We start from the raw sequence: 71,300 nt of genomic DNA on the forward strand, positions 1-71,300 counted from the left end.
GTAGCGAAAGTTTAGCCGTTCGAAACGGTGTTGACGTATATAATTTATCTAGTTGCTTTGTGGTGTATCGTGAAGCTTAAGTTTCGACAAAGGTTAGGGAGCGTTCATAACTGATGTCAACCACTTTTTGGCCATTTCTCTTGGGAAGTCTTCATTTGTCTCTTTTCTGAGTAGTTTCTCTTGTCAGTCGCTATACCGATGCTGATGGTGCATTCTGTTGGAACATTTTTTCGATATAAGCGTCAGGCAGCAGAATCATCCGGCAACCAATGCAAAGTTCTGATTCTGTGTGACTTCAAGTCTTAAAACGTAATGACTGTAAGTCACAATGTGTTCTGTAAACTGCTGATACGCCTATGCAGCATCTAGAGCATTCCGATTAAAAAATATCAGTTAATGTTCAGTAGCAGAGAACGCAGCTTGTACTAACCACACGCAAATCAGTACGGTAGCTATTACCGCAGTTTACAAATGATTTTATTTTAAGTTAAGTTGAGTTTACTTAACTCAACTTAACGCATTGTTTTGTTATCAGATGCATGAGAATCGACATCTGATCATTTACACATGGAAATTAGCACTTGGCCTTTCTGTATTTAATGGTCTTGGTCGTATTTGATATTGCCTGCATATATGACGACGTCTCTTACAGATTATCACCTAGCCAACCTGATATTATTGTTTTATGCAGTCGCTAAGGTTTGACATCGACTTCAACGATCATGGAATGTTGCATAATAAGAACGATTATATGCTACACGCAAAAATATAAAAAATTATTGCTTAAACAGCTCTTTTTGTTGTTTTTGTCTCATGAGCTTTGCATATTGCTCAACAAGTGTATAAAGTTCAGAATTGACAAGAAATCATTCAATTTGAAAATTATGTTTGTATCACTGCAAATAAACGTATTCAAAACTTTTACTTTGGCCGACGCCATTTCACAATTTGTAATCTATGTCGGCAATAATTTTTCCGCAGCAAAAATGGGTTAATTACTTAATTTTGAAGGCTGTCGAGCTGGAGGCAACAGCTTGTCCTGTGTATAAGTCGAACCTGTCTTTTTGAGGTGAATATCACTTGCGAAAATCTCGACCTATACTCGAGTATATACAGTACATCATTTGTATGTAATACCATTTTGTCTCACCAGGTGAATATTATTATATGCAGTACATACAGTTTTAATAGTTAATTGGAATACATATGATGAGTGATATAAAATCACATGACAATACAGTGCCTGAGGGTCCTGCTCCTGCTTATTATCCTGATGCAGAGACGACCAATGTAGAAAGTGGTCCACCACCTCCTTCTTACACTCAAAGCCAAAATGAGGCTCCCCCACCAACATATGAATCTATCTATGGTGAACTTAGAGCTGCTCAAAGAGAAGCTGCTGGAAATAGGGGAACATTCTTGAAAAGAGTCTGCCAAATTTTAGTGAATACAAGTATGTATCTTGTATGTTCATGGTGTGATTTATATAATACTTTATCTGCTTGTAAAAGTTTGTCCGGTTTGTTTGATAATGCCATTATTTTGGTATGAGCTACTGTAGCTCAATTTGTGTCTATATATTTGCAGCTTTACGGGATGCAGCTGCAAATTAATATTCTCTAAATACTTTATGAATAATCTAGTATAACCACAGTACAGTAGACTAGTCAGTAACATTAGAATTACAATGTCTTATTACCACTTGAAAGGCCTCAAAAATTCATTGTGTGATTAACTAAGATTTTCTAGTTTCTAATGTTTCTGTTGTCTTTTATTTGTGATTTCTTTTTTATTCAATTGCCCTTGTAATAAGTAGTAAAGAACAACACTTCATTAATGGAAATTTCTGGTGGTTCATACTTCACCAGTCAATAAATTGTATCATATAATATTTTTACAAATATTAAATAAATGTACTGCAATTTAAAACGTTTTCAGTCTGTATTCTCCAAAAGTTGTTAGATTTTTTATTCTTTGCAGTTGGGTTCACTGTTATCATTGGAGTTTTGCTGGCTATACCAATTTTGATGATTGTAGTTGGTGAGTGACAGCATTCTTTTTCTTGATTGTTGTCATAAAAACTTTGCAGTAAATTTGTATTTGTTAATTTACTGTGGTACTTTGCATTCTTCTTACTACTAAAGACATTTTCAACTTCAAATGGTCTTTACTTTAAATCTTGTATATTATCTATACAATGTTGTGTATTACAGGAGCACTTAATTTGAATAATTGCCCAGTTGAACACTTCATTCCCATTTGGCTTGTTGTTGGTGGATCATCCGGTGCACTCTTGCAATGTATTTCAATATTTCAACGTATTCTAAAGAAATGTAAGAAAGAAGATGAAGAAGATAATGACAACGATAAGGGAAAAGCCTGCAGCTCACTCAGTAGCCTAGTGGGATGTTTCAATATTGCTTGGTTTTTTGCAGGTAACATGGCCCATGCTTATTTTTTTTTATACAATTCGAAACACATATTGAAACGATAATATTCACAAATAGCTTAAGAAAGATTTGTCTTAATCGATGTGGTCTTTAATGAATTAACTGCTGTGCTTGCAAATGTGGCCACCATTCCTGCTGTCGCACAATGTCCCAAAGTATTAAAATGAGGATATGCCAAATGAAAATTAATTTCACCGTAAGTATTTCTGATCAATACTTGTCAATACTATATTGTGCCATCAAAAACATGCCGAATTGAGCCGGTGAAAATGCAGAACCGTCAAATAATTTTCTTATTTCTTTTCAGGAAACGTATGGGTTTATAAAGTTAACACTCCAAATACCGAATCCTTCGGCCCAGATTATTGCGATCACACTACTTACTATCTTGCATTTTGGATCATCACTTCAATTTACATATGTGCTTTCTTATTGTGTTGCTGCACATGCTGCATTGCCGTCGGAGCCACCGCCACCGGGTCCGATCGCAATAATTCATAATGACGTACTACATATGTATGAATACCGCTGATGTACATACTATGCCCCGACCTAAATAGTTTGAGTCAAGATACTCTTTGTTTCAATTCGTTTGAAGTGTAACATAGCCTACTCGATATTTTTTGACATGCTGTAGGAGTGTAGGTATTTGAAAGTGAGTGCGCGTTTGCATTGCCTTGGTTACCTTTATCAAGCCAAAATTCAAGCCGAACTTTCGTTGATGTGCAGTCATTGTGAAATGTTTTTGATACTTCGAAATAGCGGAATGGCCCGTTTCGGTGAGTCCGTTCCCTTAACGGGGGATTTTTTCAATTTTTTTTTTAAATTATTGGGTACCGTAGCCTAATTATCATTGCCGTTTTAGGGTTAGTGGTTAGAGGTTAGGAACTCACCGAATCGGACTCACCGAATAGTAGCAGACCCTCGAACTAGAGTAGCTTGTTTTCACCGCGATGACATGCGAATTACTTTTTAATTACCTGTATTACATTTTTGTAATTTTTCTGTATCTATTTTCTTCAACACACTATGTGATCAATATTATCAGTAATTCATAATTTTGATATTTCCCATCGACTCCATCATGTTTTTTGTATTTAACTTCTCAGCTCTTTTGTTTGATCGCCATGCCAGGGATGTAGCTACGAGGGTTGGAGGGGCCAACCGCCCCCAAAAAATATTTTTAATACTATAACAACATTTCAATGACATTGTATTACATATTGAATGACGTTTCATAAATGTTTGGCTGCATTCAGTACCTATATTTTCAACAAACTCTTTGTTTGAAACACTAAAGTATATGCCACTGTCACTGCGCTTTGTTTGTAGCACATAAAGTGAGGTGAAAATTTGCACAAGAGATTGGAAAAGCTTCCACTCAACCTCTCACTACTGTCGCACACACAGCCTGTGTCAATGTCAGAGATTACGTCTTTTATGGGTTTGTTAAATTTAGTTTCTCAAATAAATACATAAATTTAAAAATTGTAGCTTGAAAGGTTTTTCAAAACTTTAAGAATGTAATAAAATGGTGAGGCAACGAAGTCGTTCTCTATGCTTTAACTTGATCTATAGTAAGAGCTTTGGTAGAAATTTGACTTTGCTGCAATGCAAACATATGAAAAAAAAAAGACACAAAGAAATGTCTCACATGTTTTCTCTGGCACTGGCGTGATGAAACTTAATTTAAATCGTTTGTGGCACCTGATTGGCTGCCCACTTATCGTTGTCTAATATCGATATGCAAAACTCTCGTACCGTTTGATATTACGCATATCACGCACAGTTTTTCCCAGGCAAGGTTTTCTAGCAAGTTGGCTCCTGGGTTGCCAACGCTGAACGTTATAACGAGCATTGTCTTGCTTTCAAACACTAATCACCTGTATTAACATGTTGTAAGTATTACGTACTGCGTTGTCATATCCGTGGCTCGAAATTGACAAGCATTGTGACTATTGCACATTTTTAAGGCAATTTCTAAGTAAAGTACTGTTTTACTTAACCTTGTACATTCCGGAATAAATTAGTTCAGGAATGATTGCTTGTAGGTTGAAATTAACACTAAGACTTCTAAATGAAACGCGTTATGTTGCAGCCATTACATATCAGTAGTTTACTTTGCTCAAAAAATGATAATGCACTGTAATCACAGTCGCTTTTTATTATTCAGTAGTCTTTTTGTAAAGACAAGTTTGCTTAATTGATAATTATGTTTAAAATTGAATTTGATCCTACCTGTCTTCGTTTTGCTGTGTTCTTTGTAAATCTCGTTTTTGTTACTCATGTCATTATTCTAGTTAATTCATTGTATTTTTCTTTGTATTTCTAAATCATTGCTTATAAAAGTCTTGATAACCATATCATGACGTTCTCTTCACTGCGGTGCAAATGATATTCTTTTCCTTTGATGTGACGTGCAGCCTCAACAGCGGCAATCTTTACCCCTTATGTTGAAGGCCAGTTTTTTCCACTGTTTTTAATATTGTAACTGTGCGCGATTCAGTGTTGTTAACTTGCCACATGCATCGCTCTTTCATCATCAGGTCATATATGATTAATGGTTTTGCATGTGCAGTTTTGGAAAATGGTAAGATAATACGCCTAACACTTGGTTTACAACAGCAAAACCGAAAACAATGCTAAAATGAAACGTTTTTGCGATTGCCCAATTTCAGTATGGACTAAATACAAACACCTGAGACCGCACACTGGAATGTTTTGCATGTTAACGCATTAAATCAAACATTATTATCTGAAAGAACATGCAATCTTTTTTGATTTGCTGGTCAGCAGAAACCACCTTTCAGTGCCTTCCTTCGTTTTGAAGTTGACAATTTCCTTAATCGTAATCTGTTTAAATTTTTCATTATTTTTAGTACCGGTAGTTTTTTTCCGGTGTGACTGTCCAGGAGTGACCGCAGTTCAAGAGTTACTAGGGTTGCCAAATATAATTTTTTTTTTATGAAAATAATTGAAATTCTTACTGCTCAAAAAGTGACATTGACAATTTTAAGCATTGATTAATCTTAAACGAAAAGGTACGCATTAGCTTGAGAGCAACTACTAAATTAAACTTAGTTGTAAAATTTTTGTGTTTATATCGCTTTCGGAAGCGCCGCCACGCTGCAGCAGCACGGTAACTTCGCAGTAACTCCTGGACCGTTACACGTGTATGCTTTGCTTGATTTCTACGACAAACCTTGTGGTAATTTATTATCAGGTTTGCTTTGTTTTCTGCTTATGGTAGATTTTCTTTCATATTCAATTATACAGACCGAACTATTTTTATGCCATGTTCTTAAACATAGCGTTTAATCAGTGTGAATAAAGTAATTTCGAGCACGGTGTGTGTTTTCGCTTAACGATTTTAGTCAAAGAAATTGCTTTATTGATCATCAAGAACGGCAAGGTTCGTTTCGTCATGTAATTAAGCTCTGTGGTGATGGTACAAACTCCGTCCTTTTATATTTTCGTCTAGATTTTGACCCCGAAGCCAAAGACAACGTACCTTAATACCGTACTCTCAAAATCACGCCAACTTGATTTTATAGCTACGAGCAATTGAATGGTATTTTCTCAAGTTAAGGAAATAATTTTGACCGGTCACTGCCATTATGGCTCGGTGGCTTAGTGGTTAGTGCGCCCGCCTCTGAATCGGTAGGCATGGGTTCGATACCTTGTCGGGTCATACCAAAGACTTTTTAAAAATGGTACTGAATCTAATTCCTGCTTGGCACTGAGCAATGGAGTGGATTCGGGTAATAATGTACTCAGTTGCGCCTCTATACGGCTGCATTGACACTGTCTGCTTTGTAAAGCGCTGAGGAGCAATGCATTCTGCGTTGGATACAGCGCTATATAAAAACTAACATTATTATTATTATCTGTGACCTACTCCTAGGGGAGCGTTCAAATATTATGTAACGCTGTTTTTCCGAATTCTTGACCCCCCCTCCCCCATGTGACGCCAACGTAACGTTTTTGTCAACCCCCCTCCCCCACGTGACGCTTTTCCATTACAAAGTCCGTTTTGCCAGTTTATATCAAAATTATGACGTGGAAACACGTGCTGATAAAATATCTTGGTTTGTATGCACCTAAAGCTTACGTTTGAGACATGACATTTTAGCTATATTCTTTTTTTGGAATTAAAACGTTATGTAGCCTACCTACTGAAAACCTTTAGTAGCCCACCCGGCTCAACTCAGTAGAACCACCCTGTCCACAGCTAACACATTCTCTACTCTCTCTACTTAGTAATTAAAACGGGTATACGTAGTTCAGGCTTTAAGTCAGTGGTTTTCAACCAGGATTCCGCGGAACCGTAAGGTTCCACCAGTAAGTCAACTAGGGGTTTCGCAAGTTTACATTCAAATCCGAGAGTCTATTCTATTATTACATGCATATTGTTTAAATATAATCAAATATTGATTAGGTTTGCCACTATTAATAAATTTTCTACACTTTAACACGTTCGCTGCGATCTCGAATTTTTGTTGTTTTCGTGTGGTGCGATAACCTTTAACTTTCCCGCCAAATTTTGTCGACATGTTTTCTTCGCTTCAAGGAGTTCTTTCAGACAGTTCGTTTGTACACCGGTGGGTCAAATTGCCGTGAACGTGTTAGAGATCATTTTGTTTTGCCAGTAGGCTATTAGGTTTTTTACAGTTTGTATTTTTATTGTACATAAATAAATCTGAACATGAGTATTTTAATTTAATTACTCAAATGATGTTTTTTGCATAAGGTAATTAAATTATTGAACAGGGGTTCCTCGAGCTTTTGGAATGTTTCATTGGGTTCCGTTCCACAAAAAGGTTGAAAACCACTGCTTTAAGTAATGATAAGTGATACTTTTATTTGCAATTTGCTTAAAATAATACTTTCTAAACCAGTCAAAATTTGCAGCCAATAAAAGCGCCAAATAAGGCCAGACTTTCTGGCCTTATTTGCATCAATTTTTTTTAAGCAAAAAAGGCCAGATTTTTGGAATTTGGCCTAAAAAAAGGCCATCTGGCAAACCTAATGTTTTTCACTCACACGTCAAAGCAAGCTTTGTGATGTAAGAATGCTGCCTTGCAATGCGAGGTTTTGAGCACTTAGAACCCGTATGGAATTACAGTACCGTAGTTGATACTTGATAGAGATTTTGTTGGTGCTGTTGGATATGATTTCAGCTTAATTTAGTATCCAAACGACGATACCAGCCAGCACAAATAAACTACCGTACTCGTAAGCGTTACGTAACGTTTTGCTTGAGCTCCTCCCCCCCAATGTGACGCTAACGTAACGCTTTTCATAACCCCCCTTCCCCTCGACAGCGTTACGTAATATTTGAACGGTCCCTAGAACCCAACTCTTGATGCGCAGAGTCATTGTATAACTGAACGGATAGCTCTGTTGGAAAAGCACTTGGCTTTTAATGAAAAGAAATTTCCTGAGCAAGCGGCGCTGGTTCGACTTTCGGTGTGTGCGCTTGAGCAACGCATTTCAAGGACAGCTCTTCAGTTGCGGAGTGGCTGAAATAACTTATTTACAAACGGAAAAAGACCTCTTCGAAGATTGCACATTTTGCACAATGCAAACAAATACCCTCGTAAGAAACTAATGTAAGAGCTTTTCAAATAAAGACGCACCTTAGTGATGACTGATGACAAAACTTGTGCATTGTGCAGCCTATGTTTATAGGTCGATACAAACTGTCCCACAGCCACAGGGGAAATAGACCTACCGCATTATCATTTCAAGATACTTTTTTGTTTAGAAACACTTTTGCAAATGCAATTTTATTAACAAAATTCTTAGTTCAATATCATGCTTGCAATGAACCAATCAAAACAACACAATGACATCGCTGTATTAATATGACCGGAAGAATCTCTAATAACAAGTATAGGTGTGACAAATTAGAAGTAGTAAAAATTGCTCTATTTAGCCAAGCTGAATCGGTCGTTTCAAGCCGACCACTATCGACGCAGTTGGGGGCAGTGATGCAATATAAAAGGGAACTGACGTCATATACTGTAAATCGGTACCTAAATCGTTGTTTTTAAAAAAATTGTTTCCGACATAAAAAAATCGTTTGAAAACACGTTGCTGCAACAAAAATGAACAGTAACCTAGCTAGCAAAAGTTGTCATATTTCCACGTCGATAGAGGTGGAAATGAAGTGAAAGCGGTAACTTTTGCCGGCTGGCAATGGTTAAAAATCTCTGTAGCCAACAGGGTATAACTGCGATGCTTGCCTTTTATGTTGCTGTCATAGCATACTAAGCTCAGCATCGTAAAGTTAACTTCATTATAATTTGAATTATCCTGACTATTCTAGTTTGAGACTGCAAACTGATAACGAGTATTTAATGTGCAGTTGTCAAACTGTAGCATGTTAATAAAAATACACTATGTAATGTATAAACGTTTTTGGACTTTATTCAACCCTACTTTTACTATCACACGTCTTGTGCAACATGAATGCTATGTACAAAAGTCAACGTCAACACATAAACATAACTAAAACTTGCGTTCGTCAGCAGTCTACAAAACCTTTCGAGGCCAGCAACTGATGGCATGCCATGCTTCAAAATTATGCTGGGGTCATACCGATGCAATAAAACAAAATTTCCACTGTTATTCAGATACTTTTGGCAAATATGACTTGCTTGGCAAAAATAAACCAGTATAGAAACTGGATGTGAGAATTAATAGCATCAGCCTATTGTGCATATATGCCATTAAATGTATAAACAAGACCAAAAAGAACTGAAATTAGCTGGTTGAACTGCATTACATCTTGATTCAGTCACTCTCACTTTCAGTTTCACTCTCACTTGAGTCAGATGAAGAGACAGCAACTCTCTTGGCGGGTTTTTTACTGCTTGAACTTTTTCCCGAGTTTCGTGCTAATTCCTGCAGTAGTAGCAAAAAATTGAAAATATTAGTGAGATCATTTGAACACCAATTCTAATTTGTATTATAATTTTGTAATAAAACAGTTTACAATTTTACACCTGCTGTTTTAGAGTAATGCATATTTTTGGAATTAATCTCACTCTGAGGCCGAAACAAAATACATGCCTTTTCATATTTTTCTTTTGCTTTATTATATTTTTCCTTTTCCACTTCACCCTGAGCAGCATATTTACTCTTGATGTCCGAGGATGCCTCACCCCATTTCTTGCCAAGAGCTTTTGCAATTTCACCAACACTCCAGCCAGGGTGTTCTCCTTTAATTTTACTTCTTCGATCAGCACAAAATAGGAAGAATGCTGACCTACACAATATGTTAATCAATTGAAATCTTTACGTATAATCCTAGTGAAAGCTTATATTAAATAGTACATGAATACATTATTATTTATTTGCGTCAGACAAACCTGTCTATATCCAAAATAAAACAACAAAATAATACACAAAGGTCACTGAATAACTAACAATTGAAACTGAACTAAATCTGATATTACGGTATCTAAAATTACAACATTGCAAAGAAGTGTGAGTAGAAATGTACATACTGAGGACGTTTTGGTGCATTGGGATCCTTCTTTCTCTTTTTTCCCTTTCCTTCTCCGGCTATTGGAATATAATGTTTCATTTCACGTTCGTATCGAATTCTGTCCTTGTCAGCCATATCATTAAAGATCTTCTTTTCCTCATCATTCATTGGCTGTTAATAAAAAACAAAACTGGCTAATGGCTAACGCATATGAAATCAGCAAAGAAAATTAAAACAACACCACATGCACAAGGCCATACCTGGTAAAACCTCCACCAATTTTAATAATGATGTTGCAAGCACGTTATTGCGTATCTTACAAAATCTATTGCAATTTCAATAACAGAATGTGGGAAAAACTAGAATGCTAACCTACCTAAGGTATATCATAAAATCAGAGTCATAAGCTTCCATTAAATCACATGGTTTCAGCACATGATATGAATTATATGTATCATGATACAAGCTTATTATGTATGGTATCGTACTATTATAGGATCTGATTATCAAATAAAGTTATTTCTTTCTTTCTCTACACATATTGAAAATGGAACAAGCTAATTTAAAAAAAAGCAATAGAAGATCACACTGTGAATTCCATAATACGATAACTTATTACTCACAGTTTATAGGTATTGTAAGACAAAACAACAAAATTTGGTTTAAAACATTTTAAATACAAACCTTCCACCTTTTGGCACATTTTTTAGAAAACTCAGCAAAGACTACTTGCTCATTGGGATGTTTACGTTTGTGCTCTTCTCGACATGTTTGCACAAAATATGCATAGCCTGTCATACGTCCACGGGGTTTATTGGGGTCTTTTTTTCCAGGCATTTCAGTTTATCAAAAGTAATATTACTAAAATGTTTTTGGAATCTGTAATCATACATAGCAAATTATGTTTACAGTTTCACATAACTAAAACATGATATTATAAATCTGGTGGAAAACAAAGGGTGCAACCTAGTTCGTACCTTGAACCATTCGTAAAGTCAGTTCGTACCCTGAAAAGATCGAGAGAAAAATTTAAAAAAAGCCGAAGTTGCTGATCGCAGTTTAATAGCACAAAACTGAAGTCGCTGATCGGAGTTTTCCCAAACAATTTGAAACAAACTCGAGGGTTAGCAGAAACTGCGGAAAAATGTTTGCGGAAACTGCGATCAGCGAGGGTTAGAGCATAGATTACTCTATGGTTAGAGTTAGGGTAAGCGGAAACTGTGAAAAAATGTTTGCGGAAACTGCGATCAGCGAGGGTTAGAGCATAGATTACTCTAAGGTTAGCGGAAACTGCGTAAAAATGTTTGCGAAAACTGCGATCAGCAAGGGTTAGGGTTAAAACATAGATTACTATGGTTAGAATTAGAGTAAGGGTTAACAGAAACTGCGGAAAAAATTTTGCGGAAACTGCAATCCGCGAGGGTTAGAGCATAGATTACTCTATGGTTAGAGTTAGCGGAAACTACGGAAAAATGATTGCGGAAACTGCAATCAGCGACTTCGGCTTTTTTTAATTTTTTTTTTTGATCTTTTTAAGGTACGAATTGACGGTCCGAGCTGTTCATGGTACGAACTAGGTTGCATCCGAAAACAAACAAACTAAAAAACATTAATAAACAAGCATTGAAATAAGGATTCTAAACAGATGCATTCCGGTATTATTCTTAGAAATGGGTATCTTTACCCATTTGTTGCCATGGTTACAATCAGGTGTTGCCAGAGTTAGGATTAAAGTTAGGAAGGGTGAAGGTAAGGGCTAGAGTTAGGAATAAGGTTAGGGTTTTGATCTTTACCCAGAACGAAAATTTTTTTTAAAAATACAAGTTTTAGTTTTTAATGGGTGCAACCTAATTCATACCCTCACTTCGTACCCTGAAAAGATCGAGAGAAAAAATAGTGGAAAAAACAGTGGCCGAGTGGTTAGCGCGTTGGGCTCGCAGTCGAGAGCCTGCATGTTCGACTTCAGCCACCCGCACTTGCTGTTGTTTCTCTGGGCAAGAAACTTTACGATAATTGTCTCTACCCAGTGATCGATTTCGAGTGATGGGTAGTACCAAATTTAAGTCATAAGTAGAGTAGACAACAGGAAGCAGACATTGCCGTCGGCTGCAGCGTGGGTCAGGTGTACGTCGGAAGGCGTACACCGATGCATAGCACTCAAGTCCGCTTTCCCGCAATGCAGGATAAAGATAATAAAACAAAACAAAATAAAACAAAAACAAACAAAATACAACAAAGTCGAAGGCGCTAATCAAAGTTTCCACAAAAATTTTAAAGTTAGGGTTAAGCGGAAACTTCGATCCGTGTGCTATTTTAGCTTTTTTAATTTTATTCTCGATTCTTTCAGGGTTCAAAATGAGGGTACAAATGAGGTTGCATTCGTTTTTAACAGCTTTAAACTTTTCTCAATTTGGGCAGAATTCCTTACCTGGCAACGCTATTGAGGCTATGTTGTGTAAATATAGCCACAGCCATTATTCTTACTTAAAAACTGACCATTTTGATTTAACAGCTAGACCACTGTCCACTTCATAGCATTTGGCAAGAGCTTGATCGATCACCTCACATTCTTAAACAACCCACACAGAAAGAAACTGGCTATTGAGATAATGATACTATTTACATTTATTTGCTGAAATTAATCCAATAAAATAACGCGAGATTTATGCTTAGCACGCACGAACTTAACATCTGTCATTTTCGGCATAGATTTGGTACGGTAGCAAACGCAGTTAGGGAAGAAGAAAACAATTATCTGCTGTTGCAACACCATAATATCAATTGTCTGTCGCAAAATCGCTTTTCTAAATGTCTAACGCATCGCCTTCCTCGAACTACTTTTGCCATGAATCAACAATGGCGAAGCTCCAAAGCGCAAGATTGCTGAACAAATGACCATTCTCAATGTACTATGAATAGCGCCTGCACGCCACAGTCAAGTCATATCGGCTTCGTGTGAAAAAGACATTCAGATTTAACGTCATGCATCCAACAACATCGAAGCAAAAGTTGTAAAGTTAATTTCAAGTAGTCACTGCTTCTTCTAGAAACCTGAAAACTATCTTCAAATTTGTAACGCAAAGGAAGAAACGTAACAAAGGAGCAATACTTGACACGCTAAGTGTGTTTGAGAATATCGCATTTTGATTCGCCAATCTAAACACGTGATCCAACGAGCGGGAAACGTTCAAACTGTAATCAACACTCAACAACCAGAGTTACCAGATCGGCCGCTTTTCCGAAGAATTTGGGCTAGCTTTGTTTCCAGGTTGCAGAAATAGTAGTTAGGGGTTAGGATCTGATTGTTCCATTGGTTTCTTTTCAAACTTTTATTTTCTCTAATGGAATATATATCATTTCTGTTTCATAATTTTGGATTTTAATGACTTCAATTTACATGAATTGGGTGACTTTTGGACTTTTTTATCATTTGTTTGTTTGTTTGTTTATCTTTATCCTGCATTGCGGGAAAGCGGACTTGAGCGCTACGCATCGGTGTACGCCTTCCGACGTACACCTGACCCACGCTGCAGCCGACGGCAATGTCTGTTTCCGGTTGTCTACTCTACTTATGACTTAAATTTGGTACTACCCATTACTCGAAAATCGATCACTGGGTAGAGGCAATTATCATAAAGTTTCTTGCCCAGAGAAACAACAGCAAGTACGGGTGGCTGGAGTCGAACGTGCAGGCTCTCGACTGCGAGCCCAACGCTCTAACCACTTGGCCACTGCCGCCGAATATAGGGCTACCATCAGAGGTGGGCAGTAACTAGTTACAAAAGTAACTAGTTACTGTAACTAGTTACTTTTTGAGTAACTGTAACGGTAACTTCGTTACTATTTTCCAAAAGTAACGAAACGCGGTAACTAGTTCCTATTTTAGCACTTTTTCAACAGTTACAGTTACAAGTTACTTTTGTATTGAAATTTCTGTTTCTAATCGCCGTCCATTTCTCTGCACATGTTTGTGTCATGCTTTATGCGTGTTTGCTGCGCGTTGCGCAATAATGCATTCTTCTCGCAGCTGTATCGGAGCAGCACTCAGTGTTGCCAGATTTAAAAAAAAAAAAGAGCCCAAAAATGCGCCAAAGCAACTTAAAAGTAGCCCAATTTGCCGTCGCGACGTCGACGGTTGAGCAACGAAGGCGCAGGCTTTCTAGGGGGGTTTTTGGACATGCCCCCAAGAGTCATGGACAAAGCAACATCTTTGTCCATCATGCTGATTGTGTAGATACAAAATACATACATTATATACAACATACAATAAGTACAATGTTCAATATTGAATCAAGCTTTGTTCAATAGAAAAAAACTTAGACGAGCCAATGCTATACAGACTTCATACAAATTCCTATTTTCAAATTCAAGATACAAATGGTTCCATAGTAGATGCTAATGCATAGCATAAGCCCGTCAACTCAGATGAACTAGGGTTACTAGGCTACTAAGAACCAACACCCAACAAAATTCTATCATCAACTGCTGAAGCTTCATTTTCATATATAGAGCTGTCATGCTTCCGCATTGATGACCGGGGATCAAACAGCATTTTTCCAATTGTTGCAGCAAAGTTCTGATCCTCACAATCGCTGACAAAAGTTGAAGACCGATACGATTTCGCAGTTTGGTTTTGATTGCAGAAACTCTCGAAAAGGCTCGCTCAACTACCGTAATGCATTGCTGATTGGTATAGGCTACATTGTTAGTGCCAATTGAGCAACTTCTCTAAATTTATACTCCCCTGCAGCATTTCTAAACTCGTACACCTTGGTACAAAAAATACAAGAATCTATCATTGTTTTTTAATCATATAAGGAAGACCAGTTTACATTCAGTAAGTTTTTCCACTGACATTCAATTTTTCCCACTTTAATTTATAGCTTAGACACCAATAAAAACTTCAAAAATTATGGTACGGTACTAAACCAAGATCATAACTACCCTATAATTTCCGATCTTCGATACAAGTGCAATTTCGCTTTCGCCACTTGCCAGTCAGTCCTTCCATTCTCCCGGATGAAAATGAATACAGCATTGCTGTAACAACAGTCAATGCTGCTAATGGTCAGCAGTAAAATCAATCCTCAATTCCTCATGCCGAATCAAAAAAATAACGTCATTTTTTCCGTAATAAACCGAAACTTTACCAACATTTTCAAAGGCTGTTCGGATTCTACCAATTATTCAGTTCTGCCAACTCAAAATTCACTGTCAAACAACTTAAAATTCTGCCAAATTTAGGCGCCGTCTCGCGCCAAATCAGAGACTGAAAGTAGCCCAAAAAAGCGCAAGTCGCAAACCAACATTTTTTGGCGCCAAGCCCAACTAAAAGTAGCCCAATTGCAGATAAATCGCCCAATCTGACAACACTGGCAGCACTGCCCATGGGCTGCGCTCTTGTTTTGTGATCTTATGGAGCAGGATTGCCATATTGGCGGATTCATCGCCAAAATCCAGCAATCTGGCGATTTTTTAAGACGTTTTACTTCATATTTATGGTTTGGCGATTTGGCTCTTTTTTAGCGCTTTTTGAGAACTGATTTGGCTAAATTAATTGCTTTTGGTGATTGATCAATATGTGACTTTCTATGCAATGTTTAGCAAAAGTGTTTGGCAACACTTGATAGTCGTATAGCTGCCAGAGGTGTACAGGAGCCGTAGTTTTGGAGTATAGGAACCGGAGTCCCGGTGTTACGTTCACTGTTCGCAAACTTATTACATCATTGTTTTTTCGATTCAAAATCGGAAGTCGATGTCTAAGTAACTTCGAGTTATAGCAGGGAAAACAAATTATTTCCTTTGTTTCGAGCATTTAAAGAGAATATAGTTTCGGGAGAGAGTTTGCTTTTTTGTACCAAAGACAGGCAAAGCACAACAATATCACAGAGTTGAGCATTACAACAATATATTTTACATATTTACAAGTAGTTTAACAGTCAAACGTTTCCGGTTTAACTTAAGCCCTCATCAGGAATCTGAAAATATGTATAAATTGCAATAAATTTAAACTTTTTGAAAGTAACTATAACTAACTGACTATAAGCATCAAGAAACACGCAACGATTATTGTAAGCAATAGTGTGGAAAACAGACAGACGGAAAACAAATTACATTAGGAAAAGGCAACTGCGTAACTAGAAAAGAATTTGCACCACAGGGTGCGTGATACATCTAATAAATGTTGAGGAGAATGGATGCGCCTCCCGCAAATAATTGTTTGTCTAAATTTGGATTACAGCGTTTACGTTGAGATTTATGAGTACCGGTAACTGAAAGTAACTAGTAACTGTAACTGTAACTAGTTACATTTTTGAAATCGGTAACTGTAACGGTAACTCAGTTACTATTTTGGCCAAGTAACTGTAACTGTAACTCAGTTACTTTTGAAAGTAACTTTTCCCACCTCTGGCTACCATAGGCCTATGTCCTCTTTTAGGAGGATTTGTCCTCTTTTTTCATAAAAAGTGAATTGTCCTCCGAGGACACTTGTAAATGCTCAAATGTCCTCTTTTTTGCATTGCTATTATTTTCAACAGGGTTTTATTTTTATGTGATGTTTGATGAAAACTAAATAACTCAGTGGTTACTCGCTCGGCTCAAGATCACAACAAGCGCTGGTTCGACTCTCGGGGTGTGCGCTTGAGCAACGCATTTCAGGACTGCTCGCCATTCAGCGGCGCCTAATGAATGGAATAATTCCCCAGCAACAAGACTTCAACAATTGGAAACTTCATTCTGCCAATCTCGGTAACCGGCCCTGCGTCAAAAGCCTCTACATTCTACAAGTAGCCTATGCGAAACTACCAGGAATAACCAATCAAAGGCTTTGTCAGTCCGAGGATAAAGATTCAAAATCAACCAAACCAACCAACCAAGGCTAAGCAACGATACCAAAAAGGTCAATAGGCTACAAACGAATTTATTTTCACACGAGTCAGTTCAATCATAACAGCTAAAAATCGATTTCGATCAGCTATAGTAGCTAGAAAAAAATCACATTTTTTCCACGTAGGGGGCTCTTCAAAAGTCGGGGGGCCAGGGGCATCTGCATCCTTTGCCCCTCCTAAATCCGGGCCTGTCTTCCTGGCGTCAGCACTATACCTGATTCTACTCAATAGGCTATGGAACTGCAAGCATTGTGTTTCGCTGACCATACCGGTTGTCAAAAGCAGAGGTCGAGAAGTATGTGGCAAGAATTAGTGGTGCGATACTGATGAGCCCAGCCTCATGGGCGAAACAAATGTCTATCGCTGTCAATTCTTGCTACACCAGTCACTAGACTGCCGAGAAACGAACTGTTTTATTTTGATCAAAAGCGCACGAGTACAAAATAATTGACACAGCGAGAAAACACAATAAACATAGCCAGGTCAGAGACTTTAAAGAACCGGCCTGAGCGAAAAAAAGTGTGTGGTTTGCAAAAACGAGAGAAGAAAAAGACTATCACTAATAAATGTTGGTCTCTTTTTTTGTACTTTCGTTTTCATAAACCACACGCTTTTCTCCTTTTAGCTCAGAGATGTACAGATAGCCTCCTGGAGTCGTGTTTATAGCTTCTACCTTTTTCTAGACTATTGTTATGTTTGAATTGTTATGTTTAAGTGTAAATTATATTTGGAAACCCTGCGTGTGCAAGGAAATATTTTGCGCAAGTTTACAATAAAAGAAACACTCAATTGTGACGTCTAAAAGCCGCAAGTTTTCTTAAATTGCCAATACAAACGAATAGCAAAACTTTGTGCTGTGTTCACTGTTCAGAGAACACAATTGAACAGGATGCTATCCCAAGTGGAACGCAAGTGTTACGTTGTGAAATTTAAATGTTACGAAATAAACCAGGGATGTCCATTGTCCAACTTGCGGCCCGCCTGAGATTTTTGTGCGGCTCGCTAATCATTTTCACGTCAAGTAGTAATTTTGAACTTTGAATCTTAGCCTAATTAAAATGTACCAGTCAGTTTTTAGGGGCGTAGTTATAGTATGGTATGGGAGCAACAAGAATATAAGTCCGATTACATCTAAAGTCCAATGGCTCAGCAGAGCAGCCACCTTAAAAAGATTTCAATTATTGTTACCCGAAATAAAACAGTTCATGGAGAAAAAGTAACAAAATGTGAACTTGATAGAAAATGAAGAATGGTTAAATGATTTGTCTTTCTTAGTTGACATCACAGAAATGCTAGCTGAGCTCAATTTGCATTTACAAGGGAAAGGTCAGTTGTGTAGTTCAATGTTCGAACGAATAAGTAGCTTTACGAGGAAATTAAAACTTTTCATAGCACAACTGAAAGCTGGCGCAATTGTATATTTTTGGAGCCTATCTGAAAGAGCTCCAGGCTGTTCTGTAAATTATGAAAAGTATGCTAAGTTATGAGAATTACTGGTTTTCTTGAAGAATTTACAGTCAGATTTTCTGACTTCAAAAAGATTGAAATAGAATCAGTGACCCAGTTTCATTTCAGTGTGATAAAGCGCCACCCCAATTCCAATTTGAACTGATTGAACTGCAAAGTCGAGAAAGTTTGAAAATTTTCCACAGAAAACACACTCTTCCTTTATTTTATAAAGAATTACATTCATGAAATGAATTTAATAAATTAGTTAGTTTGTCTAGAAAATTATTGTGCATGTGGGGCAGCACATATTGTTGCGACAGTTATTTTCATCCAATCCAATTTAGTGGCGTAGCCAGAAAAAAAATTTGGGGAGGGCCAAATATTTGATGAATTGAAGAGAACGACAAAGTGTTTGATTTAAGCCATCGCCACCTGATGTGCAGTGGCGTATCCTGGTGGGTTGAGCAAGGGAAGCAATAAAACTGGTGGGGTGTTAGAGCGTGCCGAAGGCACGCGTATTCTAGGGGAGTCCGGGGGCATGCTCCCCCGGAAAATTTTTGCAAAATTACACTCAAATAATGGATTATAGCGCTTTCTGGAAACACTTTTAGGGTAATATTTGTATGAAATTTATTAGCAGATAAACAGCTATTAACTTATTAAAGGTAGCTCTTACACACGAGCGGGCAAAACCTGCGGCTAAATTAGAGAACACCAAAATTCAGCTACAATAACTACACAAAAACATAACAGAGTAGGCTAAGCCATTCTGAAATTGCTTCCACAAATTAGTTAAAAGAAACGTAAATCGCGTAAATTTTGCCCGATTTACGATTTGCAAAATTTATTGGTGTCTTTCTGTGTGTCTAAAACAAGTCCTTGGGGGTGTTAATAGCCAGATGACTTGGAAAACGTTATAAGCTTCTACAAATTTTATTATATTTTCAACAAAGGGCTCAACTTCGGAATCCAAACTTTGAAAATTTGGGGGGGGGGCATGGCCCCTTTCGCCCCCCCCTGGCTACGCCTATGATCCAATTCATCCAAAACAATGTCAAACATATTGTAGAAATAAATTTATGTTTCTTTCTATGTGTGTGTTATTTGTTCCTATTTTCAAAGATGAAATTAATGCTTTTTAATTGTTACTTTGTGTACACATTTTTCTTGAAATTTAGTAAGTTCTGCGGCCCATTGAATTATTTCAAGTGACAATGCAGCCACTATAATAAAAGGTTGGACATCCCCGAAATAAACTAATTAGTAGTTCACATTTTCGTTGATTTGTATTATGGTAGTTTAGTAACAAAAGAACGCAAATAGGGAGGCACAAGAAAAACTGATACTTTTTAGGATAAGTCTGCTTCCAATCCTTGGGGAAAACTGCTTGAATTTAGTAGGCCTACAGTGTTTCCCAACCCGAGGCCGCGGAAGGCTCTGGGTGAGTCCACAAGAAGACCTAGCCTAGAAGAAGACCAAGATTCAAGAAGACCTAGCTATAGTCTTCAAAGAGGTTGTATCTGTGGTTAAGTATATCAAATCCCGCCCTTTATGTACTCGTATATTCCAAGCGTTGTGTGACGAGAGGGTTCGGAGCACACTGGGCTTTTATTTCATTCGAACATCCGTTGGCTGTCACGAGGAAAAGTGTTAGAGAGAGTGGCTAGCCTACGCAATGAAATCGGTGCTTTTTTAAAAGAGCAGAATCATAAACTTGCCAAGCGATTCAGCGACAAATAGTGGATTGCCAAATTGCTTTTCTTATCTGATTTTTTTCAACCATTTAAACCAGCTGCACACTACTATGCAGGGAAGAAATAAAATCTTTTTGAATGTATCGGAAGACATTGTCGCATTTAAAGGTAAAATGAAACTGTGGATGCATCGAATGGAAAGTGGGAAGATAGCTGCTTTTCCTGGTTTAAACGCATTTTTGAAAGAATTTAATTTGAAGAGCATCGGTGGAATCTTTCTTGAGCACCTTACTTCATTTAGGCTATGTTCGAGCTGGACAGATATATTACTTCCCACAATTTCAACAAAGAGTTTAAGAGGGTGCGAAATCCCTTCGAGGTTTCAGCACTACTGGTTCATCCGAAAATAGATTGCATTGGTGAAGAACTGGTTGTGCTGCAAAGTCGACAGCTGTGGAAAGAAAAATACAAAAATGTTTCTCTGACTCAATTTTGTGCCAACGTCCAAGTAATGGAACCCAATCTATCTGAACTCTGTTTGCAGGCTACAAGAGCTCTTTTGCCCTTTCCGACAACAAATCTTTATGAAGTTGGTTTTTCAGCACTAGCTATGATTAAAACCAAGTACCGCAACCAACTACAACCAGAAGACGACATCAGATGTGCCTTAACGACCATCAACCCCAATTTCCATGAACTGGTGAAGCAAGTTCAGGGACAAGGTTTCCATTGAAATTTGAGAATGTGAGCAATAAACAAATTGCGCTAAAACAAGTTCTTTTGTGATTGCCGTAACATGAGTCCGCAAAAGTTTGGGCTATTGCAAAAATAGTCCGTGAATTGAAAAGGTTGGGAAACACTGATTTAGTATGTCATGCAATAAGTAACGTATCTACATCCAAAATGTAAAGTGACATAGGCCATTATGAAAGAATTTTTTATCGAGCACATGTGGGTAATGAAGAAAAACAAGCGTTTTCTCTTTCACCATTTAGAACGTGTTATTGACATCTGTTTGTACCAGTTGCCCCAAAGACAAAGTCTGCATCGAGGTTCGTAAATATTTCCACCACGCTAAGACAGGCTAGTCTGAGAGGAAATATGTTGCTACTAACGAATCAATGCGAACTACAGTAGTTTGTAAAGAAAGCAATACAATTTTGCGTCGAAAACAAATGGAGGTAGGTTACGGTGAATGGTTGGTTGTTGGTACAGACAGTTGCAAGTAGGATAAGTTGCGCATGTTTTCAATCTAAATAGTTTTGCAGAACTATGTTGCAATTCGTAAATAATTGTCGAGATGGCTCGGGAAAGTGTGGAAACAATGTCATTTTAATGAGTTAAATGGAAAATCTTTCAGATTTTAAATTTCAGAAAACACCAATCGATGTTTGACCTACCAGCTACCTTCTACAAAAAAGATTCGAATAAGGTTAATCAAATGAATTTATCATTGAATTTTTCTGAAAAATTGCAAAATCACAAATTCTTTAAACACATGAAAAAAATATGACGCTACAAAAATGAGAAGACAATTGCTAATTAGATCATACCATGGCCACCTAAAGATACGGCCTGATTTGTCACATTTTGCAGAAATTTCCAGGTTTTTCTAGCTTTGGGCGAACGTTTAAATAAATTTTTCTAAAAATTAGATTTTTACGCTTTCTTTATTCAAAAATTAGATTCTTACGCTTTCTATATTCTTTTCCCCAGATGACACAATAGGTTTTAACATCCTCACATGTTCAAAAACAAAGAAAATTTGATTTCGAAGATTTTAGTCAGACTGTTAATTATCAATAACAGTCTGATTTTGCGTTTTTCAACTTACTTTTTCTCATTTGCTACTGCTTCCCCAAGGCAACAAAAAAGTTTTATGTCATTAGGAAACCGCAAAAAGTAAAAACATCTCAAAAAATGTCAGTCAAGCACTAGCAGTTGCTGTAATCAAAATCTGCAAAATGTGACAAATCAGGCCGCATCTTCAGGGGGTCTGCTACTATTCGGTGAGTCCGATTCGGTTAGTCCGATTCGGCGAGTTCCTAACCTCTAACCCCTAATCCCTAACACCCTAAAACGGCAATGATAATTAGGCTACGGTACCCGATAATTTAAAAGCAAATATTGAAAAAATCACCGAATAGGGATCGGACTCACCGAATCAGACTCACCGAATCGGACTCACCGAAACGGGCCATTCCGATCTCCAGGTGGCCATGATCATACCTATCTACTATCTACTGACAGTAGACTTGTACAAAATGTAAGCTGCATTATGATAAATACCAACCACCATAACACTTAGGCAAATGATTATCGGTAATATTAGAAACACAGTCGGATTCAGATTGAATATAGAACATGAGTATAAACGCCGAACTCTATGAATGTTGATACTGACAAAATATTAACAAGAATGTCACGACTGCATTGTTCATCCCGATGATAACAAAAGTTAATGTTCAATCGAAGCAAGGCAGTGCACAAAGTTTCCAATAGGGGACACAGAAAAACATAGGAAAAGAATCAGGCGATGCAGATCGATCACCCTCAATGGTGAAAAAGGCGGGCATTGCTATGAATCAATGTGACATCATGGTCGTCACAAGCTTGTCGCACAACGTCGTCTTGAGTTGACCCAGCTGGGCTGATAACATATCTGACTCCACTCTGCAACAACGCGTTTGTGTCAGACGACATGGTTTAAATTTTACAACAAAACTAGCGACGCTGTTTGACAGCTACACATCCAAGTTACCTGAACAGCACGATCTATGTTGTCACGGAAAGGAAAAAATGCATCAGAACTAAGAGAAACGCCATCTAGTTTAGACATCCAATCCTCTCTTTGCTCCTGAAAAGGAAAAGTTTGTGCGAAACTGAAATACAATATTCTTTTAAGTGCAGATGATTATTTTGATTGCATTTATATTTAATGTAATACCTACCTTAGAAAAAGTTGGTGAATTTTCAAGCGTTTCCTCCCATTCCTTGAAGCTGATATCCTAAAAATTAACAGATGAGAGACCTTTTTGTGCAAAATTTTATATGCAAAACAAATCCAGTACGTGACTTACACAGACTGGTACCAACCGACATCTTTACACAGTTTAATATTTTAAGAATAATATTAAAAAATACAAACAATATTGCAAGCTGTAATCGGATAGCAATAGCACTACTTGCACTAGAAAAGTCACCTGGCTCGGTTGCCAAGTTATTTAAAGATGATTGTTTGAAACAAAGCACTCAAAACCACACGTATGGCAAGTAGTCAGTTGTAGAATGTTTTCAAAACAAATGTTCTGTAGACATATGGTACAATCTACATAGCAAATCAGCCTTTTTTTATATTGATTTACCGCTTGCAGGCGATATTGAGTCAATGTAAAAAGGACTGGTTGGTTGTGAAACTAAGAAAAACATGGATGGTTGCAAGAATCGTGAAGATCACGTGGGCTATCTCGAGAGACGCAACCTACTTTTGAACCTGATGCTAGTTAAGTAACATCCTGACGACGAATATCTGGCAGGAGATAGTTGCTTTTATCTTTTGCAACCAAAAAATGATACCTAAAACCTCAAGGCAAAGGAACAGTGTCGAAAAATGTTCACTTACTTGTCCAACTTTGTCGTTGACAAACGCATCGATGATGTTGGACTTTTCTGCACGTTTCACGCCCTTTTTAAATTTCATATTGAGTACAACGGGGTGTTGACGAAGCCACCTGAATTAGCAATTAAAATTAGCACAGTCTGCACTTTATGTTGATTTCCAATTACAGTATATATCTAAGTTCGCCAAAGCAACTAGGGTACATATTTTGGTAAAGCACTAAAGTTACGAAAATGCTCGAAGGTGGCGTAAAGGTTTTATTAGTAGGCCTTCAAAATTCCACGTTTTTACATAGAAAGTGTGACCAAAATAAACAATTAGTTTACCAGTTGTCAGCTTTATCTCCCGCTATTCGAGTGCAGTGGATGCGTGATTGTTGTCCCGCACCCATTCCTATCACCTGAAACAAAACAATTGACATTGGACATTACAACGTGTATTGGTTAAATGATCAATTACGATTTAAAAAAAAAGGAAACATTCTAATTGGTTTGTCTTTCTGAAATATTTTGCAGTTTAGTTTTTATAACTTGACTCAAAATAACTTAAGAACTCTTCACAAAACTTAAAAATATATTATTTAGAGTTGAACTGAGTGATTAGATTGCGACATTGAAAGTCAACTTTTCTACTGCACAAACAACCAAAAGATCTTCAGCTTTATCACATCAGTGGCGTATCCTGGTTGATTTTTGTAGGCATGCAATGGAGGGAGGGTAATAGCCAGTCTAGGGGGGTTTGGGGTCATGCTCCCCCAGAAAATTTTTGCAAATTTGCCTTAGGTTTTCTAGCTTTTCTTGCAATCTGAGCCTTACTTGTCTGATAATTGTTTGAGCTGTTTTGCAAAAAAATGATATTTGGAACGCACCATGAATCCAATGTCTTAATTTTATAGCCTATCTCTATCCTGCATTGCAGGAAAGCGGACTTGAAGCGTTATGCAGCAGTGTATGGCCTTCAGCATACACCCGACCCGTTTTCTTGATGATATTTTAAACTACTGTGCTTAGGATTCAAAGTGCAATGGTACAACTTGCAGTAGGCTTCATCAAGTCCAGTAGGTGCTTTTTTCAACCATGGAAACTGTTTTTCCCACTCACTACTCAGTATTATATTTTCGCTGACTGTCGTAAGCTGGCTTCCACTTCTTTGAAGATGCCACGTTAAACATTCAAAACCAGTTAGGCTAGGCCAAACAAATGCCAATCAGTAAACTAAAAAAGACCAAGCGGCCAAACAAAAATTGTCTGGCCAAACACTTTTTAAATAGGCCAAATTTCTGAAATTTGGCCGTGAAAAGTCTAATCTGGCAACCCTGTCCTCAGATAGTGATTTTTGCTTTGCATGCAATTTCAAATCTGCATGCCTTGGTCGCGTTTGCGCCACAGTGTTGGTAAAAGAGTGGCGAATAGGAAAATTGTATTGTCAACGCATGCTGAGCTCTCTTTAGCATGGAGGGTTGCCAGGGTCAGCAAAGTTGCAAAATTTTGAAAAAGAACAGTTGTTTCAAATATAGAAATTAAGAGAGCGAGGAGGTTCTGCTAATAACATTTTCAATTTCTACGCCTAAATTTGTTGTTCCTGAAAGATTTCTGATTTCATCAGAATTGTAAGGCATGCGGTGCATGCCTTGCATGCATGGAGAATACGCCACTGTATCACATGCTTAGAAAAGAAGCATTTCACATTTACCCACCATGTTGATAACAAGTGCTCGACACCGCTGTAATAAACACAACACAAGTCAAATACTCACCTGTCCATTCAGTGCGTAGCAGACAGAGTTGGACTGGGTGTACTTCAGAGCGATGCTCGCGACTATCAAATCACGCATTGCGGATTCCGGCAACTGAAGAGACAAACGTAGTTATGCAGAAGTGGCAATAAGCACACTTTTCTTAGTCGAGGAAAAAAGTCGGGGTGGAGAAACCAATTGCTGATTATGCGATCCTTGAGTGGTTTGTTTGAAAGGCGCCAAACGGATGAATCATGCGTAGTACAGCATGAGCGGACAAACCTACTCTGACTTGGCTTTCCACCACCTGTTTTGAAGTTTAAATAAGAGCGGAAAGGTGTCATAGAAGAAAAGAACACAGTATTGCGCATAAATCAAACTATTTTATCGTTGTGTTTTTCTTATGGCGTTTTGTCGAAACATTTCTTATGCTTTCAACACATGATGCAATAATATTAGACTTACATCTTTTCTTTCTGAGACGATGTCATTCAAAGTTGTCTTATCTATTGTAGCATCGTTCCGTTTCTGTTGGAGCCGAATCCCAAAGAGTGTCCGTTCCTCCATTGTCTCCGGCTGGTAGGCTGCATCCATCTGTAAGGAAACAAATCGTTTAGAAACATTTTTTTCAAATAGTTACCAATGCAAAGCTTCAAATCAGCAGTGTCACAAATTTTGCGTATTTTCAGCTATTTTTTGATGAATTGAAGATTCGTTAGTATTTTTCGGGGAATTAGCAAAGATACATTCTCACCGTTTGGTTTCACTCATACTAACAGTTCTCGTTTACAATTCAACAAAGTCTAGCTCGGGTAAAGCATTACCAAACGATTACGAAACCAACCTGCAGCACACAATACTTTCCGCTCTTCTTTCGTGAAAGAATTTCGAGCGCTTTCTCGTCATAGCCAGGAGCAATAATCCCGTCTGACACCTCGTGAGACAAAAACATTGCAACTTTTTAATGAAAGTTTGAAATCTGTTAAATTTCTGTTCAGGAGTGAACTGTATGCTTAACCATCAGGGACGATCATAGGAAAACAAACCATACAATAGTGCGGAATGGCCCGTTTCGGTGAGTTCCCTATTCGGTGAGAGCCTTTTTCGGTGATTTTTTTTTAATTATTGGGTACCGTAGCCTAATTATCATTGCCGTTATAGGGTTAGGGGTTAAGGGTAGGGGTTACGGTCTTATTTCAACGTTTAGCGACGTTAAAACGATGTAAAAGCGGCAATGATAATTAGGCTACGGTACCCAATAATTTTCAAAAAAATCACCGAATAGGGCTCTCACCGAAAAAGGCTCTCACCGAAAAGGCTCTCACCCAATCGGACTCACCGAATAGTAGCAGACCCACAATAGTGACCCAGACAGCAAAATCGGTCACTTTTACATTGGTTCAACGTTTGCAGACGCAGACTGTTGTGTCTACACTTTATAGTTAGTCAATAGTTAAATCAATAAAAAAATGACGGATTTTGCTGTCTGGGGAGTACATAGACGACGTAAATATATGTTTGAAACAAATTTTGTGACCGATTTCCCCTTTTGGCTTCTTCAAATATCGACAGATTCTTTGAAACTAACTAAGATACCTAAAAATATAACAATTACAAGCATAAGGGAGATCCCGCATTTCTTCAATAAATGTTAAATTATGAATACCTCTCGTGCGATAATCTTTGCGGTTATCACGTCACATCTATCAGAGAGAGCAATAAAATCCCCAAATGACGACATTCTGTCTGCACCTAAACGAATATATTAAACAGTTTAAACAATTATAAAATCCGGTACATGACATCTGGGCGAGCCCAACTGGGCGAGACTATCTGGGCGACGGCCAAAGTGGGCGATGGTAGCGAAAGTTTAGCCGTTCGGAACGGTGGTGACCTATTTACCTAAAATCCTTCAACAAAAAGTCTTGTCACCATTGAAACTGGTTTATGTTGCAATAAAATCTTTATTTTCTAAACTCCTTTTGCTTTGATAACTTTTGATTAAAAACTCACCTCTCGCTCTAGCGTAAGCAATAGCTAATGGAGAGAGTTGGGTATAATAGTCATGAACCATGCAGCTTTTCGCATCATCTTCAGATAAACTGAATCCCACAGCAGCACCTACACGTGAAAAATAAGATCAAGACCAGAGTTGAATCAATTACAAAGCTTTCATTTAAATGCATAATCAATTATTTTCATCTACAGTTGTAATTGATCAAACTCTTATCTAGACACAAAGTTGTTCATAAGGCCAATATTGCAATCGTTGCGAGATCAACTAGAACACAACTCACCAGCAGGACTAACATGTTTGAAAGACGCCGCAGCTGGCAGGTTGAGTGATGCTCTCAGCTCTGACACAAGCTGCCACGCGTTCAATGCGTCACAAAGGTTTATGAAACCAGGCGATCCATTCAAAACTGAAAAACGATACAGCAAGTTTATTAGAGAGGCATTAATGGTATTTATTTAAAGTATGGTATCTAAAAGTTAATATGTTCCAACTGGATAAAAATGTTTAAAACAGTACTCCAACACATCATTGGCTGTCCCCACTTTTTTTTTTTACCTTATGAACATTATATTTTAACTTTACAGTACTACTCTTATCAATTGGAAACTTATTCCGTTTTTATGCTTGAAACCTTGCACAAGCGGTTAATCATAAGTACTATAAAAAAGTTGCTTTTTATAATGGCTCAATGAAATGCACGAGTACCTTGGAATGGCAAATTGCCATTGCTAACATATGCCTGTGCCGGTTTTTGATGAGGGTTCATTCCATACCGCAAAGGAAGACTACAGGCACTTGAACCATACTGTTCACGCATGTACCCAGATATCGCATCATCATACGCAGCGGTATGGTTGAAAGCCTAATATAAAACAAACACCGATTACAGTGTGAAAATTTATGAACATGATAGACTGAGACTTCAATCAACAAAACTATAGCAACAATTTCTAAATGGGGGTAAACCTACTCCGGTATAAAAACTCGAGCTAATCAGTAAAAGTTTTCGTACTAAACTTTATTTTAAATGGAAGTTATTGAAAGTTAATTATCTAAAACGGTGTGGAATGCTCCAGCGTCATCCGCGCATTGAGAAGGTCACTTTGAAAACTGATCTTTTTAGCTCTGTACAAGTTTGATGTTGCTTATGGTAAAACATTCGACCCATTTCTAAATGTCACTGTAAAAACATTGAGATTTTTGATGCTCAGATCTCTGAATGGAAATGTAGAAGAAAAAACAACAACTTACAAAGAAAAAAGCAACCAGGTTGAATTATGGTTTGATGCAATTGGCCTGCTGATTAGCGGCGATACGGTCCTTGGAAAATGGCTAACGTACTTTGTGATTTATGTTATTATAAGCTATGGTGTTATTTCCAGGAGTGCCTTATCCAGCAAAGTGGTATGTGAAACAATTTTAGAAACACTCAAGAAGCTATTCTCGCGATGTTTACAGAAACTATTAGGAAATGCTTTGCCAGCCTATCATGATGGATATTCGTTTCAAAATGGAAAACAACAGTATGAATTATACTATGGAAAACTCTACGTTTTGCGATACATCGCTCAAGAGAAAAACAGAAACTAGCATCACGTTGTTTTACAATGCAGTTGAAGTCTGATGTGACTGAAACTCAACCTTTAGTGCAAGGCACTGCTTCGTGGCAGAGCTTGTATCACAATTTGAGGAAGATTCAAGTTCGTACGCAACTTTCTCATAATCACTCGGTTCGCAGACGACAGTGACACGAGCATGATTTTTAGCCGCAGCTCGAAGCAGCGTCACACCACCTGCGGAAACGCAAGACTTCGTTATAAGCGCAAGTTTCTAACATCTCCAGTTAAAAATGATATATAAATGGCAATTGGCAAAGTGGAACAAAATGTATAAAAAATAAAATTAGAGATAGCAAGCAGTATGAAGTTCCAGATAAAATTTGCACAGTGTAATGAAAAAGAAAATTTATGATGGAAAAAACGAAGAAACATAACTTACCAATGTCAATTTGTTCCACTGCAGATTCAACAGTCACATCTGGTTTACTGATAGTTTCAACAAACGGGTACAAATTGCACACCACCAATCTAAAAAATTTATAACATATTCCAAAGAGTGTTTCAGCATGGGCAGGCAAGAATAAACAACTAAATATGCAACTAACATTAAATGTCTATTCTCCGATCTACCTCTCAAAGTCATGGTAAGTACAACTGAAGAAGAAAATCCTGACAAAAATTCTGGACTGTATCCACTTGTATATGTATTAGCAAGATAAAAAATAACAAACTGGGGGAACAAAGTGTGTCAAACAGCTACGTACTGTATATATCGAAAGTCACAAGCTTCCATGTCTGCAGCATCAGTCGAAGATTCTGTAGCTAATATCCCGGCATGAACTGCAGGATGCAAAGTTTTCACTCTTCCTCCAAGCATCTCTGGTGCTCCAGTTATATCACTAACATCACTGTGAAATACAAAGCTAGCACTGTAGCATTTAACATTCTTCTAGTGCTGTACCGCTAAATACTCTTAATATACCCATAGCATACAATTCTGCTAATAACCTTGTTTGTTGCATAAAATAAAAAATCATAGAGGTAGGATTTTTTTTTTATAAAATGAGGAATCTAAAGTGGTACAACTGGTACATTCAATTGCCAACTCTAAACCACAATAGATGAATTTTTCCAGTACAACAGTCACATAAAATTAAAAAGTAACATGGGTAAGTCATGCGCTATCTAAGGTTTCATGTTAGATAGGCTAACAATCATCAGGTGCAACACTCGTTTCCAGTAGTATTTGCAATATTCTGCAAGACATCTAAATTTTCCAGAGCAGAATATTTTATTACCAGAATTCAACAAAGTATTTCAATAGCCTATAGGCTACATTATATCAATAAAAATGCAATGGAATATAATGGCACTTCAACAATATCTTGCAAGGATGCTCGAATCATCATTATAGTGTTAAAGTTCTATTACACTGAAGATCACTTGACGAAATAATCAATTTGCACTCATAGCAATCTACCTGACCAATATTCCTGCTTCTCGAATTTTTCTTGCTGTGCCTCCAGAAGCTATGAGAGTGAAGCCAAGGTTCTGTAAGCGCTGAGCAAAGCTCACTAAGCCTGCCTTGTTGGAGACACTGAGGATAGCTAAAACATGTATGAACATTACATGTGTGCATGTGCAATATCACTACAGTATTTGTTTTACACACAATATGGAAATTTATGTTAGCAAATAATAAAATTTAGCTTATCTTTAATATTACTGACAGTGCCGTGTCACATTAAAAAGTACAGTGAGAAACAGTGGTGTACAGTAGAATATAAAGCTTATTGCTACAGCAGTTCAATCACCACATTAATACAAGTATGTTCAAAATTTACACGACCTTTAGTAGCTTAAAATGTTTTTAATAATTCAATCAGTAATAACAAACACAGATCCCTTTCATTAGCCATTGAACACATATATTATACAGGCCTCGAAATTTGTACTTTTTTCCGGCGGTCAAGCATGTCCTACCGGACTGGCCCTTTCAGCGGACATTTAATATCTCAACCGGACATATTTTTTGCATGTAGGTTTTGCACAAAATCACACTATCAGTATTGTGTAGTCGTGTTTGTAGAAGAAGATTTTCTGCAACAGAATAACTCTGTAATGGTTGATTAATTAACCGACCCTGAAGTATACTGGAGCAGATTGCTTGCAAATAAATCAGTGCGTTAATGACAGTCGTGTAATGACGCAATAAACACAATTGAAAACAACAATCCAAATTTCCTTATTATAAAAGCAACTACGATCACTTATTCCGTGGTTTTCGCGTTATAGAATCGTTGTGCCAAGTGATCACTGCTGGCGCAGTGCAGAAATTCTATTTCTATCAGTATCAGCGTGAATAAGGTTGCCACATTCGCCTGAGCACGTGCGGAACCCAGCTGAGACTTGCTTCTCTGTGACGTTTCTTTTTAACAAACGATCAATGTAACGCAATAATCCTCATTGTTAAAATTAGAATACATATTCTGCCGAAAAGTTCAGACAACTTTATTTCAAGGTAACATTGCAAGGCGTTGAAATGATGTAAAAATGGCTACTTTTGCCATCAGCTTGTTAACCACGCCACTCTAATGTGATGTTTAAAGCAATTGCCTATACCAGTGGTTCTCAAACTTTTTTTTGTTGCGACGCCTTTGGAAAAGTTTTCTGGACTTGCGACGCACCAGCAAATAAAACTTAATGAGGAAACTTACTAATAAAGTTGTGTTTATTCATACAACAACAAAAAGCAATGGATATTATTTAATTTTAATGTGAGGTGTGGGCTTGTTTGTTTTTACAAAGTTCATTGAATCTAGGGAGAATTTTTGAAATTGCCACCCGCATTTCTCTTTCCGTGTTTATTCGTGATCGATATTTGCTTTTTATCACCGCCAAGGCAGAAAATCCTGCTTCACATAAATACGACGTAGCAAATGGGATAATAATTCGTAGTGCTTTCTTCGCCAAAGCTGGATAATCGTCAATCATTGAAATCCAAAAATTTGCCAGATTTCCTGAATTAAACATCCTTTTCAGGGAATTGTCACAGGAAAGGTCAATGTAGGCTTCTTTTTCTTGTGCAGTAAAAGACGATGGAGTAGGTTGGACGAAAGGATCACGAATCCATTCGTAGTTTGATGAATTTCCTGGGAAGTATTTTGCAAATTTCGACTCGAGCTTAGACAAATGTTGCTCAAATATGCTTCGCAAATTTGAAGGCAGCGTCATATTTTTCTTTTCAAGCAAAATAGACAAAAAAGTAAAGTATTGAGAGCTTTCAGACAGGTTTGCTATATCCTCCTTCCACAATAGCAGCTTTTTAACGAATGCTGCAATTTTATCTGAAACGTCAAGCATATTTTTATCCGGCCCTTGCATAGAAATGTTCAGTTTATTCAGTTTGGCGAAGATATCACATAGGTAAGCCAATTTCAATAAAAAATCGCTCTGAGCTAAACAATCTGCAAGTGGATTATTTTCTTGCTGCAAAAAAGCCTGAAGTTCATCTACCAATTCGTAGAAGCGTTCAAAGGATTTTCCAAGCGAAAGCCACCTGGATGAACAATAATAGAGCAAACTCCGATGCTCTGCATTCATTTCTCCACAAAGTTTTTCGAAAACTCTTGACTTCAGTGGGCGTGTTTTAATGAAATTAATAACTTTGGTGACAACTGAAACTGTGTCGCCAAGTTCAGGACTCAGTTCTCGAGCAACTAACGCCTCGCGGTGAATCATGCAATGGGTCCACTTTGCCATGGGTGCACGTTCTTGTATTAAACTTCGCAGACCACAACAGCTGCCAGACATAGCTTTGGCACCATCTGTGCATATACTGATACACTTTTCCCAGTCTAAGTCGTTTGCTGAAATATAATTGTCGATTATATTGAAGAGATCAATTCCTCGGCATCCAAGTTCAATAGGTTTGCAAAATAGCAGCTCTTCTACTAAGTTTCTTTTGGAGAAGTCGACAAATCGAACATAACAAATTAAGTGTGCATCTCGACTGCTATCAGTTGCCTCATCTAATTGCAGACTAAATTCTTTCAGCTTCATTTGTTCAATCAGTTGATCGTGAATGTCTTCCGCCATGTCATCAATCCGGCGACACATGGTATCATTAGATAGGGGTACCAACTTTAACTTTTCTGCAGCTCCTTCTCCTATCATCGTATTTGCAAGATCGATTGCAGCAGGCAGTATTAGTTCCTCAGCAATGGTATGCGGCTTTTTACACTTAGCAATTTTGTGCGCAACTTGATAGGATGCTAATAAAGCCTTTGATGGAAGCTGCGTAAATTTTGAAATAGCGGACACTTGCCTCTTTACATCATTTAACTTTCGATCAAAAAACTGTCTAGGCTTGTTTACGAATTGCGGATGTGATGTTGTTAAATGACGTTTAAGCTTATTAGGTAACATGCTCTCACTGGCCAATACTTTGCTACATACAACACATTGAGGTCTTTCCTCATCATCCTGCAAGACAAAGGTGAATCCAAAATCTAAATAGCTGTCCTTGTACTTGCGAGATTTCTTCTTAGGACAGTCATCTTTATTTGTAGATTTACGCTTAGCTTGCAACATTAACTTTCCGTTTACATCCATTTATTTGTCTCATGATAAGTAGGCTAAATTAAAATTGCACAATGCTACTGCTGTATAGAAGACTGTTGTTGCGTAATAATGCATTATTAACCAGTTTGCTATGGCAAGCGTTGAGTTGATGGACGCTGCGTGTTTGCGTGCCACAGTACCGGCAAGAGACGCAACTTTTTGTTGCTTAACGTCGGAACAGCGTTTATGGTCGCATACAGCTGATATTGCTTCGGTGAACTCCCTAAAGCTTCTGTTATCTATCAGAAATAGTTTGGCTTCAATAAATCATCGTTATGGTGCTGCTTTCTCAGCGAAAAGTAGGTTTATTTACAAGCAGTTTTGAGAAAAGTCTAAAAAAGTTGTTTTACATTGATTGAAGGCCCGAATATGTTGAATCTGTGTAAAACAGGCTAATTTGCTGTTTGAAGTACAAGATCTGCTATTAGCGCAAACGCCCACTGGTTAATAAACGTGCCAGGAATTAAAACTATTAAACAATTAAATTTAAATTTATCAAACAGCACTTAGAGAACAACTTTAGCTAACTATTCTGCGACGCCCTTGGAAAATTGAAACGACGCACCAGGGCGTCGCGACGCACAGTTTGAGAACCACTGGCCTATACTATTATTGTTTCAGCTCCGTATTTGTTCGCGTTAAACAAACAATTGTAACAATTCAAATTTAAAATATATTTTGTTGCATTAGCTCTATTTTTGTCAAGAATTTTGCGGCGGTCATTTATGACCGACCAATAAGTCGGCTTCGGCAGACATTCGAGGTCATTCCGGAGGTCATGTCCGCCATGACCGCCGGATATTTCGAGGCCTGTTATATATATATACTCATTATTCAATGATCCTTTGTCTGCCAACCACCAAGTTTTCCATTTAATATGAAGACATGACTCAGAATGAAATGAACAGTCCAGGTGAAAATATGGATTATCAAATTAAAATGGAGCAACCAAAGTACTGTTGTTTCTGATGTCATTCAAATCACAATTTCTCATAGAAGACAGAGATAGAAGATTTTGCTTTGCTTGTGCATGATTAGTAGACACAAGAAACATACAAAACAATGAAATAAACTTCAAAACTCATACATATGCCCAATAATCATGAAATAACAAAAAGCAACGCAATAAGCAGGGCAGTAGAGTCGGAATCAGAGGGATTTTGGGGTGTCCGGAGTCCGCTAGTTAAAAACCTAGGAGCCGGAATCATATATTTTTTGCTTGATTCGCAGCCCTGTCAGGAGTGTGAAGTTGAAGGGATTTTGACGTGTCCAGAGTCGAAATCAGTTATAAACCAAGGAGTTGTATATATTATATATTTTTGCCCAACTCCACAGCCTGGACATAAAGTGGTGGTCACAAAATTGTAACTTTATAAAAACTACAATATGCTATTTATTTGCATGAGATTGTATGGTTTAGTGTCACTCAAAAATAGTAACAACTGTTATTCACCCATCATTTTGTTAGAGCTCATAGTGATTTGATGCTTGAAGGCTTTCAGGTACCAAAACTTCAATGCCGTAATGGTAATTCTAAAATTGGAAATGCGTTACTTTGAAGTTATATTAGACTAGTGTCACTGCCCCTGAGATCAAGAATAAATTGTTCAAAAAAAGAAGTTTTTTAAAAACTACCGGTACTGAAAGCAAACTTAAAATATAGTATGGCATAATATTGATAAATTAGTTAGCCTAATTAGGCTACTGATTGTTTGCTACAACTTTAACATATATAATTATATACGGTATACAAAAATTATTCATTGCACACACAATAGAAAATAGACACAGGCTATGGTGATTGGTGGCCGAGCCACTCTAGCATGATGTTTGTATTAAATGTTAACTCCAGTATATATATTACTTAACAATCAGGTTCTTACATCTGCAATAACATAATATATACCGATAGTGTATACCGTACTGACATGTGACAAGGCTATTCTGGGCAAAGTTTAGAAAATAGCTATATGGAAGGGAATGTTCATTAAAAATAAAGAGAAAATCTACCGGAGTTGTGTGTGGCCTGCAGTAGCCTATTGTTCAGTAGCGAGACAGGGATACCAAGAGAGAGTGAACTGGCAATTCTCAGAAAAACAAAAAGGGCCATTGTGAGAGCAATGTGTGGAGTAAAAATGAGGAGGGAAGACTGAAATGAGGAAAACTACAGACCCAACTTGCAAGAGCAAATGGGGTAAGATATCATGGTGTATGGGTACGGTATGTGCTAAGGATGAAAAAAGGAAGTTTTCTTCAAAAGGCAGTGACTTTGGAGATTGATGGTAAAAGGAAACGGGAATATCTTAAAGAACAAGGAAAGAACAGGTGAAGAATGAGGCAGACAAGGTTAGCTTGAAAGAAGAATATGCGATGGACAGAATGAGATAGAGAATAGCTGAAGAGTTAAAGCAACTGCAGAAAGAAAAGAATCGGCTGCCCTCACTAGTGGAGACAAAACCGAATTGTGATGATGATTAAATAGGCTATTAATCCGAAATTACATTGTTAATGATGAACCTTTTTCTACAAAAATGGCTTTAATGCATCATACCCTCACTTAAGTTAGCACTATTCAGTTAAATTTTACAGCAAAACAGACTTAGCTACAACTGTTTAGAAGAAAACTACCTAGAAAGCCATGACCTAGATGAAAAAATGCAAATTTAGGGACTTTCTGTTGAAAGGACAATAATCTGAACATTTACATAAATCTTAAAACTGTTGTAATTATTGATTTTTATGTATTTTTTTGCAATCTTAAATTTTCTGAAGATCTTACGACCCTTCCAAATTGTTTCAAGTTAATGTTCTACTTCAGTTTCAAGACGTCTTCTTGATGTTCGCGTTCTACCTTTTTCAAGACTTCTGCCATGTATTCTTTTCGCTGTTGGAACTTAGAAACAAAAACCAACTTGACTGAACAAAAACAAAGTAAACTTCTTCACGTGTTGCATCAGTCGGGACTTTCCCTTGTATAGAACACAATCTCTGATGTGTTCTCAACCTCGAGTGCGCGGATTCAAATGAGTCCACTGAAGGTTCTGATAAATGAAGCCAGTCAACTTTAAGAAATGAAATTTTTCAATTACTTTCTTCCCAACTTTCTAGACTTTCAGTGTAATATTCCTTGGTGTGACTTTGGCAAAAAAAACACTCCATTTCTTGTGTGTGCAAATGTGGAGTGACATTTCACAAGACATAAAGATTTACCGTTCCATCGTTTAAAAAAATGTCAAAAACCCACTGTTACATGCAGGGGCGCCGGAACAATTTTTGACTGGGGAGGGGGGCCAAAATTACAAAAAAGGGCGCTTTTGTTTACTAAAAGGCCAATTTTTTTTCAAGTTTTAAGATAAGATATAGCGATAATGCTAATCTATCAGCTCACTATTGTTACGGCCAATCTCTGTACAAATCAAACGTAATATAAAACCGTTCAGGTCTACTGAATCTTACGTCATGGAAATTCCTAAAAATGAGCCAAGATTGCACCATCGTTCGTAAGACTTGTATCACACCTGTTGAGAATTACTTCACAATGTTTCACTATTACGTCACAGTGCTGCGTACGTGAGTTTGAGATATTGCAATGTATTCTGGTCATTCGTAAAATGATTGCTTGAAAGTTGGTCAAATATTTAACTGTTTGCTTAGTGCTTGTCAGCTGGACGAAAATTCCGTCTTTATCTAAGTAGTTTGTTCTGTAGTGACAGGTTTTAGTGGCGTACCGTGTTGCGTCCCATTTTCGATAGCCGCGGGCTAATTTTACAGAAATACAATTCTCGAATAGACATTTCAGAGGAGTGTTTCTTTTCGGTCATTACATACAGACGAACGGATTCGGGAATCTTATGTTACAATTTTCCCACGAAGAGATTATGGTTTACCGCTGTGACCAACTATGTATTGAGTAATGATAGCCTACAAGTGTCCGGTAGCCTATACAAAGAAGGGCATCAATCATGCTATGTTATATAATGATGTAACCTACTGTCCAGCCTTAAAACAGCCTGCGGCCATGGCCGCTAAGTAGGCTAGTGCTTGAATGACCGCCGGTGCTATCTCCTCAATCGGCCTCCGGCATCCGCCCCCTGCCCCCCCCGCTTCCGGCGCCCCTGGTTACATGGATATACATGCAAACTTTAAGTGCTCAATACAAAAGATAACCTACCTTTATATCATCATACCGTATCGTAGGCCTACTTTTTCATCTTTGTTCTCTACAGCAGTATCAAATTGTCCTGTTTTTGTATGTTTTACATAATAATTGTTACAATTCGGTGGTGGTCTTCACATTTTTCCTGTTATTTCAGGAAAACTTTCGCGAGTGCTGCAGCCTCTATTCTAGCACACAATCACATATTAGTCGTTGGTTAATTTTTGGTCGCTGGTTTGAGTTTTCATCCTCGTCTTGCTCAGTCTGAGAATAGAGATTCAAACCAACAGCAGTTGTTTCTCAATCTCATTGGCGAGCCTTTTTTTAGTCATTGGTTGGTTTGGAATCTTTATCCTTGGACCGATAAAGTTTTGATAGGTTATTCCTGGTAGTTCGCATACTTGTAGAGCATGTGTAGACTGTAGAGGCTCTTGACTCAGGGCCGGTTACCGAGATTGGCAGAGTAAAGTTTTCCGATTGTTGAAGTGTTGTTTCCGGGGAATTATTCCATTCACTAGGTGCCGCTGAATGGAAAGCAGTCCTAAAATGGGTTGCTCAAGCGCACACCCGAGAGTCGAACCAGCGCCGCGTGATCTTGGGCCTGGCGCGTAACCACTGAGCTAACGGGGCGGAAGTAGTGTGCCTGCTCCTGCACACCTGTGTGTGTATGAATGTGTAGTTAGATTCACTTTTATGGGGTGGTGGCTGACTAGATGACTGCTTGTGGTCTTACGCTACCATTCTGATTGCGCCATAATCTCACCAACAGTTGTACAATGCATTGTTTTATACAATTACCGTACATTTACTCTGCTTGTTTATACCGTATGGCGCTGCGTAAACAAAACAATTAGACTTGACTTTGACTTGTGATAATTTTGACAGCGTAATCTTACAAGACTTTCAACCACGCCTGAATTGAATGATGTCTAGGCTATTCTATTGTATTATTTTTCTCCAAGTTGAAAATTTGTAACGTGGCACGTTTGAAAAAGGCAAAAGAGGGCTTTGATAGTTACTTGATTCCAAAGTATGTTGGTTGATTTTGAATCTTTATTCTCGGACTGACAACGCCTCCGAGATGTCATTCCTTGCAGTTTCGCATAGCCTAGCCTACTTGTAGATGCTTTGAACCATTGGTTTGGTTTTGAATGTTTATCCTCGTACTGACAAAGCCTTTGATTGGTTATTCCTGGTAATTTTGCATACTTGTAGAGGCTTTTGAAGCAGGGCCGGTTACCGAGATTTTTTTTTTTTTTTTTTTTACCGAGATTGACAAAGTAAATTAAGTTTCCGATTGTTGAAGTGTTGTTGCTGGAGAATTATACCATCCATAAAGTGCCGCTGAATAGAAAGCAGTGCTAAGAATGCGTTGCTTAAACGCACACTCTGAGAGTCGAACCAGCGCAGCTTGATCTTAAAGCTCTTTTGTTCACAAAGTCACGCGCTAGCCAACTAAGCTATCGGGACGGACAGAACAAAACACTCGGTTCTTCAGAAAAAAATTAGGGGAGAATGAGGCTATAGCTGTGTTAAATCAACTAAATATTTCGCTTTGTGCATTGCACTCGTGTATTTCATACATTGTGTGACGAAATGAGAGCAGAACTCTCCTGACAACAAATTAAGCGCTTTTTTACATTGATTTAACATCTGCAGACGTTGAATCAATGCAAAAAACGGTTGATTTGCTGTCTGAGGTAGTTAGCTTATGTTCCAATTTAACACTCTTTGGTTATCGCGTGGAAGGTTGCTCGGGAGACTGACTCACGTAAGATTAGCATCTTTTTGAAGGAGTATCTTTCTGCAAGAACTAGCCCATCATGTAGGCCTGATACAGCCTACCCTATAATCTATAAACATTCAAAAACTAGGTTTTTGACATTTTAAGTCGAATGTGTTAACTTTGTAGATTTATAAATATTATCGTGAATAGATCAGCTGAAGGCTATTGTTGTTGCCGTTGGTGAATAATTATTATTACGAATGCTATTTGACGTAACGTGCTCAACAATAGAGTTCGTTAATATGTAGCAACAGGACAGCAAATATTATTCCACATCAAAAAGGGCAGCCAAGAGAAGCAGCTATTTCTCCATACGAACTTTCGTCAGCGCCAACTAAATCCATGTCAATGTCACGCTTGAATAACAAATTTCGTCTATCATGTGAGTGTTTGTATCTCTGTGCTGGAATAATCCAGTCTAGTTTAGTTGCTAGGTCTAGAAGTTTGTCTGCAAAATGGCTTGACGAAGAGTAGCCTAATTGCTTATTATGAACATTCTGTAACCTACAAGAGAAAGAAGAACTGCTAAATTTCAAGGTTTCGACGTCAATGATACCTTGACCGAGTTGCTGCCATTAAATTTTCGTTTTAATGTTTTTTTGGTTACGTCATATAAACCCCAACAAATTAGATCAACTCAATAGGCTACAGAGATGAAAGCGATGGTTAAATCATAGATGACTTACTAACTTAGTAAGTCATCTATGGTTAAATGGTAAGACAGTAGAAATTTTAGTTCTTGAACGAGGTCAGAAGGATGTGGGTCAACGAATCGCTTCATACGAAAGCGAGCAGCAGCCAGCAGCCTAATGTGAAATAACCACTTTAATGGTTTGACCATACGTATTGGCAAGTCGTTGCAGACATAAACTAAACATTGTTTCTATACGGCTCCGCAGTAACTGAGACAAACGCGTTTGTGTTTCAAACTATCCTTGGTTTACAAATGATGAATCACCAACGAGCTGGAGGCTTACTGATGACGTAATCTGATAACACAGTGCGTGCAGTTACAGTCAGGTGCCACCCATTCACAATGGTTTAGTATTGTTATTTTGAAGGTGACGCTCCAAGACCATGTTTGCAAAAGAGACGCGGCGACATGCGTAATAGATTTTTCCGCTGAGAGTGCAGTGCAGACTTAACTAAACATGTCGACAAGTTAATGTTTAATGAAGCAAAGCTTAAAATCAGTCACCCTGCGGAGATGTTGCCTATTAGTGTCAGCAGAAGAAACCAGCCACTGGAGGTATAGAAAACCGTTGCGAGTTTGTAGCAGAAACGCCACATTTGCTGGTAAACAGTGAATACTAAACTTCGTTGTTTTTATTTCCTTACAGATGTAATAATTTATGAAGTCTCCACAATAAGCAAAGTAATTTTTTTCAAGCTAGTTTTCTGATTAGAAACGGATAGATCGGTGCATCTTTGTTTTGAAGAGTAAACCCGAGCCTGAATGAAGTTTGATCAGTTTTCTGCCAGGCTTGCAATGATAATGGAGCCAGCTTACTTAGTAGAGCTTATACGTTCTCAGGCCAGTCATTTCTGTCTCTTTGAATATCGTCAACACAATTTCCTACTTCAGCTCGAATTTCTTTAAATTGCTTTTTATAATTGTTTTCTTCTCATGCAGATTTTGATACTGACGATACTACCGAGAGTATTTTACACGTAATTTTCTGTATTATCTCAAATCTATACGTACTTCAAACTTACAGTAAGCCTAGGCCTATATACTGTATATCGAAACACTACCAAATAGTTGAAATTAATTTATCATTCAACGAACATCATGCTGCAACAAATCCTCCGAGACATGTACGTTGATCCCGAAATTTTAGCGGAATTACCAGAAGAACAAAAAGAGATGTTGTTCTTTAAAATTCGACAGGAACAGGTCAGTATAACCTACTGAAACTAAAAATTATTAGATTCTAGGCTACCAAAATTTTCTTAAGTTGTTAAAAGACCGCTGTTATACAGCGAAATGACTGATGAACAACATGATTAAAATGCTTGTAAAAGTAGGCTACATTTTTATTTTTGGCGATTCATTTTTATTCAATGTAAATTCTAAAATAACTAATTTTGCTGTCTGGGTTGTTCTTGCCGTGTCTACTATCTGTGAGCATAGGGTGACTCACGAGAGATAAATTTATCCCTGTTGTTTTACGCTCGGAAAACCCTTTTGTTGCTGCTTTTAGTTTTTAAGATGATTGGCATGGGTTGAAATCAAGTCCTTTTGTGTCAAAAACGATGGCACGGTTCCTACTTCACAGGTAGAAAAATTGGACTTTTAATACGTAGGCTACATAAAAAGCAGATTTTGCTAACAGGGTTGTTGAAAGGATTTGAAAAGCAGTTGGATAGGCTACGCTGCCATGTGCATTTGCTCACATAACTACTACCTTGAGGGCATAGACTAAGCTAAGCACACAAGCACGTGACGTTTTGATCAGTTGCTAACAAAATTTAAATATTATATTATGAATAATATTTTTTTTGTTCTGGTGAAATATCTCCAAAAAATACATAGCACCGATAATCCAAAACTTTTAATGGGACGAATTTTTGATCACTTTTTGACGATTTTTATAATTCTTTCACACAGATTCGAAGATACAATGAATGTGAAAAAGAAAATAAGAACAAAGGTAGCCACAGAAGGCCCAACCGTTCACCAAAAACAGGTAGCTGCTGGTTGTAATTGGTTGTGAGATCTCGTAGACGTAGATTAACTAACAAATTTCACTGTAGCTAAAGCATGATCATCATTGTCTTGTATAACACCGATATGGCGTGTAAATAACATAGTAGGCTACAGCCTACAAGATAGAGAACAAATTATATCACATAGCCTACATATCCTTATACAATAGCCTATGCATAAAGTCAGTGGTGGGCACTAGTTACTTGTAAAGTAACTGAGATACAGTTACAGTTACTTCGCTCAAAAAGTAACTAGTTTCAGTTACAGTTACCGTTTTTTAAAAAGTAACCAGTTACAGTTACTAGTTACAGTTACTTTTCAAAGAAAATAGATGCATATGAGTACTGATCTACAACTACTCTTCTTTCCATGAAGTACAAGTTGAAAAATACATGATAAAGGGCAAGATGATACTTTGTTCGTAGCTGTTGCCTAACTATAAAACAGCGACCACTCTGCTAGCTGTCCACATACTATAATGCTTCTAAGAATCCATAATCTAACTCCAAAACCAAAACGTCCGCCTACCGAATATAAAACAATAAAAAATCGAAAAAACGACATGCATAGGAGCAGTGTTGTACGTTGACGCCGTCAATTTGACGGCGTCATTTGACGGCGTCAACTTTTAGTTGACGCTGAGGCTAGCGCCGTCAATTTATTTTTCAGTTGACGGAAGTGATAGCGCCGTCAACTATTTTGCCGATTTTAAGCGTCAAGCGCTAAGCGTCATTTTTTGTTTTCATGGAAAATCTCGTTTCACAATAAGAGTTTCACAATGTATTCTGGCCAGCGCGACTCATCCGAATTACCAGTTTTTGCGTTGGTTGGAATGGCTCCCTGGAATACAAGCGGAAGAAGTTCGCCAAATGGTGATCACCCATGTACTGAGAACGAGGAATCAGAGACTGAAAGCGAAAAATCCATGAATGGCATTGCGGACGTTGAATATACTTTATTGCAAGAGCTCTATGCCCCTGAAAAGAGCGATGTTGGTGCAGTGGACCTCGTTAAAAGATTTATACATGCTAAACTATCACAGCACGCTTGGAACAGTGATACCTTTCCGACTAAACGTTTTCAACTTGTTTTTGAAATACACCACACCAATACCAACCAGCGCTGCTGTGGAACGCATGTTTTCACTTGGAAAGGACAATATGCGCAGGGGCGCCGGAAACGGGGGGGGAGCAGGGGAGCGGATGCCCCCTGCCCTCAAATTTCTGTGGATGGGGAGGGAAGAGGGGGCAATGGTGCCCTTTTAAGGTCATATAAGCTACTGCACACTTTGCAATATAACAATTTATGCTATTCGCTTTTAGCCTAATTATAATGTTCTATTTTTGCCTCAAAATCATATTCACGACACAAACTTCTCCATCATAGTAAGTTATATTACATCATTATAAAATAGCATGATGCCCTTCTGTGCCATTGTTCTTTGTATAGCGGACGCTTGTATCATTATTCGATAATGAGCTGATAGATGAGCATTATCGCTAGGGGAGACCGGGGCTAGTTGTAACATTTTTTGAATTATTTATTATATGTCTGTAAAAACAAGTCTGAGCGAATTTTTTGGAGATTAGTTGTATAGGTAGACTATTTACGCATATTATTCCACCTAAAGCCCTGTGATATATATGAAGGATTTTGAGAAAATTGGCCTAGAAAAACTTTAATCGGGCGTTACAACTTGCCCCGGATCTGGGGCAAGTTGTAATACAGGCAGAGGCAAGTTGTAACAGAATATTTTTCCTGCGAATAAATAGCAAACACTTTACTAAACATTCACTTTTCTTCAAGAAAGGTTTATTCACTCCTCAAGGTCAGAAAATTTTCACCAGAAGGTACACACTGAAGCAAAACTGCACACAATATAACAGGCATTTCAAAAATTCACATTTTTCCTTTACTCCTCACAAAGGTGACAATAATACTTTGGCAATCCCTCGGTACATTGAGAATGCGACCAACCATGGCACTTTTCACACCTGACCCAATTTTCTCCCGGTCTACTGTTCGAATACGCTCGAAAGACATAGGCCTACAGGTGTTCAATGTTTTTTCTTACAATCAGTAAGCTATCTTAGGTAGGCTAGTTAAGTTTACCTTTAACTTTCTTAACCAGTCTGTACAAAGTCACATGGCATATGTTGTAATCTTTGGCAATTTTTCGAATAGACTCATTTCCAGTGATGGCTTCCTCAGCAGCACGTTTTAATACAGCAGGTGGAATCTTCCCACGTTCACTTTTTCTTTTATAATTACGCATAATTGTAACAGTTACCAAGTAATCTAGCTCATTTACTGCCAAAGAACATAACACAGCTCTTGTTACATCTTGCCCCAATAGCAGTTAGCCATGAACTGTTCGATATTTCACCAATAAAATGCCACATATTTTTGGTCACCTTTAATTTTTTAAATACCTAAGTAAATGGTTATATCAAAAAAAAAAGACCAGCCCTTTAGCTTACTTTTTCTTGTCGTAGTAACTACAAGTTTATTTTTCTAAAATTTTACTTTCAGTAGGCAAAAAATGCTTTTCGTTATAACTCAACTGTACGGAGAGATATTGAAACGAGGGTTTATCTGTAACTTAGCTACAATACACTTGATAGAGGGCGCAATAGAAAAATACATTTTTCTGTTTAGTTGGGGAGAAAATGATAGTGTTACAACTTACCCCTGTTACTTTTAGCCCCGGTCTCCCCTATATCTTATCTTAAAACTTAAAAAAAAAAGGCCTTTCAGCAACAAAAGTGCCCTTTTTTCATACTCCTGCCCCTCCAGTCAAAAATCGCTCCGGCGCCCCTGAATATGCGTCCCAAACGCAGCAAATTGTCAGACAAACGTTTTGAAATGCTTGTTTTTCTGCAAGGAAATAACTAAATATATAGGCTGAGCAGCTAATTACAATACAGTCTCAAAACATAATACCTGCTCTTTATTTATAGTTATTGTTAGCCTGAACTTGGTTGAAATATTTCCGTTTTATGAGACGCTGGCAAAAAATAGCGCTACAAATTAGCGCTGACGCCGTCAATTTCTTTAAGAGCTTACGCAGTCCTTTACGCCGTAAAGTTTTTAGGCAATTCGCGCTGACGCTGACGCCGTCAAATTATTTCAATGACGCGTACAACACTGCATAGGAGTAGGACACTCCGTGATAAGCAGTAGGGCGTATCAATATTTTTATACGGATATCTAAAATGAACGAAGAGTCACAACATCAATTTCCTTTCAGAAACATCAATATTTCAAAATGTTGATCGCTAAGTCCAGCTTGCTTTGGTTCCAAAATATCCTTCCCAAGGGAGAGCAGTCTTTCAACAGCAGCACTGGAGGGGATAGGGATATTGTATCGCAAGAACAAACGCCTCATGGCGTCATTGGGAAATGCATCAGACGTAACCGCCTTTGTTGGGTTACGTTGGAGAAATTCATTTAAAATTTTTGCGGCACTCGCTTTCTTTTTTTTTGTGCTTTCAAATAACAGAGCAAAAAAGTCAATATCAGTGTCGCTGTTGCTTGCTGCATCGTCGATGTTGAAATTGCTGTGGTTCTGTTATAGGCAGTGGCGTAGCAACGCAATATGCCGCCCTTGGATTTTTGCACGAAACGCCGCCCCTCCCCCCCCCCCTTGAAACCGTCGTAAAAGCTGATTAAAATTCCACACAACAGAAGAAAGCAGTTTTGTTTGATTTTATTGAAAGTTCAAAATAAGACAGCTGAAGGATTCTTTGTCTCCTTTAATTACTCTAATCGCTGTCTTGAATGGTCCTTTTTTATTCTGAAACCTTTCGGGCCCTAGTTTGATCATCTCAACTCTCATGTTATGAGTTAATGCTTCTGGCCAAGTAGCCACATCGTTATGAGAATAATAAGCTTAGATAGCATCTGTTTTATCTTTATCTACCAGTGTTTCATTCACAGGCTGACTTCTTTCATTGATCACTTTTTTATTGTTTTGCTCGAAGTAGCCTACACTTCTTCTTCCGTCTCAACTTGAGGTAGAGATTTACTGTGCTAATCTCTTCTGTTTTTTTAGCAGAGGCAATTGTTACGAACTTTAAAATGGCTCCTTCATTCTTTTTAGTTCCTCCTCTCTAGCTTTCTTTTTCTTTCTAAAAAAATCTTCACTTTCTTTTACTCTCGTCATAGGCAAAAATTAATTTTAAAAAATTGCAACTTAAATCTTGTTCTGGAATCTGCAGCACATTAGTTAAAAACAATAACCATAATTGCAAATTTGCTGAGAAGCTAAGTGATCTATTCCAGACCTGAAACTTTAAACCTTTCACTAACCTAACCCATCTTCACACATGAAGATGGAGGAATCCCGTCTATCTACCACAGACAGATGGTAAAGGTGGCAGTTGACTCGATCCTGTCTCCTCGCGAAAGTGAAATAAACTTGAAGCTAATCTGAACTTAACTACCAAAGCTAAATTGACTGAACATTGAACAATGCTATAGCTTACAAGTTACAAACGACATTCTATCATTACTTCAACAGCATGAGTATCATTAAACCGTCACAAATACCACATGGTGAGGCACAATCTAAAAAAGTTGCAAATTGGTTTTTAGGCATAACTTGTTTAATTTTCTGGCTTCACTTAGTTTGATCAATGTTAACTTAGGTCGTTTAAGTCTGAGTCTCTCCGAGAATAAATTAACGTGACTGTCTTTGTTCGTTTGAAACTTTATCAAGTTTTGCCGCCCTCCAGCAACGTGCCGCCCCTGGATTTATCCACAAGATCCAATGGGTAGTTACGCCACTGGTTATAGGTTAACAATTTTGGGATGTAGAGCCGTCTTAATTTCTTCACCCTTGTAAAGCCAAAAAAGTCGGAATTGTGGGTGAAAAGCAGCAGCTAACTGGCAGTCACTATCATCAAAAACATGGCCAAATCTGTTTTCCAAAGATTTCAACAATCGGGTAGTAATGGCAGGCAGACAGCCACCTTGTTGCTGTTTCGAAGTTCTTGTAGTCTTTTCCGCGTCATGCCCATATAGCCTATGCCTTCTCCTCTGATTGCAGAATGTCCAGAGATTGGCATATTGGTCGCATTACTAGTGGGGTTTGTTTCAGTCTCAGATACTTTAAACAGAAACTTATCCGTTTTGACTTTCGACTACTAACTACCTCGTCTACCTGTGTTCAAAGCTATAAAATCACAATCTACAAAAAAAGAATCGTTTTACAAAAAAGGAAAAGCTGAAATTTCTAAAAACAGACAGCTTAGTGGGGGAACAAACAAAGGATTGTGGCGTCAGGACATCAATCCTTATAGAACACTGCGAAATCCTACCTCGCAGTTTACGCGGCCTCCTTTCTGTCGCTGGTACACCGCAAAATCCTATCTCGCAGTTTACACAGCTCCTCTCTGCACACAACCTCGCTTCTTGTCGCCGAATGCCAATAATCTCTCCCAAACACATAATTTGACCACTACAAAAAACTGCCATTAACTGAAAAACAAACGACCTATTTTTGTTAGGAAAATCAAGTAACTGTAACTGTTGAAAAACGATCAAATAGTAACTAGTTACCCCTTATCGTTACTTTTTCAAAAAAGTAACGAAGTTACAGTTACTCAAAAAGTAACTAGTTACTGCCCACCTTTCATTAAGTTGCGCAAATCGAAAATTGATTGCTAATGTTTGTTGTTGGATTAATTTTGATAGGTCTTGGTTGGTTTTGAATCTTTATCCTCGGACTGACAAAGCCTTTGATTGGTTAGTCCTGGTAGTTTCGCATACTTTTAGAGGCTTTTGACGCAGGGCCGGCTATCGAGATTGACAGAGTGATTGTTGCAATGTTGTTTGCCGGGGAATTATTCCGTCCACGAGGTGCCGCTGTATGGAAAGCAGTTCTGAAAATGCGTGACTCAAGCACACACCCCGACAGTCCAACCAGCGCCATATGATCTTGAGTCGAACGATTAGTCTATCTATCTGTTCATGTTGTCACAGCAAAAAAGGTGAGAATACTCGAAGATGCAAATGGTAAGCCTTGGACATGGATATTTGGAGAAGCAAAGGGTGAAGTGACGGTCGAAGAAAAGTGGATACAGTTGGGGTAAGCAAATAGAATGGGGATCGATAAAACAATCAACTAATTACCATTGTTGATGCATCAAAACCATTGATCTAATTAATAAAAAAAAGGTCTATATTATAATGTTACTGTTTTAGCATAGTAGCTACAGTATGCAGCTTTCAACGTACTTTTTGAATTTAGGCTATGTGTAAAAAAATTATTTTATACATCTTAAGTAACTTTCGTCAAAATACCTTGAATAATTTGCATATCCAACTACAATAAACTAATTTATTTGCTGCATCATTGCTTACAATTTTTGTCGTCTTTTTTTGCACTGCTATTTATATTTTCGACTTAGGGATTTCAGTTTATTGCAACCTTGGCAGAAATATATGTCCATCCTTACGCAGGCAAACATGTTTTTCAAACCGTATTGCTGCATAACTTCATGAGGTTTATAAAATTTTCTGCTGGCAATAATGTCATCAATGATCTATTTTGCACTGTTGTTAAGTTTTGTGCTTTGTAGTCGGACTGAAAGTTGCTGTAGCCTACTGTACTGTATTTTCATTTGTAGTGCCAGACGCAGCAAGTGTGCTTTGCTGTCACCTTTGACAGTGACACTAAACAAGCATTAAAACAACGGATGCTGATATAGCCGTGCCCTTCTTGAGTGTAATATTAATATTTGGCCTCGAGCTTTCAGCATCAAAGATGTCAACAAGTTAACATTAATTAAGTGCACCATACTTACCAATCTCACCAGCCAATGAAGAAAGAAAAGTTTAAAATTTGCTTGAACGCAATCACGCTTGAGCAAACTTTATAGGCAGACCACATTATTAAGGAGTATTTGCGTCTCTATTGTCATAGTTGACGAAAGAAATTGAACCTTATAATGTGCTGTAATGCCTGTAGTTTTTAACCAAACAGCTTGATGTTATGTAACGTAGCCTTATTGAATAGCAACTCATACACAAATTTTTTTGTTTGAAGTGATAATAAGTATGATATCAAATTGTGGAGTGCATAGTTACAGTACCATAAAACGTTTCATGGACATTTCATGCGAGTTTGCTACGGCACACTCACTGCACAGTCAATTGTGGACGTCATCATGATAGCAGCTGGACTGAAAGCCAAACGCTAGGTTTCATCTTGCACTGCAAACAGGATTGGGCAGGCTACTTTGACTGTGGCATTTTGTTATATTTTTGCATTTTTAAAAGTTTTTTTAGCATTGTAAATAGTTAAAAAAAACTCTGTTTTATCAACGCGCAGTGCTACCCTATTTATAAAACATCAGCTTTGAAAAAGCAACTTTTCCCTAATCTTGAAGATGCATTTCATAATATTGCATTTTAAACTGATTTTGTCAACAGCATGATTACTATCATAACCTAAGTCCTAAGGTGTTGCAACCGTGCCATATTTTAATCTGAATATGTATTAAAAAAACGTCAAGTTTCTAAAATTTGGCGTAAAAACCGCCAATATGGCATTTCTGTTTGCCGTGCAAGATGAGGCCTGGCGTTTGGCTTCCAGTCCAGATACTATATTAGCGAAGGCCACGAGTAAATACGGCATTGGCCGCCAACATTGACAAATTTCTATTCATTCAATAAAAAACAACTTTAAATTAAAACTTTACATCTCTTGGTTGCTACACAACCTGCGTGTAGCTAAAACAGAAACTGAAAAAATGAAAGCGTGAATCTACGATTTGTTTTTACGATTAGTAATTTGTTTTGCAGTGAAAAGCGGATGGAAGATGCGATTAAGGCTGTAATTCAAGAGGAAGAAGAAACAATAGTAAGAGGAAAAAATATGCATAAGAATGGAGGGACTATACAAGGTAATGGGAAAAGTTCGGTTGAAAATGGAACTAGAATGGAGCTTCTACGTGTGAAACAAAAATCAACACACAGATCTCCATCTACAAGCCCAAGTACGTCTCCAAATGTCACTCCTGTATTGAAAAGACATCCCAGACTTTCCCCAAAAACGTCTCCTGTTGTTTCGCCCGTACTTGCGCGAAAAGAGGTAAGCCCCCAAACTAACAGCATACGCTTTAAACCATTTAGCTATATTGAAGTATCAAACTAAATGTATAATTGAGACTACATTACAACAAAAGTTGATTGCTTGATATCACTAGCACGGACTGACTATCTTGTGCAATGTGCAAGTTCCGTTTTCAATTTGAATGTTTCATGTTACAAATGCAACATTTATTGGTAGGTTATATTGTTGCAATATTCAGTAATCACGCTATTGAAAGATTCTCTCTTCATTAGAGCAACAAACGAAAAGCAAGTCAAAAAGGCGACTCAGCTAGGACTCCACCAAGTCCGGGAAGTAACCGTAGCCGCGTTCCAGACAAGCATCCATTGGTGGTAAAGAAATCGCAGCTTCAAGACAACAACCAACTCATTTCAACTCAACCACAGGTCACCAGTGGTATAGCAGAAAAACGTTTACCTCAGGATAACAATCAAAAAGTTTTGGGTCCAAAACAAAGTCATTCCCCAGAAACGTCGTCTGCGGAAAGACCTCAACCTGAATTGCACAAGAAAAATGTTGCCGTCGAAGATATATATGAAAGTAAGCTGTCCTTGAGGTTTTGATTTTAGCAGTAGTCTATCAAAATACAGCTTCCACTCTGCAGTTCATAGTGGGCCTATCTGCAAGCGATAAAACGATTACTGCAACAACAAACAGATTTTGTTATTTTCAGGCTTTCATCCTGAACCTACGCAAGACGCCGATGCAGTGTCAAATGAAGAATGGCTTCAACAACGTAAGTTTACAGTTTCATTTAAATTTTACGTTGTTCGTGCTATAGTCTACATTGTAATAAGCACTTAAAAGTAACGTAGGCTATAGGCATCAAGTACTGGCTGGTGAAACGGTGGGCGTATGAATTTGTTCTTGTTTGAATGATGAAGCATGTACATCGACAGTAATCTATAGGTCAGCTACTCTCTCAGTACATGAACAAGGTTGTTGAACAGAAATCAAAGTAATAAAAACTGTTGTAAGTTAACTACTGTATGTTGCGGTCTCCAGCCGGGCAACAAAATACACAAACTTGTTGGTGGCAAAGTAGTCATACAAATACAAAGATCCATTACAGTGTGCTTGATGGTCCAAAAAGAAATCAAATCAAACTTGTTGTTTTAGTTCGTCAATTTAAAGAAGCCGACGAAAGGCGAAGTATAAGAGCACGTCGAGCTAGCAAAGAATTCCGTCGCCAATCTCAGTTGGCTTCAGATCCCGAAAAAATTCGGGCAAAATTCAGTAAACTGGCAACAACCAACAAACCTCAACTTCCTCCCAAGCCAAAAACTTTGCGGACGAAGCATCCTGTCACCAGGTCAATACATGCAATTTGATAGGTTACATTTAATTAAATTTGAAAAAAATGCTTCAGTATTTGATAAGTTTCATGTAGAGAAAGTATTGTAGACTACAAACTGACACAAATGTTTTTCTAAAGAATGAAATTCGTATGATTACTTTGATGTCATAATATTCATTGACGGTTTATGTCGTAAAATATGATAACTAACATCCGAACAATATTTACAAACCATAAGTGCATGCTTCAGCCTGCACAATATGACTATTATGGATGGATTTTTTCAATAAAAAAGCATTGCAATATTATTATTAATACTTTAAGACCTGGAAAAATGAGCAAGCCACGAAATCGCGAAGAAGTTAAAGAATGGTTTGCAGAAACACAAATGCATGTCATCTCAGGACAAAGCGGCATTTGCGCACCAGCTTGGTTTCACGGTAAGTCTTGTCTATTCATGTAAACTTTTTAGATGTTGAAATTTGTCGATTGGTCGATTCGGCCAATAGTGTCAATATTTGTTCGTCTTGATAGCTCTATTGACTTGTCTTAACATGTAAGAATTTGCCTTGCGTTTATTTTCCATTTGTTACAGTCATGCTTGATAAAGAGAACTTTTATTCTTTATCAATTAGGTTATGTCAAAGATTTCCGTCTCATCAGGTTCCTTTTTGGTGAAATCTTACGTAGTTTTGTCTTATAATTGGCTTTTTTTCAACTTGACATCTTTTGAAGGCTTCTCGTGTCGTGTTATAAACTTTTGTTTGCATTGGATTTGAAGCAACAAGGTGTTGCATTCCTTTTTCATCATGAAAGAGACTGTCGTTACTCGTTAGGTCTACTCATGTTTGCAAATGCATTACTTAAATATTTACAATTCTACACACTTGCAGGTATTATTTCTCGCCAAATCGCAGAAGATTTGTTGAAAAACAAAAGCAAAGGAGACTTTTTGATACGAGTTAGCGACAAAATTTGGGGCTACGCGTTGAGTTACAGGTATACTATGTTTGGCCCGGGATGAAGTTGTACAAACGCGTTAGATAGGCCACTTACAGAATCAATTACAGACAATAATAGGGCATTTAATAAACGCAGTTCTAACGCAATATGACGTTTTTGCAGAGATAGTGACCGGGTGAAGCACTTTCTCATAGACGCTTCAGAACCTCATTGCTATCACTTTTTCGGCAACGACCAAATTCGACACGAAACCCTCGATGAGTTGATAGAATACCACAAGGTTGGTGCGATATTGATCAGATAGCACGTTTCGTTTTTTCAATTGGTCAAAACTCTGGCCGGGTCGAGCATTACAGATGTTGTTATGAGTTTAATCACATGTTATTTACCTCAAATGATGTGAACAGTCGACGACTTTTTAGCAAAAATTAACAAACACTAACTGCTAAACTATTCACATCTTGAACATAAAATTGCTTCCGGCATCTGCAGAGTCGAAAAATTGCTGCAAATTGGTTCCAGTTAGTTTATTGCTTGTGAATCCAAGCTTTATAAAGTGCAGTTTTGCGACGTCCAAAATCGACCTTTAAATCACCAGTATCTTTCTTTTGCAGGAGGAAAAGATTTCGTACAACGCAGAAAAGTTAGAAAATTGGGTAGGCCAACTTGATCCAAGCCATAAAGATTACGAAGAACTAGAAATGAACGACTCAGACACTCGTCTTTAACTACCATAACATACTTCTTCAGATTGTGTTTATTTTTCAAGTAGGCCTATTTAAAGAAACATTGATGCCATTCGTTTACAATCACGTATTGCTTTGCCATTGCATGTCAGTAAAGCGCATATCAAACTATATTCAATATGTTTTACCAGCACATCAATACTAAGAAATTGTTATTTTTAAAGTTAATTTGAGACATTTCATCTGGTATGACATTATTGCTACAGTATTATAGTTCAATTACTACAGTATTATAGTTCTACTACAAAGTATTATAGTTCTGCTGGATTAGAAGTCAGCGATGCTCTATTTTGCAACTCAATATTCGCTGAGGCAAAACCAGAGCTTTTCCCGATTATTGAGAAAGCATGGGCCATGGTTGCTTAAACTGTATGGATCAATTGTTACCTACTTTTTAGAGAAACAGTTTTATATAACTAATTAACTATGGAAGAGTGATTGTGTAGCTTAAACCGCAACTTTTATCGTCTATGCTTCGCTGACAATTATTGCCTCAACAACAATTCTATCAGCACTTTATTTCAGCGCCATATTGAAATGTTGTTATATGAACGTTTCTGAATATTGTTTACTCTTCTAGGAAGGGTTGCAAGGCTCGCCCAATGAAATAAAAACAAAAAAAAAACGTATAAAAAATATATCTGACTTACACAGCCTCCAATGTCTGCAAAGGAAAACAAATAAAGCAACAAAAACACACGAGACACGAATGAGCGAGGAATATCAACAACTGCCTAAAACTACACAATAGAAGTACAATTTACCGTGACGTTGACATCGGCAGTAGAAGAATAAGAATAATAATGCAGCACACACGAATGCGTTGAGCAAATTCCGAATCGAGACAAATATCTTAAACTTTAAACCAAAATTCTTTTATCAAGTTTTGGCTCAACACAGAAATTTGCATATACGCGGGAATAAAGAAGTTCTGAGATAAACTAGCCTAAGATTGTCACATCAAGGTTTGGTTACCAATAACGGTAGGCTATAAAGAGCAAGAAATATTATTATAACTTTTTTGCAGTATTTCAGAAGTTATCTCTTAAACAAAAACGTAAAAATGTAATAAAATGACCAAGTTGGAATCCCACAGTTGATAGCAATATCATGTGATTTCCCTTAAAGAAAATGTCTGACTTAGCTTGCCGTCTGTAGACTCACAGCTTCCCATGTGAAAAAATAATAGGACAACTATTTGCGGATGAAAGTAAAGCTGTGTGTTCATCACATGAGTCTTCAAGTGACATTAGGCACCTCCAAAGTTCCTGAAAATAATACCTATACGCTAAAGGCAGCCAGATCGACGAGACATCGCCTATAGCAGCAGTAGTATGCAATACATTTCGGATAATTTGTATGGGTAACATAGAAATATAATCATAAACGCAGTCTAAGTAGGCTACAAGTAACAGTAGATTAAACAAATACAAACTACTAAGATGAGTTCATGAGCATTTAATCAACCAACCTGAAAGCTGGATAAAGGAAATCACAGTCATTTTTACGTGGGAAACAACACAAGTTGTATGAGTGGTATGACTTGTAGCGTTGTTATGTCAGCCAAAGATGCCTAAAAATAGGGACATCGGGGTTATAAGTACACAATAATATAAGTTAAGTTATACCTTACTTAAGTGTAAAGCTATTGTTTTCATCAAAAAATCTCACACAATCACAAAGCGTGAAAAACATAACAACTGACAGATTAGGCAGACCAAAATTGATTTTAAAAACAGTACTTGACCAGATCTAAACTAACTACGTACCTCTACTCCACTAGCAGATGTGATGAGAAGAAGATTAGATTGCCGAAAAAGGAAAATGGCGACAGCAAGAATTGGAAGCAGCAGCAAGCTTCCATAACCAACGATTCTATCCCACAAGAGCAGCAGCTGGTCTGTAGCGAGGTAGCCAGCAAAAGCACGCACCAGCCATTTAAAGGCAATTTTGAGGCTGTAATAAATTTTCAAATCGTCAGTGAATTAGGCAACACGCGAGAGCAGCTGACTCAATGATTACATAATTCTTCGCTGCTTCCATTATTATGTAGGCTAGTTTGTTATATTGCACTTGTAATCGCAGTGTACTGTGTATTGTCGCTATAAGTGCAAAATAAAACAAGGTTATTATCATTGTACCTGCAAAGTGATTAAAAAAAATGCGGGCAAATAATTTTTGAAACAATATTTAACAATAGTTTTGATGAGTAACGAAGTGCTTCTGATAACTCTTAAACCTCGGTTCTGGCTCCTCGATGTTAGAAGAATTGCAGATTGAAATTTTACTAGGATCCATGTGTTGTAGAATGCAGTCACACGAATAAAATCAGTAAATAACACAATAAGGTTTGGCAACTAAAATTAAAGACAACTAATTAGCTGCCAAACCTGATTGTTTTATTTACTACTGTAATAGTTTTAATATACTTGAAATAATTAAATGATGTGTTTTTTCGTTAAGAATCATGAAGTTCGACTTACGGTTGGCAACTGATTTCTTGCAAGTGACGACACAGACGAGGGTGCAGCGACTGAAGAAGCGTCTCAAACAAGAGACACAGCGATACGATGCCCTGCGTATAAGTGAGGTTCCTTATTTCAAGAACATACTTTCCGGTATATTACAATATTAAAGAGTGTGCTAGCTACTGTGTTAGATATGGAGTGTGTTAGCTAAACTTATAGCCACCGTGTACAATTTAATCTTACGCGATTTCCCGCCCCTTTCATGTTTACTAACGTCGGCCTACTGATATACCACATGTGATTGTACATAAAATGGGAAATCGGAATTGAAAAGAACATACGAATGAGGAAGTGCTCAAGGCGGACGAAAGATGGTATTTGATTGAGACAATAAGAATACAAGGTCAATGCATATGGGGCACTGTTCGAGATAGAGGTTTCACTTAAATTTAGAATCGTAGGTTACGGATGAAAATGTTAGACTTGTGATAACGGAGTTATTATGGTGAAATGAAGAAGATAGCAGAAGTTAGGGGCATGCGGAAGAAAGAAGAGCAGCGGACCAGCAAAAAAATCATAAAGCTAACTAATATCACATTTGTAATCGACAATTCCAGTTTCAAATAAGATTCTTCTTCGATTGCCTTGTCCGAATTAGCCATCGATGAATGCGTCGGATGAATATTCAGTCCATTGTTTTCTTTTATATGATTTATGGATAATTGTTTCTGTCTTGTCATCAAATTGTATCAGATGAGTTTGTCTGCTTGCCAGATGACGCTTTCCAACAATTTCGTCAATTAAAAAGAGATGTTTCACTTTTTGCTTTCTTATGACGTGGCCAAGAAACTGACATTGTTTGGTTTTATACTTTTCAATAGAGATCCAGTTCAATCTATTTCAGGGTTGAGAAAAACCCGGGTTTTTTGGGGTTTTATTGGTTTTTTTTTTAAAAAAGATGCAAAAAAAGGTAGATTCATGCTTATTTCACCTCAAAACTACTTTTTACGAGTGAAGTGCCTTTCACTCACAGTACATGCTTGCATAACTCAATAAAATAATGCACTAGGGCTGTTGTTGCTTGAATGTTGCACCATCAATTAGTTTCAAGATCAAGTTGGATGTTGCATCATCCACTGATTTCTATACCAAGTTGATGCTACTGTGGTAGAAATCACATTATTGCATCATTTGTTTAGATTTGAAGGCAAGGAGCATTTATGCCATCATGTTTAAATATTTTTTCTCATTTATATATATATTATATATAGTAATGGATGAGCAATTGAGCGATTGCGTGGCCAATCAGGCAAATGCTCTGAAACAGCCATGCGTTAGAATCCAGAATCTGTAATTGATACATAGCCTCCTAAATTGCATTTCACATCATATATACAGACTACAGTAGAGTAGTACTTTCACCAATTTAACTATAAGGCCTTCTTGCATAAATGAGTTTTAGTGTATAGTATACACAAAGTGACATTACTTGATTTTTGTGTACTGTGCAATATCCACTGCGTTTTCAGTTTATTCTTGGAAATTACTTCACAATCACATCCTTAAGTCCTAATTTAAAGTTTGTTGTAAGTGCCTTGTAGTGTTTTTGTAAATTTTTTTAATTTTCCAATAAAAACTGGACAAATATGATGCTCTGGGTTTTTTTATGTTTTTTTTTGGGTTTTTTTAAGTGGGTTTTATTAAAAAACCCACCCGTTTTTTTTTGGGTCGGGTAAAATACCAACAACCCTGATCTATTTGGTGCCAAACTTGTATAGCCGTTTCCGTCAAACAAGGAAATAGCAAAAAAAAAAACGATATCAAAAAACTGTACGAAGGTTTATCCATGAGACATCTACAAATCTAATCAAACTAAAAATTATAAAACTGTACGAAGAATAACACATACCTGAGAATGGGACGATATAGCGTGCAATCTGTGAAAGAATCTCATGTAAAACTCTCGAAATACGTAGTAGAGTCTTGCTGGTGAAGAGTAAAGATAACACAAAGGCGTGGCATACATGGAGAAACCGTGGAAAGGTATAACTCCGTTAGGCGGGTATATGACTGCGTACTCATCCTGGCCAAGTTTACCTACAAAAAAAAATCTCTTTAAAAAGCTGTTTGAAATGTAACCGGTTTTGATCTAGAATCTAGATGAACGAATATTTAAAACAAACGATGTGTCAATATGCTACCAATAGCGTTATATGTTGATGGGACTACAAATGGCGAATTTACTGCGCAGTTTTCAAATAACAATTTGTAAAAACAAAATATCAATGAATGAAACCTAACGTCCTATTGTATGATCTTTTAGCGAGGTTTAATGATGATATATCTAAAAAAAGTTTAAAGTCACGATGACCTACTACGCAAGCAACAGCATAGCAATTTTTCGAATAAATAAATTATGTTTCTTCCGTAAATCGCCATCTCAATCACAAAGCAAATACGAGTACGCGTGCAGACACATACAAACATTCAGTCACTAGAGGGACTAGACGACTCCAACGAGGAAAGAAAATGCCATGCTGAATATTTTAACTCAAAACAAGTCAAACACTTATCCCAATACCAATCAGGATTCCCACAGTAAGTACATCTTGACAATGAATTCGCAACATCAACAAAAGGCCCGATGGAATCAAATCCACATCGACCGGCATAATGGCCTAGTGGCTTGAGTGATCGCCTCGGCATCAGTAGATGTGAGTTCGATTCCTAATCGGGTCCTACCAAAGACTTATAAAAAATGGTAATAAACTTCATAACTACTTGGCACTCAGCAGAGGAGTGGGTTTAGGTATTTCCCCGACATCCTTCGCAACTACTGAGCACTCTGCTCGGTGGGGATAAGCCCGCTACCCTACGGACTAAGTGAACTGCGTTCAGACAACGAGGACTCCTTCAAAAACACGGCAGTTGATTGCAATTCAAGACGCTCTCAACGTTAGAGCCTGGGAAGGAGCCCAAATTGCTCAACATACAACATCCAATACACATTGAAATGAGAACAGCTAAATGGACATTGAAAATTTGAAACTACAAAACATCAACGTTTTCTAACGTAAAACGTCAGTTTTGCTAAAGCACGCAAATAACTACAAGCTATTCACTCCATGATGATGACGTCACATCATGCAATGTCAATGACGAAACAGAAAACCTTGCGTTACATCTGCCCCTGTGACGTCGTTGGGGTGTAGAGGATATGCAGCAGAAGAGTGATTGCCGAAAACAGGTTGTCTGGCGTTTTTCTTTTGTTCTAAAGGCTTGTCTCTTCTGAGTGCATCAGTGATCACGGTGTCACCATTTATTTCCTGTTGCTCGTACAGTGAGTTGCCGTCATCCGAATGTTTGCTTACTTTGGCCCAGAAAAAGTCATCATCAGATTATGGATATCCCAGCAAGCAAAACTGACCCTTTTCACATTAATTCAACGTCGGCAGACGTTATATATCTCATTATAAAAGAGACAAATTTGCTAGCTGGATGTCACGGTTTGAATCACGAAAAAATCGTTAAAAACTATTTAGGGTAGAAAAAATAGTCGCGCTTAGATTGAGTGTATGTTGAGCCAGAAGAAAACCAGTGCCTACAAGAGTAACTTCTCACCTTTTATGAACGACTTTGGTGGTGTTGCACTGCTGTGAGCAAAGTGGCTCAGCACTGTAGTGTCACGAGAAAATACAAGCAAAACTTGATACAAATAATCTTCAAACACAAAGTAGTAATCGTCGTTTACTGAGGTCAATTTTACATCCTAAACATAAAGAAACATGTAAGAAACAATGTAACACTCGAGAGGTAGTCGGTTTAAAACCCGCCCGGGCTGTGTTTCCACAGGACACAGGTCTGATAGCGTGCTTTGCCATAAAAAAAAGATTGGCTTGCTTGTCTCCCACATGCTTCAAACCGTCAATCACTGTTACAGCCAAACAGTTGAGCTACAGTAGTTTATTATTATCTATTAATTTTACAATTTACCGACTCCAGTGCATTACAGTTAAAAGGTTACTTTTAAGATAGCGGTTCACATTTCTTCGTAGATCTTCCTTTTTTTTGCTACAAACACTTACCTGCTTCACTTTTTTAAGATCAAAATGTTATTTTACGTATGTAAACTATTGTATCATGCATTGCATAACGTGACAGGCTTACTGATGTGTTTTAGAAAATCAAACTAGCAGCCTGCTGCATTTATCTTCTTCAAGGTGCACTAGATCTTCTACTGACACGCACTGACACGCACTGAGCACTAGATACATACTTGTACATGTCGCAGTTTCACGTTCAGACGCAGGAAGTTAAATTCATTGGTTATAACACACCTTGTATATGAGGCTATCCACCAGTAAATCGTGCTGAAGTACATATCCCTTCAACTGCTCATACTTCAGTATGTCCTGAAAATATTTGGCAACATTAGCTCTTGATCTATCAGCAAAAACTAACCTTTTTGTTCTTTTGGCAAAACACTAAGTGCAGCACAAAACATTATTTCTTTTTATCAAGTCAGTTACGTAAAACAGACGCTTTTTCACCACAAAATAGACGTTTAAAACTGCATGCAATAAGACGTTGTTAAGACTCCAAAGAAGCAAAATATTTTACCAAGTGACTGATTGTAACTCCCATTGCCAGCTCCCACAGCTCAGCTCGACATCCACTGGGACATCCCTTGCGGCAAAAATTCTGGGCAATTGCACTTTGCTTTTCCTCAAGAACTAAAAAAATACAACATGAAATACCAACGTCAAACGCTTTTTTTCAATAATGAATTAAATGTACTTATTTTAATGCTTTTTTTTATCTCGTTTGGTTGTGAAATGATATCCTAAAATTTTAAAGCTGTTGAAAATTCCTCGGTATAATATATTCTATCTCCTTCAAAGTTTAAACAAAACATTCTTTAAAAATGCAATCAAGAAAATGAAGTATCTTCTGACAGGTGTCAAACCCACAACAATGCTTGATATGAACGACTCGGTTACATATCTTGTAATGCAAAGAAATTTATTCTCACACGAGTCAGTTCAATCATATATAGCTAAATATCGATTTCGATCAGCTAGAAGCCAGATCATCTTCAGTTAAGCTTATTCAAATAGAATTTTCTATTTGAATAATATCTATTTGAATAATTTCTATTTGAATAAGCTTAACTGAAGATGATCTAGCTTCTAGCTGATCGAAATCGATATTTAGCTATATATGATTGAACTGACTCGTGTGAGAATAAATTTCTTTGCATTCTTTAAAAATGCGCATCATTCGGCAAACGCACCAGTAATATTTGGTGTCAAGCACTTAAAATATATATTTTTGTTCATATTCGCGCAACACAATACTAACTGAATATATTCACCTCGTTTTGCTAATTTATTTCGTTCACTTTGAAAATATTCTGAAGGAACGTCTAAGCTGTCATCGACACCAGCATGGCAGTGTTCCTGCTCAAACTCGGAAAATGTTTGTTGCTGTGAAAAACAAGCGCACCAGAGAATTAAAAACATAAAATGTAAAACTGTTGCTTGATCGTACGTCGAAACTTGATGACAAAATCAACAAAGTAAAAAATATCTGCTGCGTAGCACAGAGTGCTGATACAATGTTGAAAAGGATATCACTTCGACCTCTATCACAATTAGGGTCTACACCGCTGTGTTTCAGCGAAACACTTAATGACTTGTTTAAAGATGACCATGAGGAAATTTTTTTGCCCCATCTACTAACCTTACTTAGTGTAAATATTCACCCATTGGGCATCAGACCAGATTTGAATATGACTAGAGATGTACCGATACCACTATTTTGATCGATACCGATATCACTTTTTTAGGCCGATACCGATATTTTGGCCGATACTTTAGTGTTACAAAAAGAAGCAATTTTGGTATTTGCAAGTAATTATATCAAATGCTAAGTTTTATCTTATTTGCATAAAACTTTTAAAAAAAGCTTTGAATTGGTATATTATACCAATTATACTCAATTCAATTATACCAATTAACCAATATATTCAATTCAATTATACCAATTCAAAGCTTTTTTTAATAGTTTTATGCAAATAAGGTAAAACTTAAAGCACAAGAGCACAAGATCAAAAGTAAAACCACAAGATCTTGTGCTAAAACACAAGCCGTGGCACCACCGCGACTGACACAGTGACAAATTAGTATAAAACTAAAAAATCCCCAAAATTCAAAATTAGTTGTGTTCAACTTTGGCGCTTACAATAAATTCCAAAATACGCCACAAAACCAACCAACTTTGGAAATTTATAGAGCAGCAAGGGGAACTTCAAATGGGCAACATTAGGTGCCAAAGGGGCAATATTACGTCATTATGAGTGACAATGGACGATTTGGAAGTCCTTGGCACTTGAAGATTCAAGAATCCAATCCCAACTCAATGTTGTGTCATAATAGTAGATTTTAGTAATGAAAGGCCGTGGCCGGTGGGGTATAAGGAAAGAAACATTACATTATAATTGGGGTTTTTGAAAAATTAATGAAGGGTTTGCGCAAACTCTCCAAATAGGCTATCATAATTGATAACAAGATGTAAAATGTAAACCAAGTCATTTGTGTAGTCGTACAAAAACTATTCGACAAGTAATGTGCAACCTAAGGGCGGTAGGCACTTTAACATACTGATATCCCATTGAACCACGAACCATCAACCAATCAGAAGCTACGCTGTTCATGACGTCATCAAGGTTGCGTTTCTCGGAACAAAGGAAAAATGCAACTTCCCACCACTGTTATTGCTCTTGTTTGTTGTGTAATTACCAAAAAAAGTTTAAAGTAATAATCAACTCTCTGGCTGAATGCTGAAATGGTCACAATTGGACGGACAACCTAACATCCGATGGTTCGTGGTTCGGGTTCGTTCAATTGGATATCAGTATGTTAAAGTTACTACCCCTAAGGGCGCTTGTCGTTTGGTTGAGAAGCTTTTGCCAGGCCAAGACTACCCAGGTACCAAAAATGTATAATTTTGCATCGTTTTTACGTTGCTAAACGTTTAAAAAACCTATGTAACTCGGTTGTTTTAGTAAGCTAGTTCTATCAGTTTGTGATTTAATTTCCACCTTTCGTTGTAATAAACTCATCAAGCTTAAAGGGATACTAAAAGAAAAACCTGACTTGGCGATTTTCCACGTTCTTTCTGTTTAACATGCTACCATAAAACGATTTTCAATAAAATTTTGCCCCATTGCGGTCTGACCACCATTGCGCGCGTGCTTTTGTCAGAGCTTTCAAAAGTAGATTGGGCTTGAGCAGCGAAGCGTGCGACTGTACAGTCTGCGTCACTAAAGACTACCAATCAGCCGATCTCGCAATAATTGTTACTGCGGGCGATTTGACTGTAGGCTATGTATGTAATGTATGTACATGAAAACATCAGACAGTTTGCTCAAAACATCAGATGTGGTAACGTGGCTTTTGTTATTGCTGTCTTTTGTGACGTTTTCTCGAGCAGTGTTTGCACTTTTGGTTATTTTGAAAAAAAATGAAAATAAATGAAACGTTGGACTTTGGGCCTTGCCAGCGCCATTGAAAACATTTTTTTTTCGGTAATTTTTCTAGAAATGTATTCTTGAATGTTCAGTTTACGCATTTTAATGCTTAATTCCCGTTTGAAATTTTTATTTAGTAGGCCTTTAAACAATGTCAGAGTAAGTAGGCTGCGCATTGCGCAACGAACTCCCACAGCCACAGTTATCACCACTTGCTGCTGACAAGTCAAAGAAAACATCTATGTCGTTTGATGTTGCCGATTTGCGTCACATTTTTTTTCCATAGTGATACTTGCTCTTGCTATTTCCGTTACGTTTAGATGATGTCACGTCATTATGCCGATTTGAGATATAATTTAATTCATGACGTTGTATGGATGAAAAACTTTTGCAAGTTTTATAGGCCTACTCTGCTGAGAGTAAAAAAGAAACACAAATGATAAATATTGGAGAAATTGAGTCTCCTTACACAATACACAACTTAAGAATCGAACAACGCAAAACTGCTGAAACAAAACGTTTTGTTTGAGTGAAAGAATCACTGTAAGCAACCAATGTTAAAACGTGCGCGCAAGAAGTCATGGGAGTGTGACGTATCAAAAATTTGAAAAGGCTGTTATTTTTCTACATCAATGTGACGTTAGTTACTACTTTAAAAAAATTATATCTTTGCTTCTGTAGAATATCCGTAGCAAACGCCTTTTTTTACGTGATTAGTATCGGCTACAGTATCGGCCAAATTTTGCCGATACCGATACTCAAAAATGGCCGATATCACCGATACCGATACATCGGTACATCTCTAAATATGACCAAATAACATCACCTGGATTTTTGCATATAACAAAAAGCTGTATAGTTACCGCCTTACTGGTATTATTTCAATATTTATAATAAAAGAGCAATACACTTACCAGATCTGTCAACTCAGGAATGTCAAGAGGAACTTGAATGAGCCCCCAGTGCGCACCATTCCCCTCAGCTTGTCCATCACCGAGAAAGTTGAAATAATTTGGGTTTTCCAAACTGACTATAACTTCTAGAAAATCCTTTGGGGCATACACAGGCCGAAAGTGACTGAGATCTAATAAGAAATAAATAATCACCACTCACCAGCAAGATTTCACTAAAAAACAAGTTTTTGTGAGTTCATTATAAAAAAATTCCCCTGAAAATGTCAAACAAGCTAATCACTGTCATAATTTTAACACCTCTTTTATGGAATAAGCACGAGTTTGTAATTCCTTTTAGGACATGAGCAGCGAGCACTCCAAGATTCTGCGCAATGACATTCTCACCACTCAACCAGTTCAATTGCTCAGTGTAAATTTTCTAGCTGCACCAAAGGTCAGTCACAAATATGAATGGTAACTTTCCAACCAGGCATAACAAGAGATAGGCAACAATATGAATATGTTTATGCAAAGTGTTGTACAAATTTAATATGTCCATGCAAAATGTTGTACAACACGCAAGCAATTCAATTCATACAATTAACCTGGTTCATCTGTCCCCATTTCATTCCATTTGAGAAGCAAAGCCCTTTGCTCATCTGCTGGTCGTTTCCTAGCCAGTGGAATACTTAGTTCTGTGCACATGCTGTTCATACTTTTCAATATTCTTCTTTCCCAATTCGCCTTTGACAAACACACAACTGAAGTCATAGAAAGCTTATCAAGTTGGTATGTAATATAAGATACAACCGTGTGCTAAGTATGTAAAGTTACAAAACAAAATTCACTAAAACTAAAAAAGTAATTCTAAAACTAACCTGAGCTTTTCTCATATACATAAGTGGCTCCTTCAAGCATTCCATGGGAACAGTTTCATCAAAAGAACATTTTGAACTAAAAGAAAGTAATGAGCATGAACAAAATAATTAACTTATATACCGCATTTCCAACATTGCAGAACAAAAATGTTACATCTAAAAATCAACTTACTTGCTGAGATCAGCAAATATTTTGTTCCTTAATATTTTCTCCCATCCAGCTGCTTTTAGAGCATTTATCACATCATGTTGTAAAGTTGAGATTCCAACAGAGGGTTTCTCTACTTCATGCTAAATGAAACATTTATAATATTGTGAAACATGCAATGAAAAAATAAACCTGTAAAAATTTTGAAATGCCATAATGTTATGCATTGCAACCAAAAGGTCTGATCATGAACTAAAAACATACTCGAACGTGGGATAATAATAACTTTGAACATATAAATATTTTATTTAACATGACATGAAAATTCCAGTAAGTTTGAATAACTCTTGCACACAGGAAGAAATATTTTTGCTGCAGTTGCATGGCTGAGAGCATCTGAGCGATGCTCAAAAATGCATTGCTTTGACATCTATGGAAAGTATTTGGCTGTACCTGAAAAAAGTGCAAAATATTCTACTTAAACACAAAAGTTGGCTTCCTTGTTTCCCAGTCCAATTAACCTAAATGTTCAACCAAAAAACAGTAATATAGTAAGGTGATGTAATACTAATGATCAATGTTATTGCAAGGCTGTACAATCCTATACTCTGTAAAGTGGAAGTTTAAATTGTGAATTACAAATTCTCTTGTGAGTTTAAATTAAATATTATTTAAATAACTAATAAATAAACTAAATTTGACCAGACCTGTGCAGCACACTTCAACTGAGATTGAAGTGTGGATCCGTTAAGTTTCTTTACAAGTTCAGTGATGTACAAAGCCAGCTCTTTCCTCTTCGGATCCATTTTAGTAAAGTACGATAATGATAATAACACCCACTTTATTACTATTCAATATATACAAATGATCACATGTTAGCAATGAAAAAACAAAACATATTTTAAAAAACAGTTTAGCTGTATCTATTAAAGAAAAAGAGCAATAAAAAGGAAAATTGAATCACTTGGTTCGCTTAAAATTTTCAGATTAGACAGTATTTTTGAAAAAGTTATCTGATTGGTTGAAGAGATACTAAGTTCAATGGTATCAGGTATGCATAAGAAACTTCTAAATTCACAAATTTTTTATTTAACATATAAAATTATACCGAGACATACTAAACAATATATGTATATTAATTTGTTTGCTTGCAAGCACAATTGTAATTTGACGTTTTGTCTTAAATAATTTCAAAGAGGTACAAAGTCACATTCTTACAATTTATTATTTAACTATGTATATATATTACATACAATATTTCATTCAGCATTTAGGATAATTCATCATATTACCACAAATAACTTGGACTATACTTTGTTAAACGATGATGAAAAACAATCAGTCAATTAAAAGTTTTAATTTGAAAATTGTGTTTCTAGATTGCCAAAAAATCTAATTCTGCTTATTAAAACACTACAATATTTTTTCAAGGATGGAATGAAGAGAACAATTTCAAATGAAAGCAAAATAAATTGATGCATGTCAACCTTATAAATTAAAACCTAACACTTTGGTTTAAATAACGTCTGCCCAAGTGTTTATTCTTTCTGGGTTGCATTCGTTTGTTGACTAATGCCATGGGCAGTAATTATTGAAACTTCAATGCTCCTTAATGATGAGTTCAGAAGCACTTGCATGCAGTTATTAGCCAGGATAACCTGGTTGAAAAGGCTGATATTCTGGCTGTGTTGATACTAAGCATCAAAAATAATGTTGTACATTCTTCTCATGGTCAAATGATACAACATCCACAGATAAATTTTTAAAGTTTCATGAAAGCAGTGTGTGAAGGCAAACAAGAAGTAGTGAAAAAACATAAATGACAACAACAAAGCACAGAGATGCCCAAGTCATTACAAGTATATAACCGAATTCGTGAGCTAAAATCATTTTCAGAAATGCAGCAAATCAATATTAAGCACGATGTTCAACAGTTTCATGACGTTTCCCAGTTCCACCTTCAATGTGATTAATACTGCCTTTCACAGAATTGAGCAGTGTTTGTGATGTTTCTAAAATTTTCATGTAGGCTGCTTCAGTTTCAGAAATGGTCTTATCAAACTCATTTCTAGCTGACATTTTTTTTGCTATGCTTTCATTTACTTTTGCCAAGCGTTCAGTGAGTAATCGAATGTCATTTTGCAGTTTTTGTTTTTCATCTTCTTCTTGCAAAATGTGTCTGTGTAGCTCATCTCGTTTTGAACAAAGATCTTCAATGCATTTCACCAACTCATTATTATAACTCTGCAGAGCAGCACCTTGATGTGACATGTTACGTTACACAACTTGAAAACAAACATACACAAGAATAAACAACAGCTTGTAGTCTGAAATAAACAGTTAACCTTTATATATGCACCAAACTTAAAATCAACTGTTAGCAACGAGAGAAGTTATAAAAGTATAATTCTTATATTCTCACACAAAACATTTTCTCAATGAAGGATGGTTTCAAGCCTTTACAATTCTGCAAAAACAAAACAACTACAAACTATACAAAACAATCTACAATAGTAGATATATTTTATCAGCCAAAAGATTTCTGTATTACCGTAAGTTACAAGATATCAACACAACAATTTAACAGTTTTGAGGTTGTATACTGATTCAATAGCTAAAAAATCATTTCAAAATTAAAACTATCACTGATTACATCTCTTGTGTGATCCTAATTGAGTCAAATCTGACCTGGTGACCTGAATAGGTCTTTTATTTCCTTCCTTTCTCTTTTTAATCTGTAAAATTCCAGTACATTATTGTAAAACATCAAAAAAGAACATTAGGCCTATTAATGAGTTCATGAGCTAAGTTGTGAAAAGTTTATGACAACCGTACTACCAGTATTCGGGCTGCAGGATGCAGCTGACTTTGGTTTTTCACTGCCATCCTTGTTGTGCAAACTATTTTACATTTGTTTGTAGAATTTTTTTTCTCATGCGTACAATTTTTTTCTCTGTTTGGCAGCGTAGCCGAATGGTGAGAACATCTGCGCGACGTTTGAAAGGACGTGGGTTCGCCACCACTCCAGAGTATGCAGCTGTGTCTCGGTAAAGACAGTTAATGGCAAGCCAAAATAAGGGGAGCAGCTGACTCGAAGACTATATGTTACTTCGCTGCTTCCTGTTGTATTGCATCTGTGATCGCAGTGTACTGTACGTTATCGCAATTGGCGCAAATAAAAACATGATTATTATTAATTATCACTCTCTCTCTCTGTAGGTATCATAGCTGATACAGCCCTCGATGTACAATGATGTTCCAGTTTGATCGATCTCGTGCGTCTTGTCAAATTTTAGTAAGGTTTTTGATATGTGGCTGAAAATTGTGCAATAAATGTGAATCTTTGAGCTCTTCTTGACCGTTTTATTATGGCAGTGGCTATTTGACCGGCACCGGTTGTTCAATCTGAAACACTATTTGACCGGTCATGACATCACTATATAGGCACTTTTTTCTTTTTCTCTTTCAAAGCAAAAGACGAGAAGAGTGCCTATATAAGTTCTAAATTCAACAATTATGTTCAACTGATTCGGTGACGCGTAGGATACGTCTCGGGTTAGTGTTTCAGAGGGAATGACTTTGATACTACGCAGAAGCGTTTTTTTTTTTTTTAATTTTTAACTAAATTTTGACCCGAAGTGACTCAATCGTTAGGCTGCTGCATTCTTGTGGTCAATTTTTAATTTGAGTAGCCTACAGCCCAATTTTTTATGTCTTTTCAAATTATGAGTAATAAAGTTAGAGTTTTTTAATTTTCTTGAATTTGAGAAATTCTCTGGATAATTTTTCGTTCGTCATAAGAGGATGTGACCGTGTTTGCCGAACGACGCAAAATTTGGCAAACACAGTCACATCCTCTTATGACAAACGGAAAATTATCCAGAAAAATTCTCATATTCAAAAAAATTAAAAAACTCTAACTTTATTACTCGTAATTTGAAAAGACATAAAAAGTTGGGCTGTAGGCTACTCAAATTAAAAATTGACAACAAAAATGCAGCAGCCTAACGATTGAGTCACTTCGGGTCAAAATTTAGTTAAAAATTTAAAAAAAAAATGCTTCCGCGTAGTATCGAACTCATTTCCTTTGGAACACCAACCCGAGACGTATCCTACGCGCCACCGAATCAGTTGAACATAATTGTCGAATTTAGAACTTATATAGGCACTCTTCTCGTCTTTTGCTTTAAAAGTGAAAACGAAAAAAGTGCCTATATAGTGACGTCATGACCGGTCAAATAGTGTTTCAGATTCAACGACCGGCGCCGGTCAAATAGCCACTGCCTTTTATTATTGTCACTCACAAAAACAAACAAACTGAACTGCACCACACAGGAAGATTGGAAATTAGAGCTTGGTGGTTTATAAAGTCAAGTCAACCTATTTCACTTCTTGCAAAAGTAAGTAAAGATGGTGTTTTTTGATGTTACTTTCCATTAGGTTAGGCCTGCACTGATTGAAACATGTTCATTGGTTTGGTGGAGAGCAATAGAACAATTGATTTATTTTCGTCAATATATGACAAAATAAGACAAAAAACACTTTTATGATAAACTGATTGAAAGTTACAACAAACAGAAAGTAACAAATACAACGGTATACTGATTGCTGAGCATAGCATGATAGAATTCACCAAATAAGCCCCTCCCTTATTCCACAATAGGAAAATTTAAAATTGCAGTTATTGCGTCTCCATAGAGTTTGTTTCAATCTGGTATCCGATCATTTTGCAACAAATTGTCATTTTAAAAAGGACAAAAATTATTTTGTTTGGGTTAAACTTCAGATCATTACAAATTAATATTATTTTCCTAATTTTATGAGATTTTTCTGATTACATGAAATGATGAGTAGGCTAAACATAACGCCAGCGAATGCGTAGGCAATAACACTAAATAGCGCAGAGGTGCAAAAATCTTTGGTCAATTTTAGTAGGCCTACCACGATAATATTTTTGGTGGCGCACACTTTGTTTTTTTGTTGTTTTTTCTCATCTTTATCCTGCATTGCGGGAAAGCAAACTTGAGCGCTATGCATCGATGTACGCTTTCCGACGTACATCTGACCCACGCTGCAGCCGACTGCAATGTTTTTTTCCGGTTGTCTACTCTACTTATGACTTAAATTTGGTACTACCCATTACTCGAAATCGATCACTGGGTAGAGGCAATTATCGTAAAGTTTCTTGCCCAGAGAAACAACAGCAAGTGCGGATGGCTGGAGTCGAACATGCAGGCTCTCGACTACGAGCCCAATGCACTCACCACTCGGCCACTCGGCTATCAACAGCAGGCCTACCGCTTGGTCAAAAGGGGACAGTTTAACCTACTTTTTTTCTGCAAACACAACTAGATTATACTGCACTTATTAGATTTACCTAAAATGAAAATTCCTGAACCAAACTCCGAATCCACTCCATTCCGAAACTTTTGTAAAAACTAAAACTCCCAATCCACTCCATTTTCTGAAAATCGGGCAAAATCCGGCTCTACTCCGACTCCATTCCATGTTCAACTCTGGGTCACGGAGACAGAGGGAAATTTTCATTCAGAGTTTTTAAGTGTAGACCTAATTGGAAAGTTTACTTTATTAAATTCGGGGACCAGATTTGCACCAGTGGACAGGCAGTGGTTCAAACCTTCTGCGAGCGTGCGAAACTGCCTGGATTAACACAACTAGTCTGCACCCTACTTTACCTCTTACAGAAAGAAGTTCCGGCACACCGTACAAATAGTCAAGAACTACTCAACCTCTTCATCGTGAAGTAGGCTATTGCTGGATTAAGTTCTCAAAGAAGGTATCTCAAAGAAGAAGGTTTCTCACCCGGGTTTCTCAAAGAAGGTTTCTCAATCTGAGGGTAGAAATTCCTTCAATCAATCACATATGTTTGGTAAAATTTAGGTTGATTATTCTAATTTCCTACAAGATTATTGTAGCCTATAGCTAGTTTGTAATTTTGATGTAGGCTATTTTACAATTCGTAGTAGGGAAAGAGCGGGACCTGTGAACAGGGGTGACCTGCGAATCACCCCCCGTATTTTTTTTTATACAACTATTTAGTGCCAAATGTGGAT

At 37.3% G+C, this 71,300-nt stretch overlaps 6 protein-coding genes and 1 pseudogene across 6 annotated transcripts; 3 read left to right on the forward strand and 4 right to left on the reverse strand.

Moving 5' to 3' along the window:
- Window positions 1-1,209: 1,209 nt before the first annotated feature.
- Window positions 1,210-5,789, forward strand: LOC145780164 (transmembrane protein 272-like). Its single transcript, XM_082591873.1, has 4 exons — window positions 1,210-1,453; window positions 1,981-2,040; window positions 2,214-2,435; window positions 2,758-5,789. The coding sequence occupies exons 1-4, from the start codon at window positions 1,210-1,212 to the stop codon at window positions 2,949-2,951; spliced, it is 720 nt and encodes a 239-aa protein (XP_082447999.1). The 3' UTR covers window positions 2,952-5,789.
- Window positions 5,790-8,294: 2,505 nt separating this feature from the next.
- On the reverse strand, window positions 8,295-10,820 carry LOC145779861 (high mobility group protein B1-like). Its single transcript, XM_082591525.1, has 4 exons — window positions 10,630-10,820; window positions 9,965-10,116; window positions 9,528-9,723; window positions 8,295-9,359 (listed from the first exon to the last, which is right to left on the reverse strand). Exons 1-4 carry the CDS (start codon window positions 10,780-10,782, stop codon window positions 9,249-9,251), a joined length of 612 nt encoding a protein of 203 aa, XP_082447651.1. The 5' UTR covers window positions 10,783-10,820; the 3' UTR covers window positions 8,295-9,248.
- Window positions 10,821-20,282: 9,462 nt separating this feature from the next.
- LOC145780165 (protein FAM200A-like) lies at window positions 20,283-20,711 on the forward strand. Its single transcript, XM_082591874.1, has one exon. It carries the CDS (start codon window positions 20,283-20,285, stop codon window positions 20,709-20,711), a length of 429 nt encoding a protein of 142 aa, XP_082448000.1.
- A 702-nt stretch (window positions 20,712-21,413) lies between these two features.
- LOC145780166 (bifunctional purine biosynthesis protein ATIC-like) lies at window positions 21,414-30,534 on the reverse strand. Its single transcript, XM_082591875.1, has 16 exons — window positions 30,389-30,534; window positions 29,673-29,816; window positions 29,348-29,436; window positions 28,991-29,142; window positions 28,055-28,211; window positions 27,630-27,755; window positions 27,346-27,453; window positions 26,999-27,084; window positions 26,177-26,266; window positions 25,798-25,926; window positions 25,354-25,446; window positions 23,924-23,997; window positions 23,601-23,709; window positions 22,930-22,986; window positions 22,740-22,835; window positions 21,414-22,651 (listed from the first exon to the last, which is right to left on the reverse strand). Exons 1-16 carry the CDS (start codon window positions 30,532-30,534, stop codon window positions 22,532-22,534), a joined length of 1,776 nt encoding a protein of 591 aa, XP_082448001.1. The 3' UTR covers window positions 21,414-22,531.
- Window positions 30,535-32,440: 1,906 nt separating this feature from the next.
- Window positions 32,441-33,522, reverse strand: LOC145780167 (zinc finger MYM-type protein 6 pseudogene; annotated as a pseudogene).
- Window positions 33,523-40,733: 7,211 nt separating this feature from the next.
- On the forward strand, window positions 40,734-53,927 carry LOC145780369 (SH2 domain-containing protein 4A-like). The gene is made up of 11 exons (XM_082592068.1): window positions 40,734-41,370; window positions 42,085-42,163; window positions 48,169-48,274; window positions 49,993-50,281; window positions 50,536-50,842; window positions 50,976-51,038; window positions 51,422-51,614; window positions 51,924-52,039; window positions 52,493-52,598; window positions 52,725-52,842; window positions 53,177-53,927. Exons 1-11 carry the CDS (start codon window positions 41,266-41,268, stop codon window positions 53,288-53,290), a joined length of 1,596 nt encoding a protein of 531 aa, XP_082448194.1. The 5' UTR covers window positions 40,734-41,265; the 3' UTR covers window positions 53,291-53,927.
- Window positions 53,928-54,045: 118 nt separating this feature from the next.
- Window positions 54,046-67,144, reverse strand: LOC145780370 (TBC1 domain family member 19-like). The gene is made up of 14 exons (XM_082592069.1): window positions 65,934-67,144; window positions 65,251-65,369; window positions 65,079-65,154; window positions 64,806-64,944; window positions 64,222-64,391; window positions 61,151-61,262; window positions 60,397-60,509; window positions 60,114-60,188; window positions 59,398-59,545; window positions 57,686-57,873; window positions 55,792-55,883; window positions 55,078-55,264; window positions 54,780-54,881; window positions 54,046-54,576 (listed from the first exon to the last, which is right to left on the reverse strand). The coding sequence occupies exons 1-13, from the start codon at window positions 66,030-66,032 to the stop codon at window positions 54,813-54,815; spliced, it is 1,587 nt and encodes a 528-aa protein (XP_082448195.1). The 5' UTR covers window positions 66,033-67,144; the 3' UTR covers window positions 54,046-54,576; window positions 54,780-54,812.
- Between the last annotated feature and the right edge of the window lie 4,156 nt (window positions 67,145-71,300).

Source organism: Aplidium turbinatum, chromosome 11 (genome assembly GCF_918807975.1).
Source record: "Aplidium turbinatum chromosome 11, kaAplTurb1.1, whole genome shotgun sequence".
Lineage (NCBI taxonomy): Eukaryota > Metazoa > Chordata > Ascidiacea > Aplousobranchia > Polyclinidae > Aplidium > Aplidium turbinatum.

Coding starts and splice junctions, on each gene's coding strand:
- LOC145779861 (XM_082591525.1), bottom strand. CDS start 10,782: ATGCCTGGAAAAAAAGACCCCAATAAACCCCGTGGACGTATGACAGGC. Junction 9,724..9,964: donor AATGCACCAAAACGTCCTCA/GTATGTACATTT, acceptor CATATTGTGTAG/GTCAGCATTCTTCCTATTTT. Junction 9,360..9,527: donor CAAAAGAAAAATATGAAAAG/GCATGTATTTTG, acceptor CTACTACTGCAG/GAATTAGCACGAAACTCGGG.
- LOC145780370 (XM_082592069.1), bottom strand. CDS start 66,032: ATGGATCCGAAGAGGAAAGAGCTGGCTTTGTACATCACTGAACTTGTA. Junction 65,370..65,933: donor AGTTGAAGTGTGCTGCACAG/GTCTGGTCAAAT, acceptor TGTTTCATTTAG/CATGAAGTAGAGAAACCCTC. Junction 55,884..57,685: donor CTATATCGTCCCATTCTCAG/GTATGTGTTATT, acceptor ACTTATACGCAG/GGCATCGTATCGCTGTGTCT.
- LOC145780166 (XM_082591875.1), bottom strand. CDS start 30,534: ATGTTCATACATGTTTTAGCTATCCTCAGTGTCTCCAACAAGGCAGGC. Junction 27,756..28,054: donor TGGCAATTTGCCATTCCAAG/GTACTCGTGCAT, acceptor ATCGTTTTTCAG/TTTTGAATGGATCGCCTGGT. Junction 22,987..23,600: donor TCAACGACAAAGTTGGACAA/GTAAGTGAACAT, acceptor GTTAATTTTTAG/GATATCAGCTTCAAGGAATG.
- LOC145780165 (XM_082591874.1), top strand. CDS start 20,283: ATGTTCGAGCTGGACAGATATATTACTTCCCACAATTTCAACAAAGAG.
- LOC145780369 (XM_082592068.1), top strand. CDS start 41,266: ATGCTGCAACAAATCCTCCGAGACATGTACGTTGATCCCGAAATTTTA. Junction 42,164..48,168: donor CAACCGTTCACCAAAAACAG/GTAGCTGCTGGT, acceptor ATGTTGTCACAG/CAAAAAAGGTGAGAATACTC. Junction 52,040..52,492: donor CGCACCAGCTTGGTTTCACG/GTAAGTCTTGTC, acceptor ACACACTTGCAG/GTATTATTTCTCGCCAAATC.
- LOC145780164 (XM_082591873.1), top strand. CDS start 1,210: ATGAGTGATATAAAATCACATGACAATACAGTGCCTGAGGGTCCTGCT. Junction 1,454..1,980: donor CCAAATTTTAGTGAATACAA/GTATGTATCTTG, acceptor TATTCTTTGCAG/TTGGGTTCACTGTTATCATT. Junction 2,436..2,757: donor TATTGCTTGGTTTTTTGCAG/GTAACATGGCCC, acceptor ATTTCTTTTCAG/GAAACGTATGGGTTTATAAA.